At 41.9% G+C, this 60,128-nt stretch overlaps 1 protein-coding gene and 1 long non-coding RNA gene across 2 annotated transcripts; one reads left to right on the top strand and one right to left on the bottom strand.

Moving 5' to 3' along the window:
* Window positions 1-10,522: 10,522 nt before the first annotated feature.
* On the bottom strand, window positions 10,523-46,236 carry RIOK2 (RIO kinase 2). The gene is made up of 10 exons (XM_054032401.1): window positions 46,067-46,236; window positions 44,517-44,655; window positions 42,397-42,513; window positions 40,625-40,800; window positions 30,509-30,597; window positions 28,473-28,664; window positions 27,796-27,888; window positions 25,858-26,391; window positions 24,389-24,485; window positions 10,523-10,808 (listed from the first exon to the last, which is right to left on the bottom strand). The coding sequence occupies exons 1-10, from the start codon at window positions 46,130-46,132 to the stop codon at window positions 10,647-10,649; spliced, it is 1,665 nt and encodes a 554-aa protein (XP_053888376.1). The 5' UTR covers window positions 46,133-46,236; the 3' UTR covers window positions 10,523-10,646.
* On the top strand, window positions 19,994-24,304 carry LOC128839414 (uncharacterized). Its single transcript, XR_008445411.1, has 2 exons — window positions 19,994-20,413; window positions 21,848-24,304. It is a non-coding gene; the product is annotated as an uncharacterized LOC128839414 (long non-coding RNA).
* Window positions 46,237-60,128: the final 13,892 nt, after the last annotated feature.

Here is a 60,128-nt window from a genome sequence, read left to right as displayed (position 1 = left end):
TCGGCTATTTATAGATCGAAAAGCAGCGGCCAAGTGCCGCTGGGCAGCCAAAGCCCCTTCCCGGCTCCCCCCATCCCCTGCAGCCTTACCACTCCGCTGGCCCCGCAGCTGTCTTCCCCCTCCTCCCCTCCCCTGAACGCTCCGCCCCCTGCTCCCCTGATTCCCGCGAAGCTCGAAATGAAGCAGGGGCAGGCCGGCGGCAGCAGCAGGTAAGCTGGGGGGGAGGAGGAGGAGAGCTCCGGGGAGGCGCGGCCCTGGCCAAGCGGCGCCCGGCGGCCCCAGCAGCACCGGCCAGGACCCGGCCCGCGCCCCAGCACCCCCGGACCCGGCCCGGCCCAGGCCCCAGCAGCGCCGGCCCGGCCCGGGCCCCAGCAGCGCCGGCCCCAGCAGCGCCGGCCCGGGCCGGGCCCCAGCAGCGCCGGCCCCAGCACCCCCGGACCCGGCCCGGGCCCCAGCAGCGCCGGCCCCAGCACCCCCGGACCCGGCCCGGGCCCCAGCAGCGCCGGCCCCAGCACCGCCGGCCCGGGCCGGGCCCCAGCAGCGCCGGCCCCAGCACCCCCGGACCCGGCCCGGCCCAGGCCCCAGCAGCGCCGGCCCCAGCACCCCCGGACCCGGCCCGGGCCCCAGCAGCGCCGGCCCCAGCACCCCCGGACCCGGCCCGGCCCGGGCCCCAGCAGCGCCGGCCCCAGCACCCCCGGACCCGGCCCGGCCCAGGCCCCAGCAGCGCCGGCCCCAGCACCCCCGGACCCGGCCCGGCCCAGGCCCCAGCAGCGCCGGCCCCAGCACCCCCGGACCCGGCCCGGCCCAGGCCCCAGCAGCGCCAGCCTGGCCCGGGCCCCAGCACCCCCGGCCCGGACCCCAGCAGCGCCGGCCCCAGCACCCCCGGCCCGGCCCCCAGCACGCCCGGCCCGGGCCCCAGCACGCCAGCACCCCCGGCCCGACTCGGGCCCCAGCACCCCCGGCCCGGACCCGGCCCGGGCCCCAGCAGCGCCGGCTGAGCACCTCCGGCCCGACCCCAAGCCCTGCAACCCCGGCCGGAGCGCAGCCCGATTCCTGGGCTCTTTAAAGCTGGCCCTGGTCAGGGGACAGGGAGGGGGGGTTGGATGGGTCGGGAGTTTTGGGGGGGGGGGGCTACCAGGGGGGCAAGGGTGTGGAGAGGGGTTGCGACAGTCATGGACAGGGAGTGGGGGGGTTAGATGGGTCTGGAGGGGCTGTCAGGGGGCCAGGGGTGTGGAGAGGGTTTGGGACAGTCAGGGACAGGGAGCAGGGGGGGTTAGATGGGTCTGGGGTTCTGGGAGGGCAGTCAGGGGGCAGGGGTGTGGAGAGTGGTCGAGGCAGGCAGGTAGCAGAGGGGGTTGGATGGGTCAGGAGTTCTGGGGGTCCTGTCGGGGGCAGGGAGCAGTTGGATAGGGCATGGGAGTCACCAGGGGTCTGTCTGGGGGCAGGGGTTTGAATATGGGGTGGGAGTGTGGATAAGGGTCGGGGCAGTCAGGGGACAGGTAGGGTAGTAGGGCATTTTCAGGAGGGGGCAGTCAGGGGACAAGAAGCAGGGGGGCTTAGATAAGCGGTGGGATCCTAGGGGGCAGTTAGTGGCAGGGGTCCCAGGAGGGGGCAGTCAGGGGACAAGGAGCGGGGGGTTGGGGGTTCTGAGGGGGGCAATCAGGGGGTGGGAAGTGGGAGGGAGTGGATGGGGGTGGAGCTGGGGCGGGGCTAGAGCGGGGCTCCTCCCCCCCCCTCCTCTTTTTTGCTTGTAGAAATATGGTAACCCTAATGTTAGGACGAGACTGAGAATTCATAAGGTTCTCATTAGACAACCCAGCTAAAGTTCTGTAGAACTCTCCAGAGAAATATTAGCAATGAAATAACCCCATGTGGTAAGAGCCGCATTCACTTTAAGAATAAAAATCGTATAGATTCTTCTACGTTAGTAGGCCAAACTGCAGGCGGAAAAAAATTAATTGAGTTAGGCAGAAAAATTAAACTACTTATGATGAGTTTTGTTGAACATGCAATTTGACTTGATTGATGTTTTGTTGAAGTATCTCCCAATTAATCTACATGGATACAGGTGTTAGGGAGTAACAATTTGCCTTGACAAGAACATTTATGGTAATGCCCCTCTACACTGCCTTTTTTTTTTTTTTTTAAATACTAAGAAAAAAATTGAGAACTTGACAAGTATATGGGTGCATAAGAAAATTAATCTCAAAATTACACTATATAAATCTGATACGAACTCCCAAGTATTGTAGATTAAAATGTGAATACATCAAACTACATTTACATATTTATCTGGGACAAAAGTATAGCATCTATGAAAACAAACCCTTAAAGCAAGGAGAAAGTAGCCATCTTGTCAATAAGGATAGCCCCTTCTCTATTCTTCTTATAGTCCCAAAGCAATTCATTTTCTTGGTGGTAAGAGCCACACTTCTTGGTAGATATCATTATAAAACATTTCTACGTCTAATTACTTGGAAGTTTTAGGCACATATTGAATTGAAAGTTAAGTATTCACTCTATAAAAAATACCTTTTTGTTTGCTGTGCATTGATTTTCAAGAGGCTTGATTGGTTACAAGGTTAAACTTACCTTAAGTGCAGTCATTTAAACCAATATGATAAAATCAAGACACTCATTGCTCCTAAATATGTGAATTTAAGATTGTCAAGAACGTTATTGACTTAACCTTTACGTTTCCCAAAGCTCACTCTAAATAAAGTAAACTTTGTTTGAATGACCACATATGAAATATAAACTGAGCACTGCAAAGTTCAGTCTTGTGTAAACTTTGTTATGACCTTTGATGACTTCAGATATTTCAGGAATTCTGCTGCTGACAAAAGAGAGGTTTAATAAATATCTATTAAGCTCTAACTTTGAGGTTCAGTTCTTCCCTCACTAACTCCAGTTTCTGAAGAGAGATGTGTCTATCCAAGTACACTAGCAGAATAAGTAAAAAGGATTGCTTATGGCCATCCATCAGTATTTCAAAGACTTAATGGAACATTTTGAAAAACAAACTGCATAGATTTCCATAATCCCTTCTGTTCTGACAGAAAGCTGAACCAATCTGAACAACCTTTGCATAGTAATTGGTTCCAAAAATAAACAGAACCATTTGAAAGATTTCACTGTCGATGTCCACACATCAAAATAATCTTGTTCTCTAACAGAAAAAGAAGATTAAATTAGAAAACAAGTAGGACTCATCCTAGTCAAACTGGACTATAATTTTTTTTTTTTGAGATTTTATCTCTCAGGATGAATGTGATGACATCACAAGTTTTCTTAAAGACAAACGTGAGAGAGTCTAGATATTCAAAGATAAGATTACATGTAACACCCCTGTAAATGTTAAAGTATGGCAATACACAATTAAGGTCACCTAAACAACCTTAACTCTGCTCCAATATTGGACCATAGCAATATCAAGAGACAATTCTCAAACACACACCTTTATCACATCAATAACCTGAAAATCCAGTTAAAATCATGGATTTCCTTACTTTTGTAGAGAGACTAATAAAATACGGTGGACTGTAAGCTGAAGTGCATGTGTCTGTTACATCTCTTCAGTAAACTTCTACTGCTTTGTTTAAGACCATATTCTGCTGCTGGTAGATACAAGCGGTTACAACTTTTCACCAAGTGACCCCACTGCAAATAGGATTTCGAAAGTGAAAGTGGTCATGCTGTGAGACTTCATAGAATCACTATCAGTATTGCTACACTGCAATTAAACATCCACAGCTGGCTGTGTCAGCTAACTCAGGCTAATGGGGCTTTCGGCTCCAGGGTAGTTAAATTGTGGGGATGTTTGGGCTTGGGCTGAAGCCCGGGCTCTGGGATCCTGCAAGGGCAGAGGGACCCAGAGGCTGGGATCCAGCCTGAGTCTGAATGTCTACACAGCAATTTAAACTTCCACAGCCTGACCCTGCGAGCCTAAGTCAGCTGATCTGGGCCAGCAGCAGCTGAGCCATGAGTCTTTTATTGAAGGGTAGACGTACCCTATATCTGAGGATATAACTCTCTGATGGGCCAAAATCCAAATGGTAGTTTGTGTACCAGAAGCACAGGGTACAGGTGTATACGTACGTATCAGACGTGCTTAAAAAAAAAAAAAAAACCAATGTCCAGTCTAGAGTTTCTTGATTCTGCAGGTGAACTATGCAAGTACAAGAGATTTTGGCATTTTGGCACCTGAGGCGGGGAGCTCAAATGATGCCCACATGCCCCCTCGCTTGGGCCAAAACTTTGAAAGGTGTCAATTCTGCCTTCTTCCTGTTCTATTCCTCTCATGCTCTGCTCTGCTACCTACCCCAATAAAGGAGAACTAACTACTTAAAATGCCTCGCTCAAAAATTTTATGTAACACTTAACTTTCAAATGCCTGAACAGCAAATGTAACTTTTCTTGTCTGCATAGTAAACATTTTTATCTGTTTGAATAATCAAAGTGGCGCTTTCCGTGCCCTTCTTGGTTGCAAAGATTTGAACTGCTTCCTGCTGAAGGTCCACAGTCTGGGCCAGCTCATGCTCTATTGAGATGGTTGCAAGGCCAACCAGCCTCTCCTGTGTCATTGTGGAGCGTAGATGTGTTTTTATTAACTTCAGCTGCGTTCTCCACTGGCAACTGTTCTAGGAAGTGTTAGAAGTATGCGCAGAGCAACAAAAGCATTTGGAAAGAGGGTCGTCATCTTATTTGTGCAGATATATTGCAGAACAGCCTTTGGAATTGATCCTGCTGAAATGTATCTTGAAAGAGCTTTCAGTTCATCACCTAAATCACTCACATCAAAATCGCACGTCATTGTGTGTCAACACTGTCTATAGTGCCCTGCATTGCTGGTGTAGGTCTTCTTCAGGTATAAGTGAGGAGTTTTGGAATATCATACAACATCCCAAATATACTGCTGTGTTCCTTGAGCTGCATGAAACGTTCTTCAACTGACTTTATTGCACAATCTACACCTGGTTACAGAATTCAATTTTGAATTGTTCTTTGGGGTCTCTTATGGGATTATCCCATGCCTCGTAATCAAAATGTCTTCTTCTTCGGTAACTCTTGTATTCTTGAATGGGTGGGAAAATAGCTTCAGTGTGAAGTTCCTCTGCCAATTTCTGTGTACTTTTCAGAACGTTTTGAAATCCCTCATCTGACCAGTAAGACTGTAGGTATGACTTTGTTTTGTCCAGTTGTTCCATTGCTCCAGATATATCAAGGTCCACACCTTGGAGTCTCTTGCTTACAACATTTATTTCAAACAGTATGTGTAGTGAAGCGGACTGGCCCCCGACAGCCCCTGAGGGAGAGGAGCCTGAATTGGCGCCCAAGTGGGCGGAGCCACCACCACCTGTTCCCGCCCCCCGGAAGTCAAGGGGCAGGACAGGAAGTATAAGAGCCAGGCCCCAGCTCTCAGTTGGAGCCCAGCAGCCGGAGAGGCCAGACGTGCCGGTGTGAGCTCCGGCTAGACCAAGGCTTCCCAGAGCCAGGTACCCGGACACGGACGGACCGAGCTGCCCCAGAGCCAGATACCCGGACACCGACCGACCAGACCTCCCCAGAGCCAGGTATCCCGACGCGGATTGGCCAAGCCTTCCCCAAGCAAGGTACCCCGAAGTAGCCTGGCCGCACTTGCCCCGAGCACGGTACCCCGAGGAGGGGCCCGACCGCCCCCCTTACCGGAGACCAGAGGAGCAACCCGACCCAGACGACCCTCTGCGAACTGAGGAACCCATGGTGTGGGACCCCGCTGCCGAGCCCAGCGGGGAGCAGGTACAAATGGAGGGGGAAATGGAAAGCAGCCCGGGGGTAGCTGACCCCAGTCTAGCTACAACAGAGAGCGAACCAATGTTGGTGTGTTGCGGTCAGGACCCCACCAACACAGCGGCAGACTGACTGCCGCTCTTAGGGCCCCGGGCTGGGACACAGTGGAGTGGGTGGGCCTGTGTCCCCCCGGCCACCCCAATTAACGGGTGGCAGCCTCCCCCTCCAGCCAACGCTCTGGCACCGTAACTGAGCTATTGTTTCGCTGCCCTGAACTATTGCTTGTTGCCCCACCCTGACTGAGGGTCTGGGGCGTCCCGAGTTTGTCCGTGCTCAGCTCCTGATACCCAGACCTGAGCCCTCCCCCTGAACTATTGTTCGTTGCCCGCCCTGACTGAGGGCCTGGGCCTACTAACTCTGTTCGGGCTCAGCCTGCAGGAAGGTCCTGACCCCCTGAACTATTATTTGTTGCCCTGCCCTGACTGAGGGCCTGGGCCTGCTAACTCTGTTCGGGCTCAGTCTGAAGGAAGGTTCTGAGCCCCCTGAACTATTGTTTGTTGCCCCGCCCTGACTGAGGGCCGGGGCTTACTAACTTGTTAGTCCTCCGCTCCAGTGACCCGGATCTGAACCCCCCTGGACTATTGTGTGCTGCCCCGTCCTGATTGAGGGTCGGGCCTTAATTCCTGACTTTACTGCTCAGCCTGAAGGAAGGTTCTGAGCCCCCTAGACTATTGTGTGCTGCCCCGCCCTGATTGCGGGTCGGGCCTTAACTCCTGACTTTACTGCTCAGCCTGAAGGAAGGTTCTGAGCCCCCTGGATTATTGTGTGCTGCCCCGCCCTGATTGCGGGTCGGGCCTTAACTCCTGACTTTACTGCTCAGCCTGAAGGAAAGTTCTGAGCGCCCTGGACTATTGTGGGCTGCCCTGCCCCTGACTAAGGGCCTGGGGCGTCTTGAGTTTGTCAGGGCTCAGCTCCCGATCCACGGACCTGAGCGCCCGAACTATTGTTTGTTGCCCCGCCCTGAGCCAGCGCGGGGACTTGACTGACTTTGTAATCCCCAGCTCCGGCAGTGAGGACCGGAGCCCGGGCCTGAGTTACTACCGAACCCTGACGGAGAGCGGGAGCTCATTGCAGAGGCCGCGTACCTTTGGCCTAGCCCCTGCCAGAGGGGCGAAACCCTGAGACCGATCCAGGCCGTATAGTGAGGCGGCCTGGCCCCCGACGGCCCCTGAGAGGGCCCGACCCCCGCACCGGACCTTTACAGTATGTCATGCCACAACACTAAGCCACACAGAAATTTGAAGTTATGTATGATTCTGGTGATTCCATTTCCCTCTGCCACTGTTCTCCCACGAACAGTTCCTGTCATAGCATTATCCTCCATAATGGCAACTATGGCATCATCTATCTTCCCAATCTGGTGTTTGATCGGCTTTATTGCGTCCACTCGACTTTCCCATCATGGGGCACTCAGTGGTTTCAGTGTCAGAGAGGATGTTCCCAGATGTTGCTTCAAAATTTGCCATTGATGAGTTGATGCAGAGAAAAATACATAGATGCTTTGAATTAAATTAAAAAATTCAGCAGCCTCACTAGAAGCTGATGATGCATCACTGACCACCAAGTTCAATGAATGAGAACTGCATGGGACAAAAAAAGTTCGAGGTTTTAACTCTTGGATCCGTGCCTGCACTCCGCTGTTCTTTCCCCTCATGTTGGCCCCATTATCATAGCCCTGACCTCTCATGGCAGCTATCACTATTCTCGTATCTTCCAGCTTTTTAAGAAGCACATTTGTCATACCAGCTCCTGTAGTATCATCAATGTCAATAAATTCTAGAAAATGCTCTTTGACAGTCACCATTGCAGGGACATTTTCATTAGGTTCTGTTGTTGTTGTTACAAAACACACCATTAAAGTTATTTATTTTGTATGGCTGATGTCAGGTGTGCAGTCCAGAATAACAGAGTAATATCTTGCTGACTTGCCACAATCTTCTGTTTGACTTTTGTTGCTAGTAACGATGATATCATTTTGAATTGTTTTTCAAAGGGAGTGGTGTGTGTACATTTCTTGGGTGGTGACTCTTCTTAGATGCTCCTGGAGTACAGCATCAAACTCAGTCATCATCTCCACAATTTTAAGCAAGTTTCCATTGTTTGGCACATACAGCTGATCTGAAGTGCCAGGTTTTGGGGAGCAAGCATTCTCACAATGGCAATGAGCTTTTTCAGAACATTTAGCCAGTAAAGAGACTCTGATGCAATCCTCTCTTGATGCTGATTATCTATGGTGGCCTTTAACCTTAGTCTCATATCAAGCTCTTTACACCTATGGAATGCTCTTTGATGATTTGCTGCCTTCTCATGGCATGGCAGATTTCTAGCCAGATTTTTCCAGTCCTGTGTTACTGTAGAACCCAATGTGGCTGGAAAATAAGACTGGAAGAGTTTGCAACAAAAACAGTATACAGCATTCTGGGTTTTTGAATACATAATCCATGGCCTCTCCACTTTGTGTCCATTGGGGATTTCACGCCAGTAATGTGTTGGATGGAAACTTCTATTTTCATTGCCTTTGGGGAACATGAAGTTTTTCACTTACTGTGGCCCATGCAGTACAAGGTAGTCCCTCAGAGCTGTTTCTTACGCCTCCACCACATTCTTCTTTGATCAACACTTTTCTTCAGGAATGTGCATGGTTTCATCCATTTGAGATGGAGATATGGATGCTGCAGTAGCTGCCAGGTCAGCTGCACTCTGACTAACTGGAAGATCAGGCATCTCCTCATCACTCACATCCTCACTGGGGCCAGAAGGCTCACCGTAAACATTTGTGTCTATGTATCTCAGGAGAGCTCCTTCCTGCTTAGATAAAAAAAGCTTCCTTTGCTTGCTTTCTTTTTCTGAATGCTGCCCCAGAGAGGCGTTTTCTTCTTTCACTCACGACTGCTGTTCTGTACCAGCTATAGTGGCTCTCAACACTCAGTTGAAGGGGACAAATAAGCAGGCTGGTAGCAGGGCTTGAGTGAGGGAAGATATCAGTGTCTTAAGGGCCTAACTGCCTCCTACTACTTCAGTTGACTGCCTGTTCTCCTCAAGTAGGTTCAGGGAAGCAGCAGGAAACAGGAAGCTCCCTGAGAAGCTGGTGTTAATCAGTCCAGGCTCCTGGGAGTGCTAGAGAGGTACATAAGAGGCTCCTCCTCCTCTCTCCCTGCAGCTCCTGCTGCTTTCTGTTATTCCCTCTCACCTTTTCTCCGGCCTGCCTGTTATGTCTCTTGTGCCCTCCTTCCTCCAGCACAGCACTCCACTGTCTCTGTGCATCTAGAGCAGAGAGAATACATATGCATCAGCAGCAGACACCATTTTCTACACTCTGGGTCCTAGTAGCGTACAGTCTGGCACCTGAGGCGGCCACCTCAGTTCGCCTCATGGTAAGGCCAGCCCTGCACAGACTGTAAATTTCAAATTCATATCAAATTCTCCTTTGTAAGGTCTCCATCTTACACACAAGGTGTGGTGGGGATGCAAGGTTGAAGGAAAATGTGAGAAGAGTTAAGGTTGTTTGGGTGAATGTATTTCTACTCTTTCTAGTTTTACTTTAAAGTGCAACTTTATATTTGAATTTTCAGGCTAACCTTTCTGATTTTCCCACAGAAACTAGTGTTCTCTTAAGGGCTTCCCCCATAAATAAATCAAAGACATATAAAACATTAGGGTTTTTTTTTTTTTTTTTTTTTTGCCTAGGCATTAGGCTTGCTTAAAGTAGGGGTTCTCAACCTTTTTCTTTCTGAGCCCCCCCAAAAACTCCACAGCCCATCTGTGCCACAACTGTTTTTCTGCATATAAAAGCCAGTGCCACGGGTAGGAGGTAGCAAACAGTGCAGTTGCCTGCAGGGCCCACACCACAGTGGGCCCCTCAAAGCTAAATTGCTCAGGCTTTAGTGTCAGCCCCAGGCGGTGGGGCTCAGGGCCCTGGGCCCTAGCAAGTCTAATGCTGGCCCTGGTTGGCACAGTCCCTGAAGCCTGCTCGTGGAGTCCCAGGGGGCCCCCAAGTCTCTGGTTTAGAACCACCAGCTTAAAGGATGAAGATGTTTATGTTTGCACAAGGTTTTCAAAATGCATGAGCACATTAAGGTGCTGAAAGTTATGGTAATGTTCTTTGATATATAGTTTCCAGAATCATTTGCAACAGGCTTTCTGGTAAATTACTAGATGTTCAAGAGTTGTATTTATTGGCAACTGAACAGGCAAATTCAGAGTCTGAGTGCCTGCCAGACCTATGCAACATCGTTTTTATTACTTGTATAAATCTTGCCTGGAAAGACAAGAAGCCTTGGAGTGAGAGTAAAATAAATGGGAGTTGGTGTAGATGCAAAGCTCTCTTATTAACTTATGGCTTATTAATCTTTGTACAGGTACAAAACCCAAATTCTTGCTAAGGGTGTAAACTACTTTGTTTCTGACTGTATCACGTGCACCTGAAAACAGATTCTTCAAAAGACCTCTGCTTATAAATCAGATGGGTAGCATATCGGGGTCGTGTTGAATAATTTTGGTGGTCAATTTCTTGTCATTGCAAACATGTTTACTTCATGGACAATTTTCAGACTAAACATCCACACTAAACTGTGCCTACAAGAGATACTGTAGGTCATTATTCCAGTTTAATTATCTTAACTGAGTCCCTAATTTAAAAATTAGGTACAATCATAGGTTTTACAGTTTCAAACTACAAAACAAAAAGACAAGGTTACAATAGCAAGAATGAAATTTATTGACTATAGATATAAACATTCCAATTTCCAAAAAAAGCAAGTATTTAATCTATGCATCATGGATAAAAATACTGATACTGCGTTGGAAGTTATAATGCATTAGCCCCAGAAACTAGCAGCATCCAAACTTGACTTAATATTGAACATATTTTCTCGACGCTGTTTGGTATAAACATTTGCCTCTCCTTTCTGTAACCGTCGTCTCAGAGCAGCTTTCTGCTGTTTAGTCAGTTGACGTTTTATCTTCTGTTTCACCAGTTCCTAAAAATAATTAAACCACATGCATCAATATTGTTTGTATGACTTATAACATTTTAGGACATACTAGTTTATATTTACACAGTGCTTTCCCATCTGAAAGTGCTTTATGCACAGATATAAAAAAAAAAGTGGTGAAGTTTGGTGCCTGGAGACTGTGCCTTTTTAAATGAAAAAAAGTTACCTTGTGGATATTTTAAATCCTTGGTACTTGTTATTTGGCTTGTGGCTATATTTTCTGGCACCCTGATTTTTTTTGAAAAAGTACTGTTTGCAGAAGTGATATAAAATTCTTCCTTTAGTTGTTCCCCTGCAAAGAGGCAAGATACCTAACATAGTTTAGGGTATACGCTCTTACAAAGATCCACAGGGCAGGGACTATGTCTTCATCTGTGGTTGAGGCTGTGCAAGACACAAAAGGTCACTTGAACAGCAACAGTAACTGCCATTTACCTAAACAGGCAGTAGTTTTCTAGTGCTTTCATACATACCATTCACAATTATTTATTCATGCTAGGTCCTACTTGCCATCATGATGGCAAAAGATACACATCACAAAAATCAAACCACAGCTTAGTAGACTTTGGCTGCCGATTGCTCTGTAGTAGAGAAAATGCACAATTCAACTAACTCATTTCACTTAATTCCTCAGAATGAACTAACTAGAAAGGGACCTAAATCTCATTGAGGGGACTAATACAGTTAATTGATGTTAAAGAAGTTGCAATATTTGAAAAATCATGCCTGAGCAAGTAATCAACGGAGATTTTAGCAGTATATTGCAGCCTCTTCTCCGTTGACACATCAAAATGCATCTTTCTCCTTAGCCAATTTGTTTTTTGTCAAATTGGGTGCTTCTGTTGGAATAACTTGCAGGAGGCAAGCTTCATACATCTCATCGAAACAAAACAACACAATCTTTCATAAAAACAAAACAACCTCCCAAATTAGCCTAAACTTCAGCGAAAGGCAGGCATGAACTAAGGATAAACCATGTACCTAGGCTTAGGGCTAAAAGACTGACCAGTTGAAAACAAAAAACAAAGAGCAGGTCTATACTACCCCTTATGTTGATATAACTTACATCACTCACTGGTGTGAAAAAGCCACCCGGGAGTGACAAGTTACAGTGACCTAAGCGCTGTCCACACTAGTGCTATGTCAGTGGGAGATACTCTCCCGCCAACACACAGCCTCTTCACCAGATGTGCTGCAGCTGTGCCAATGTAGCGCTTCTCGTGTAGACTAACCTCAAAACAAAATCCCCACTGCAACTCAAGAAGTACAGAAGTTGAGGTCCCAAACACACCATCAACCTGATTGCGTTGCATATGTGGTATGTTCTGTTCCTGTTAAATGTGTAACTAAATAAATTACTATTTTTATTGTAAAATATACTCCATAAAATGCAGAGAGTGTAAAATAGAGCTGAGTTAGTGTTGTTACTATAACTTTAGTTTTTGCATTTCTTAATTTAGGGCCTTTATGACACTATAAGAGAGCAATTAAGGTTCAAGAGTGAGACCGCATTGTGGGTTGAGAGAGAGAAAACAGCCTCTACAGATCACTTATTACCCAGCCTGTGCATGTGGGTGGGGAATGTCACAGCCTTGTCTTTCATCCCCTTAACATGCAAGCCAACAGAAATGAGCTAGCACCTAGAAAGAAGTAAGCTGCTACTGCTACAGGACTGGCACAAAATTACTTCCATTGTGATTTTCACAGTTCAATCCAAAAATTGCATTTTCATTTCATTTAACCAATTTTATAAACTGAAAACAGCCTGCAGTTGAAGCCTAATTTTTTTTTCAATCTCAGCATTATATAAAAGAATGCAAAGGCTCTTCTACAAAGAAGCTCAACACACATGATGGGGGGGGGGGGGGGAGAACAAAGCATGAAAAATAAAAAAAATCCTCTCATACTTTCTACCCTCAGCACTGAAACACAAAATTAGTTGGTCCACCTAGCCCAGCATCCTGTCTTTTGACAGTGGCTGGTGCCAGATACTTCAGAGGGAATGAACAGACAAGGGTAATTTATTGAGTGGATCCATCTCCTGTCATGTAGTCCCACCTTCTGGCAGTCAGAGGTTAAGGGACACCCAGGGTTGCATCCCATACCATCTAAATAGCCATTGATGGACCTATCCTCCATTAACTCATCTAATTTTTTTTTTACCAAGTTATACTTTTGGCCTTCACAATGTTCCATGGAAACAAGTCCCACAGGTTGACTGTGTGTTGTGTGAAGAAGTACTTCCTTTTATTTGTTTTAAACCTGCTATTAATTTCAATGGGTAACCTCTGGTTCTTGTGTTATTTAAAGGGGTAAATAACATTTCTTTATTCACTTTCTCCACACCATTCATGATTTTACAGACCTCTAGCATATCCCCTTAGTCTCTTTTCTACACTGAACAGCAAGTCTTTTTAATTTCTCTTCATATGGAAACTGTTCCATACCACAGTCATTTTTGTTGACAGTCTCTGTACTTTTTCCAATTTTAATACACTTCTTTTCAGATGAGGCGACCAGAACTACAAGCAGGACTCAAGGTATGGGCATACCATCAATTTATATAATGGCAGTATGATAGATAATAAGACAAGAAACTATCCATTCTGAATAGTTCCTAACATTGTTTGCTTTTTTGATTGCTGATGCACATTGAGTGGGTGTTTTCAGAAAACTACCCACAATGATGCCAAGATTTTTTTTTTTTGAGTGGTAACAGCTAATTTAGATGCTATCATTTTGTATCGTTGGGATTATGTTTTCCAATGTGCATTACTTTGCATCCATCACCACAGAATTTCATCTGCCATTTTGTTGCCCATCACCCAGTTTTGTGCGATCCCTTGGTAACTTCATAGTCAGCACAAGAGTGATTTGCCAGGGTAGCTTGTGTGCAGGAAATGAACTTCAGAAGACACCCCCTTCTCACCTCACCCCTTACATGCTAAGTGCCTCATATTTCCCTGGCTATTTAGGGCATTCCACATCAAGCCTCAAGATATTGGGGAAAAAAACTGCACTTCACTTTCAAAAAATTCTAAATAAAAATAGGGACAAAAATGTTTTTAGTTATTGTTTCTCCTCACACCTGATTTTGTTTTTGCAAACAATTCCATTTATCATTTTGTAGCTTGGAGAAATTTGGAAGTAAACTTCTCCCCCTGGTGGTTCAAAATAATACAGAGTTTTTCTGGCAACATGTACACACAACAACTGGAGAACTTTTGCAGCATTAACACAAAAAAGGAAGCAAAAGCACATCAAATTTTAAAAAGTGGATAACACATGAAAACTATTTACTGTTATGCAGAGACATCACAAACATTTTCCACTGAATATAGAGTCTCCTCTTGCAGGTCAATGTTGAAATGAGTAATTACGACTGATGTGAGCTACCCAGGTCCATGGAAACTTTTTTTCCTTTTGGTTTATAAGTACCAACATCCAACAAGTGAATTGTAACATCACATCTACTTCTCCTGCCTCTTCTCAATACCAGCTTCTTATAGAATTGGTTCTTGAACTAAGCATAATGAAACAGAACTAAAGCTGCAGTTTGTAAATGGAAATACCTGGTCAGATATATTTCTGCTACCATATCCAATACTACTGAGATGCTGCTACTTTGAATATTAATCTTCCACAGCCTCCTCTGACAAAAACCAGAAAAGATGACAAAAGGTCCACCAATTCCTATTATGCAGCAATTGCAAGAAGTTAGTAACGTGGGATATGCAAACCTGATCCTAACAATTCATGCTTAAGTGATCCAGGCAGATAGGAAATGGGGGACCCTACCACCCTCACAGACCCTACCACCAGGGAAAAATTCTTCTCAGACTGAAGTGCATATACTGGCCTACTTGCCCTGAGCAAGTAAATCTCAGTCTTTTCATCATAATCATGCTAAGGGTGGATGACTAGGTTGAGTGCATTGGACTGAATAGATCAAAGCTTTATTATTTTAAAATTTTGCAAAATCCAGTTTTCCTCTGGTGGCTCATTTTGAATAAATCCTTAGTCAAGTTTGTGAGAGGGCAGTAAGATGCCCACAGTCTCCATGTCAAAGTAATTTAATGTTTTAGCCTAAAATAGCTGGGATTTTCTATAGCTGATCAATTTAGTATCTCTTTTCTGGACATTCTTCAAAATGTGTACATACTATATGCTGTATTGTTTATATATAAATTCCTGATGCGATATACAAATTACATATAAATAAATATAGCCTATTTTAACATAGCTACAAAACCCGCACAGAGCACTTATTATTCCATGGATACAACTCATCTGGGCCTCTTGATTTATTAGAGTTCCTGCTTTTGCAAGCACAATGCTAATGTGCTTCCATGAAGACATGTACCGTAGCTCATTTGGAAAGCCACAACCATATTAAGGTCGCTGCTGCCACCAAGTGGTTTTTCAATCTCAAGTCTGTAATCATTTCTTCTGTCTGAATTCAATAGTGCCTCCCTCTTTTTGGAATCCTACCTGCAAGATTGCATTCATTTCTAAGAATTTAAAGACTGTGCCTGTAGTGTTGTCAGTCCATCCCTTCTGACAGGGGATTCCTGGACTATCACAGGAGTCATAGCTGCCTGTTAGCACATGGTTCTAATCCTGAAGTTCCTTCTAGCACTGACAATAGGATTTCAATAAAGGTGACAATTCTTACTCCAGGCAACTATTATGCATATAAAAGGATTAAGAATGCATTTTCATTTAAGTTCTGGAAAATACTTTTTGGCTAGAATTACTTCAATAAATACAGCCAACATACAAAATTAATCATTCATATACATAGATAAAATATACTAAAAAATAAAACAAACAGGCAAATGCTCTGGAAATAATACAACTACTTGAAGGCACTCTTGTATAAAGCAAGGCTATTCCATAGCAATAAAAGCATCAGTTAATAGGACCAAAAAAAAAAAAAAAAAATCACTATTACTTCATACACAAACTACAATCTATCAAGAATGAAAAAGCCAACCAAAATAATTATGATAGTCATATACTGGTTGTTAAAATACTTCGTAACAATCATCTGGACAGGATTCATGAAATATGCTATGTTTGGATAAGGGTACATTACTAAAAGTGTGCAGAGATAATCTGCAGAGTTTGTTTCCTATTCCTATTTGCAAATGAAACCATCTCACCTGGTTTACAAAGGAAAGCATCTACAGCTATAACAGATTTTAATCCACAGAAAGGTTATCGTACTAGTGAGGTGTTCAGCAGAAATTACCAAATTATTTCAGCTGAAGGTATGTTAACTTGTACAGAGTATTAGCCATCCTTTTCTTCAGGGAGCTTTCTAAAATGAGCTTGCATTTATTTAAAGTATGACAGAAGGAGCCAGCATAGCTATTTTTAGTTGAGTGCGGGGGTTGAGGTATTAAATACAGCTATAAAAATTCTCTCATTCTTCAAAGAGAGTCAAATTTACACTACTGAAGTGGTTTAATGGCAAAGTTTTAGGGAAAGATGCTAAAGAAACGTCTAGGAAAAGAGGAGGTGGGTAGGTCAAATTGCCTTGACTTATTTTAAATGTACTTCTCACTTTACTTTCCAAACCATTTTTTGTTTTTTAAGTTTGGCAAGCAATAGAAGGGAACAAACTGATTGTATGTTAGATAGTGGCCTACCAACATAGACATTTGTGGTTGCTTACATGTAAAAGAGTTCATATTATTCCTGGGGGAATTCTGTGCATCTGCAGACATGCAGAATTCTTCTGTGCCATATAATTTTGTATTTTCCTGCATAAAATGCATTTTACTCAAGAAGTGCTGCAGTTCTGCCTTTTGCCTGCCAGGGGCCGCTGTGGCACCAGAACACCAGCTGCATGAATGCAGATGGCCGTTCTGGTGCCACAATGGCCTCTGGGGGGCAAAAGGCAGAACTGCAGCACTTCTGGGGCAGAATGTATTTTCTGTGGGGGAAAAAATTCTATACCCAGTGCTGCAGAATTGACCCAAGGAGTAGAAGTTCATCACAGCACCCTGCCCGCAGAGCCAGGTTTGGACAGAGTGGAGCACACAGGGCTGTTGGGGGGGGGGGTGGTGGAAGGGGGGCCCACAGACTGGGGTTCATAATGGCCAGTGGCGGGGACAGACTGAGGCATGGACTCAGGAGCTAGTGGGGTGACAACGTTGAGCCTGGGGATGAGGGCTGCAGAGACCCATGGGGATGGGGAGTGTGGAGACGGGACAGATGTGCTTGACTGAATGGGAGAGACTTTGGGAAGCCTCTCCCATGCAGCTCGTGGCTGACCCCACTCTCCAACAACCCCCCAACCCTTCCCCCCCCAAAAAAACCTTTCCTACCCACCTCCAGGTTCACTCCTTCCCTCCCCTCTTAGCTCCTTCGTTACTCCGACTCCAAGCCTTTGCACTACTTCTGACAGGGGCAGGAAATCCAGTTCTGTATTGTAATTTAAATGAATTACTCAAAGTTCTACATTAATATGCCTAGTAAGGAATCTATTAGTCAAAAAACAAAAACAAAAAAACCACACCCACAATCTTTTTTTTTGATCTGTATTGTTACAGACACTCACTGACAAATATTTTGCAATAAAGTACCAAAATAATTGAAACTGGCATGATTATATTGTGTTATTTTGACAAATCAAATAAGCAGACTTGTGCAGAATTTTCAAATATTGTGTGCAGAATTTTTAATTTTTGGCGCAGAATTCCCCCAGGAGTATCATATGCTGGAGTTGAACTTAAGTTGTTGGACATCTAACTGGCAGCTGCAACCAAAGATGAGCACAGCCTGGTGGCAAAGAAATCTTTGGGAAGTGTTGGAGATCTAATCATTACCATTTGGCGGGGGGGGGGAGGGTGGGTGGGTGGGTGGGAGAAGAGTTGGCATGATTAAGGAGGCCTGTAAGTTTGTTGTCTGGCACAAGTGAACGTACACAACCTAAAATTTCTCTCTGCTGAAAAATGTATGATGATAGAAGAAACAAGCCTACAAGAACATCATGCTTTCTCCTTAGGTCACAAGGTTGCTAGAGGCACAAAAAAAAAAAAAAAAGCCTCTGAAGAGCACAATTCCTCTTTAAATAGCAGATATGGTTAAAGTTACATCAACCATGTTTTGAAGCGTCTCACAATTGTTCTGGATTTTCTGCTTCCCTCTACAATCAGGAGGATAAAATACTCAGGGCCCTGTGTACTCCACTGCAAATTGGACTTCTATTCTGTGACAAAGACTCTAAACTATGCAGTATTAAGGTGCAGCAGAAGGAAAGTCCGGACAATTTTATTTAAATTGTAAAAATTGAACGTTTTACTGAATTAAAAAGGAAAATGAATAATGCAACCATTCTAGTATCCCCTATATTTTTCCACACACAAAATTTAATATATTTAAGGCTGTGCCACATTTTTGGCTTTCAACATACTGCAGATTTTTGTACTGACAATACATAATGCAGAAGTTGTCAGGGGAGCTAGAGGTTTGAGCAGTGGGATAGGATACAGCTGTAGCTCTTGGTATCTGGGGAAGCATCAAAGAAAATTTGGGATTATAGGATAAACCTTTCACTGGATGCTTCTGCTAAAGTGATGAACAGTGAAATACATAACAGTGTTAACATTTATATCATTGTCTTTCAATTTCAGAGTTAACACCACTCAAGGAAATATGAAACAGTTCACACACCTTGGAGCTAAGGTGTCATAACTATAAAGGGAAGGGTAATAGCTGTCCTGTGTACAGTACTATAAAACCCCTCCTGGACAGAGACTCCAAAATCCTTTTCCCTGTAAAGGGTTAAGAAGCTCAGGTAACCTGGCTGGCATCTGACCTAAAGGACCAATAAGGGGACAAAATACTTTCAAATCTTGGGGGGGGGAAGGCTGTTTGTGTTCTTTGTTTGGGAGGGTGTTCGTTCTCGGGACTGAGAGGGACCAGACATCAATCCAGGTTCTCCACATCTTTCTAAACAAGTCTCTCCTATTTCAAACTTGTAAGTAAATAGCCAGGCAAGGCGTGTTAGTTTTCCTTTGTTTTTCTCAACTTGTAAATGTACCTTTTACTAAAGTGTTTATCTTTGTTTGCTGTACTTTGAACCTGAGACTAGAGGGGAGTCCTCTGAGCTCTTTAAGTTTGATTACCCTGTAAGGTTAATTTCCATACTGATTTTACAGAAATGATTTTTACCTTTTTCTTTCATTAAAAACCTTCTTTTTAAGAACCTGATTGATTTTTCCTTGTTCAAGATCCAAGGGGTTTGGATCTTGATTCACCAGGAGTTGGTGGGAGGAAGGAGGGGAATGGTTAATTTCCCCTTGTTTTAAGATCCAAGGGGTTTGGATCTGTTTTCACCAGGGATTTGGTGAAAGTTTTTCAAGGTTTCCCAGGAATGGAATCCATTGAAATGGTGGCAGCAGAACCAGAGCTAAGCTGGTAGTTAAGCTTAAAAGTTTTCATGCAGGCCCCTACATTTGTACCCTAAAGTTCAAAGTGGGGATCCAGCCTTGACATGGTGGTAGAGCGGTGGGATCATTTTAAACCCAAAAGCCAGTGAGATTTTTTTTTTTCTTCTAGCTGCTTGGAAAGCTGAGCTGGAAGTAGATAGATGCATATCTTATCTCTCCTTGCCTGAAGGCAGAGGTGTTAAGTTTTTTAACAGGTCCTTTGTTAAGAGAAGTGTTCAAGTAATGAGCAAACTTGACTGGTAAAAGGGAATTTACAAGCTGAATTGTTTTTTTTTTTTTCTTTTTACATCCTCGGGAGTAGCTAGTTAGAAAGTCTCTGTTAACTCAGCAGCAGCCAGAGCTGAGAGCTTCCCAGTTTCAGTCAACTGCAGAGGGGGTGACCCAGCACAAGAAAACAGAAAAATAACAGGCTTTCTGAAGTTTCTGAAGACAATTGCTTTCGTTTACCTTTAATTTAAATTTTTAGGGTTATCTTCACCAATATGTCCAGATTTGGTTTGTTTAAAAAAACCAACAACAACCAAACAACCAAACAAAAAAACCATAAAAACTTAGATTCTGGAACACAATTCTATGATCATGGAATCACAGAAGACACCAGAATCTGATAACACTAATTTGGACTGACCCACAAGTTACAGCTGGAAGACAGTTTTAGTAACAAAACATTGACATCTTACAATTTTGTAGAGATGCATAGCTCCCGAATCGCCAGTCCACAGGCGCGGCAAACTGCTCCCATGGCTACGAGGCAGGAGTGACCTTCAATCCAGCGTTTGTGTTTGGGAAACTTATTTGGCTGATTTGATTGTACCCTCGCAGCTGGTGTTCACGCGCTCAAGAGATGGGTTCGTTATCTTATGTGCATGTATACTGCCTGGCTTTTCTATGCGCAAGAATGTAACCACTAAGAAGTGTTGTAAACAAAGCAAGGAGAGAAATAAAAACCCCAGGAAAAGTTTTCCTGGGAGGCTTTTTGCAAGAGGCTTGTAAAACTCTCTGGCTACCAACAAACCTGGCGTTCTGTTTCCTGCGTCGTCACCACAGCTGGTGACCCCGACGTGATGCCCCTCTACTCACCGGCTGGATACGCCGAGCGCGCCCGCGGCTGTTTGCCGCCCCTTATTCGTGAGTATGGGGGGGAGACTTTCCAGTGCCCAGAAGGAGCACGCAAGAGAGTTACAAAAGATTATAAGGCAGCGATCATGTGTCGTTGTCTCGGTCGCTCATATTGAGGACCTTCTAAGGGAAATAGATCGCCAGTGCCCCTGGTATCCGGACTGCGGGTCATTACAGCTTTTTGATTGGATACGGATTGGGATCACCTTGTATAGTGAACCCCGTGCCCCAGTTCAGCACCTGCTGCTCTGGCAGCGTTGTAAGGAGGCGCTGGAGGGGTTCGGCCCCGACGGCCTTAAGCCGGTTTCCCCTTTGCCCCCAGGTGATGGGCCACCCCCCTCCTGCCCACAGCTGACCCCCCCTGCGCCGCTGCCCATGGCGGCGCCCCCATGCCTACCGGTCGGGCGGGGGGGCGCTGTCGCCGCGGCGGTGCAGCAGGTGCGCAAGGCCGGTCTCTTGACCGACAAGGAATCCAAGTGTGGGTTCGAGGCGTTCCCCGTCTCTAGGCGGGATAATGGAAACGGGGGCCGAGTAGTGGACTGGGAGGCTCTCCCCTACTCGGTTCTGCACGAGCTCCGGGGGATCTTGAAAGGTGTGTCAAACGGTTATCACTTGCTCCCCCAAGATTGGAAAGACATGTGTCGCATGGTGCTGTCTCCCGCGCAATACATTGTGTGGGACAGCGAGTACCAGCGAGAGGCGCTTGCGGCAGCAGCACAAGGTGGGGGGGCTTATCTTGCTGAGCAGTTATATGGCACAGGGCAGTTTTCGGGCATCCCCGAGCAGGTGGTGGGCACGCCCCAGGTAGCTTTTCCCATCATTGGCCAGTGTGCCCGTCGCGCGTTTCACAGGGTCCCCGCTGCGAGCGAGTCCTCTAAGTCCTTCGACCCTGGCGGAGTTGCTGCAGGCGTGTACTGATGTAGGCACTCAAACCCATCAGATGGCCCTGCTGACAGCTGCCCTGCACAAGGGGCAGAAGCCTCAGGGGAACTGCTTCAACTGCCACCATCCATATTGATGATTAGGCGTACGGCCCTCCCCCTTCCGTTGGCTCACTGATGAGCCCGTATGGGTTGCGCAGTGGCCGCTTTTCCCCAGAATATGTGCAGTGTATATTGTAGCAGAGGTAAAGGAAATGCAAACCTACCAATATAGGTTGTGTTGTCTTGTTCAGATCACTGTGTGTTTGAAAGTAGGAGTTAGAAGTGAAAGGCAATCAAAAGACTGGGAAAGTTAATTGTGTCCCTTTTAAGTAAAAATCTTTAAGCTGTAGATAGCTTTGGATTTGGAAGCAAGCCAGAAAGCATTTGTATTAATGCAAGTTTCTAACTAATAAGGTAGAAGCCACTGAAATCTAGGCTGCCTATGAACAAATACAAGGAAACATTTTAAGCAATGACTGACTGCCCAGAAGGGGTAGACCTCTGTTCTTTTGTTTTTCAGATCATCAGAGAAAACGGATGCCAGCTGAACAGCATTCAATGTACCATGCATTTACTGGCACAATAGGGATTATTTTTGTGTTTTATGGCAAAAATTGTTAAAAATTTGCATACCAACAGTCTTTGGAAGCAAAGACATGGAAGGTTAACCCACTCTCCATATTGTCCATGGGATCCTTCTGGCTACCTCAGATTTCTAGCCAGAGGGCTGGGGAGGGAGGAAAGCAATTAGACACCTGAGGTTGTACTGAGTGCACTCCTCAAAAGTGGGTGTGCTTGTCCCGGTTTGTTGCTCCAAAGCTCTGTAATAAAGTTATTTTACTGGAAGAGTGAAGGTTTCCTTTGTAGGTTAAAAGAAGCCGAGAAAGGGAGAAGAGGAAAAAGCACAGAATGAGTTAACTGAGAGGAAGATACAGCTTGCAGGCTCATCCAAGGCCACAGCCAAAACTTGGCTGACCCCCAAGACAAGGGGGGGGCTTAAATGTGCCCGAGCAACTATGAGATCTGCAAAACACTGCCAGGCATTAATGAAATGTGTTAGGTTTCTTTTCTCACAGGTAGAAAAGTGCTACCCAAAGATCCTAGCACCCCTGCCATTTATTAAAACCAGGAGACTGAGTCTATGTAAAGTCCATCAATGAAAGACTGCTTTGGCTCCATGCTGGAAAGGCCCTTTCCAAGTCCTGTTAACCACCAACACCGCTGTGAAGTGCCAAGGACTGACTGCCTGGACCCATGCTTTTCACTGCAAAAAGACCCCTCCACCTCGGGAGGACCTTTTGACTAATGATAAGCCTATTTCTCCTTCTAGCCCTGCTGTGCCTTCTGGACAGCAGGAAAAAGGAAAAAAAGACAAGGTGAAGTGCTAGTAACCTCTCCCTTGTCCACTGACAGACCTACTGTTGCTTTGAATTTTTCTAGAAGAAGCAAAACCATTACAGGGTGATGTGCTAGTAACCTCTCCCCTGTATGATGCTAAACCACACTGTTTCAGGAAAAGAGAAGAAGGAACACTTGCTTCCTTGAAACCACAAAGTCCAGGAATTCCTGACTACAAGAGACATTAAGAACTGACCCTGGTGAAGAAACAAAAAATTATAACCTGGAAAAAAAGAAACTTGTGGAACCCATGCTTGAGAACGTGGTATTGATTGGATTTTGGGGTTTATTCTACAGGCTGCGCCCTGTGTTTTGGATAAGTCCTTCAGTATGTATTGCCTTCCCTAATTGGATTTTAAATGATAAGTACCAAAGGCACCTTGTTGCCATTGCCCCTGCTATCTTCTTTATTACACTATTACCCCTGTAACACATCCAAATACAGACAATGACCCAGAAGTTGCTAACAGAGATGGTATTGAATATCACTAAGGCTGGGAAGGCATTGCAGTGGGATCTAGCATGTTCAGGCTTGGCCCACTGCCCTTACAGACACATCAGGAGTACCATCTGATCTGTGGCCATGGAGACATACTTAGAGACTTTCTGGGTAAAAGTGCAAACGTTCTCAATGCTCCTTCCAAGCATATGGACCGGTTGAGGGGGTGTGGCCTTCCACATACCGAATCCTGCCGGGTCCATGGGGAGGATGCATGTGGGATTGAGTAATTCACCAAGACATCTGGGAAATTAAACTACCTGGTATGCCCAGTTAATTTTAGTCAGTGCTCCTGGGATTACACCTGACAGGACACTTACTTCTTCAAGTTAATGACAGCTGTGTGTATGTTAATGACACCATATTACAAGAAATGCAAGGTCTGTTAAGTACTTGCCTTGTTCCTGTCTGTAAACCACCCAGCAACATCTGGGATGTGAGACAGTGAAAGAAATGTGTTGTTTTAAGCTTACTGATAATAGTAATCGCATGTAATAGCAAATTGATATGCTGAAATGTTATGTTTAAGCTATCCGCTAGGACGTTTTTCCTCCTTGGTGGGATTATATCTAGTCATAGCCACCCTTAGAGTGGATGAAGACCCTTTTATAGTATGGGGTCCTAGTTTTGATTTTTGATGTTTTACTTTGCTGCTTTGTTTAATGTATACCCAATCTAGTGGCATTGTGTATGCTACCCTGCGAGAGTGTTTTGTTTAAACACCGCATTTATAAAATAAAACAGGGGGAGATGTAGAGATGCATAGCTCCCGAATCGCCAGTCCACAGGCGCGGCAAACTGCTCCCATAGCTACGAGGCAGGAGTGACCTTCAATCCAGCGTTTGTGTTTGGGAAACTTATTTGGCTGATTTGATTGTACCCTCGCAGCTGGTGTTCACGCGCTCAAGAGATGGGTTCGTTATCTTATGTGCATGTATACTGCCTGGCTTTTCTATGCGCAAGAATGTAACCACTAAGAAGTGTTGTAAACAAAGCAAGGAGAGAAATAAAAACCCCAGGAAAAGTTTTCCTGGGAGGCTTTTTGCAAGAGGCTTGTAAAACTCTCTGGCTACCAACAAACCTGGCGTTCTGTTTCCTGCGTCGTCACCACACAATTTTAAAAATCTATAGAGGGAAACTAGAAAGCATGTTTACATTAGTTACCTGAGGAATTGTTGAACAGCTCCCAAAACTGCCAGCGGAGGTGGTACTTAAGGTTCTCGTTCTGTGTTCATTGATGTGTATCATACTTTCTTCGTCTCTACAATATATAAAATGGATTTTTATTTCATCTAGCAAAAAGACAAGATAAATATCCTTTGGCTACAATCCATCATATTCTAATAGTAAGTTTTACTGATACAGCCAACACAATTTAATATTTGCATAACAAGGAAAATTTACATTTTGCAATATTAACTTGACTTCAATGTGACGGGTCTTTTATAACCGCTAAAGATTTTCAGATCTGATTTGTAACATGATACAATGACCAAGAATATATTAAATAACAAAAATGTTGTTCTAAAAAACTAAAAGTGACAGTGATATTTTATATTTATGCTCAATGATCTCCATTTCAAATTTGCTTAGTTTACATGTAAAAAATAAACAAGCCAAATAAAAACCAAAACCAAGCAGGCTTGCTTCTTGTATCACTGTATTGCTTAGCAATGCCAACAGTACTAAAAACTTGTCTGTCAGCAAAGTAAACCAATATGACATGTAGCAGAATGATGTTTTCACCACAACACTACTTTCATTCCCTACATGCCAAAAAAAAAAAAACCCTAATAAACCATGATGGCAACATTTCCTAACTTAAAAAGTGACATATGTAATATTTATGTTTCTAATTCCCCGCTAGTAATGCACATTACGTAAGTTAAATATTAAGTTTTCCTGATGCCTATGCCATGGTGTCCAGATAACAAATCATTTAATACAAAACTGACTGGGTGGGCTGTGGATGGGGAGAGGAAATGGGGCTACTGCTTGGTGTACTCATTCTATTACATGCACCTGTCTGCCCATCTCTTTTTGGTGGTACAGTGCTCATGCATCAAGGGGCTAGGATAGAGGTAATTATGATCTCTAAACAGGACAGGCAAGGAACTGATAGCCAGAATAACAAATAGCTAAGTTATTATGATTGGATCTCAGAGGGTTTGTGCTCCTCAGCTAACAAGAATAATTTCACTTCAAGAAACAGTGTTTAAATTACAAATTGCATCATAAAAATAATTGTGGAGTAGTATTTTAACACGAAACCCTTTTTCATTGGTATAAACAGTTTAAATATTTATTCAATAGAAAAGTGTATACTAGCTATAGAAGGTAAGTGGAACTAAACTCAGACACCCAAGTCTAGTTATTACATTTTGTACTCTGGAGCAAGACGACTGATCTGTCACACTAGAAAACATATAAACGTAATACTAATCAATAGGTTACCTAGCATCTGGTCATAAGGAAAGTAGCATATGTTCACTCTAAGATTAGAAATATATTTTCAATTTAAGCAGGGGTGGCTGAACAGCAGTGCATGCTGAACTACTTGAAAGAGGTTCATCTATTGAAAAGAAGAAAAAAATAAATGGAAGCCTTCCAAAACAGTCAATATGAATCTATACCTGAAAGGCTTGAATTCTCTGTTTAATGTTGACAAGTCAACCAGATCAGGGCATTCATCTTCATACTCTTTGTCAGCAGGGTCTTCTCCTTGACCTATATGATCTTCCATTTTGGTGGTATTTTCAGTTCTCCTTTCATCCTCAGAAAAATCAATTGCAGAACTCTCTGCATTATTACTGGCTTTCCCTGCAATAATTTGCCCTTCAACTTTTTCTAGAGCATGGCTGAACTCAGTCATATCTAAACTTTCTGCCTTTTTACTACTGTCAGCTATATCAACTTCTTTACTGCTATTCACCAAAACTTTAGAGGATTTGCTTTCAGTGTCATCTTCCAATTCATCTGTGAAATTTATTTTGTTTTCTTCGGTGGTATACAAATTTACTTTCCCATCAACATCGTCTACAAGTGGTGTAAAAACTGTTTTATAATCCTCCTCATCAGGACCAGCTGGGTAAAGCAGTTCATCATCCTCCTGCATTTCTTTTGTGTAGCCACTGGCTGCAATCTCTACGTCAAGAGAGCACTCTCTCCTGGAGAAGATAAGAAGATTAAAGCATAAATAGTTTCCCCTCAACATATTAAATCAATTTAGTAATTTTTTTTTTTTTTTTTTTTTTTTTTTTTTAAAGAAATGACTATCAAAGTGCACTATCATTAAACTGCCAGTGTTAAAGGAATATCAAAGGTATATAATTCTGCTACCCTTACACATGCTGAGTAGAACCTTACATAAGACAGACTCATTGAACGTCATATAATAACAAGTGACAGAATATGGCCGATAAAAGTACAATGTCATTTGTATAAGAAGTTACCTCATGCTCAGATGACGATTTCATCATTTACAGCTATATGACTGAACAATGTCCGTACACTTCTGCTGAAGTGTAATTATAATTTAACGTTGACTTAAGTGTATTACACTATATTACATAATCTAGAAGCACTAATTCTGCACTTATCAAAAGTTATATATTTTGCATGTTCTGGTTAAAATGTGGTTCCCTTCTGAAAAAGGACTGAAAAGAACCTGGTCGGGTTTATTATTTCAATATTGCCTAGCTCAAATGTACACACAAGGGTTTTGTTTTGTCTTTCAAAAAAGGACATGAAATTTGAAAAAGCAAATTTCCATCCGAAAACTTTGGAACTTCGAAAACAACTCTGCCTTGCCCATCATCAGCAGTACAGAGACCAACAGCTCACTCTCTCATAGCAGTGTTGTTCTAACTGGAATAAAAATGTACTTTGAAGTAAACAGATATGACAGAGTATAGGCAATGAGCTGATCTGTTGAATAACGGTGTCATTTTTATACAGTTGTTTTTCAAAATATAACTATATTTCAGTGATTTTCATCATCTGAGGCCTGAAAAATTTGTTCTTTAGCAAAGCAGTGACCATGATTTACTAACTTTCTTGAAAAGCCTCCACTCCAAATGAATTCACATAAAGGAATGCCCCACAAGTGCAATAATTGGGTTGAGGGGTGAGAAAAATACTGTTCTGTATTATTGTGGCATCTCTTAGTGATGTGTCCTGGAGCACCATTTGGATCAGGTCTTGGAAGAGCCCTCTTCCAACAACAAGAACACAGGCATTACGGTTTCCTGATAGTAGTAAAATGTAAAATGGGGGTGAAGTTTCAGGATGTCACCTACAATGATTTTGGTTAGACTGAGCACTGACATTTCTAATATTAAGAATAAAGAAAATCCTATATTAAAATGAAAAGGAAAAAGAAAAAAAAGAGATGCAAGGCTGTCCACTCAGTTCTCCAGCAAAAGACTTCATGAAGGTCATTAAACAGCATACAACTGAAAACCAGCTGTGAACATTTTGGCCAGTGTTCTCATAATATAAAACTTGTACAGAGAGCACTCGGTCATCTTTATTGATCAATATAAGACCCCTAATCAAGTTACATTTCTCACCTGATATCCTGGAAGGTTGGGAAAAGTTCACTTTCATAGCTGAAACGCTTCTTAAAAAAGTCTCTAATGCATTTAACATCTCTGTCAAAATACCTGGAAAAATAAAGAATTGTTTTGCACATAATTAAAGTTAAGAGAGCTACAAGCATTTTGGTACGCTTCTAAACATCTCAAGTTCTACTTCATATCTGTCACACCATAGCTTCAGTGTATTAATTCTTCCACATAAGCACATCTTATATTTTTTCTGAATTTTAGAAAATGAGGTATTCTTCCAGCTTTGTCAAACTTCATTTTCTATTAGCCAGATTTGTTCTGGAAAGGAAATCCCTGTTGTCTTTTTTTCCACTTTACTAAACAGTGATTAAGCTACCACATAGCTGAAAACAGAAAACTCAAAGACACAAAAATGAACCACACAGTATCAATTGAAGTTTGACCTTACTTCCTGAAAACGTCTGCAAGAACCAATCATGTGTCCACTCTAAATTTTGACATTTCTGTCTGTGGATAAATAAAACTGAGTATATTTTTGTGGCACTATTAGTTGTGCAAGATGACATTGCTAGAAGACAGTTAAGAGTGGATACAGAAGAATGAATAATCAGTGCTAATAAATTACAATAATCTCAAATGGCCAAACTGATTTTGAAAATGCTGGAAGACTGAATATATACCATTCAGCATTTGGATGAGATGTTGACACCATCTGTGGGAAATCAATCATGGTAACCTGGTCCTCGCTGTCCAATAAGAGATTGAATTCATTGAAATCTCCATGAATCAAACCATGGTTGGCAAGTTTTACAATCAGTTCCATTAACTCACTATACACAGATGCAGGATCTTCTATTTGATGCACTTGGCACCTAAAAACATTAAAAAAATTCTCAACTATTAAGGGTATAAGAAAATGAAAAGTTAAAGCAAAAACCACAACTCCATTGCAAAATAAACCCCACCCGTCTTCACCTTTGGCACTCTTGTTTGGCTGACTTCTTATGAGATCTAAGAATAACTGAGTATGGAAAATAAACTCTTTTTTTTCTCTATCCCTTATAGTACTTTCTCCATAGCAGAATGCAAAATAACAATGGAGAAGAGTGGTGAAGCTTGTAGTGTTGACGTCATGCATTACCTGTTATGGAATTAAAGATAAAACTTCCATCTTGTAGCACCTTTCACTGCACTAAATTCACTTCATAAATGGGGAGAGAGGGGAGGAATTTTCTTTTCATTAGTGTTCAATTAATTTAAATTTTGATTCCTTTTTGATTAAACAGCTCACTTCAGATGCCTACCTTATGTTAGAACAGGGGTTGGCAACCTTTCAGAAGTGGTGTGCCAAGTCTTCATTTATTCACTCTAATTTAAGGTTTTGCATGCCAATAATACATTTTAATGTTTTTAGAAGCTCGCTTTCTATAAGTCTATAATATATAACTAAACTATTGTTGTATGTAAAGTAAATAAGGTTTTTAAAATGTTTAAGAAGCTTCATTTAAAATTAAATTAAAATGCAGAGCCCCCCCAGACTGGTGGACAGGACCCGGTCAGTGTGAGTGTCACTGAAAATCAGCTCGCATGCCGCCTTCGGTATCCGTGCCATAGGTTGCCTACCCCTGTGTCAGAATGTGACCTGGTTTCTTCTAAAACTGCAGTTGATTTATTTTAGATACTAGGATACGTATAAAGGTCATGCAAACGAATCAAATCAGCTTTTCAAATGTAAACTTTAAAAATATTTTAATGTTTTAAAAATCATTTGGTCAGATAATGCAAAATGACTTAACAATTAAACACAGCATGACCTCTCCTGACTGAAGATTACTTACCTCCCAGCACTATTGCTGTAACACAAAAATATGCATGTAAAAAAGCAAAGATTTCTTTCTGAATTTGAAAGTGGTGAGTAGTAACTTAAGAGTCAATTACAAGAACAAGGGAGCATGAACTGAAGCCAAGGAAAGACCATACAGTAACATGAACGACACTTTTCAGAGAGTGCAGTTGTCACAGAGAGTAAGCTGCCCTGTTGCAGTCTTTGGTGAACTGCATAAAAATCTCATCAGGTGTAACTGCCAAAACAGGAAGAAATGACCCTAAAGCGACTTCATGGTTGTTAGCCATTCTATAGTGTCCAATATCAAATTGACACGCAGTTTCAGTGGGACTTACTAAAATACTTAAAGCTGCAATCATTAAAAAAGCTGGATGATGAGAAATACTTCTTGCTTTGTATAAAATTTTGCACTTCTGAATCTCTTCATATGGGTAGTGGCATTACTTGTGATACTTGCCAACACTGTTCGACCACTGTTTGAGGTTTTAAAACATGTTACCAATCTGCTTTAATTCCTTTTTACTGGATAAAGGAACAGTACATTTCTTTGTATGGGGAAGGAAGAAAGGAGGGGAGCATAACTGGAATTCCCCTCCCAACTAACTTGGATTCAAAGGGTGCTCTGTTACTCTGGTCAGGCTGGGCTACAGAGTATCAATTGACTCCATGGAGAATGGTGGGCCACTGCTAGCTCCTATCTGACTAAAAAAAGCAGTCATTGTCTTATGCATAAATATTCAGCTATCATTTTTACCTACACTACTGAATCAGAGTGCCTCTGAGCAAGTACCTCAATTAAGATTTCCAAAATCATAGTTACTGTATTCAATTTAGTCTTAAATGGGAGTTCGTGTTTCAATTAATACTTACAGAGGGTAACCACTAATAAGTTCCATAACTACTGCATGCCTATTGTAGTCAAATGGTTTTGGAACAGGAAATTTTCGATCATGCAAAGCCTGGAAAGAGACAATGTGTTGGAAGGTTAGTGCTACTGGATACCAAGTTCTCATATATTATTAAATGGTATATATTATTAAATTGTAAACTCTTAGTGGCAGAGCATATGTATTCCTATTGATGTACAGCACCTAGCACATTTTGGGCAGCACCACAATACAACTTATAACAAAAAGATTAATGTGTCCCATAAACTAGACAAATATTTTGACATATCAAGTAATTGAGTAAAAAGAATTATAGATCATAAGGCCACAAGGGACCACTGTAATCATCTAGTTTGACCATCTGTATAAACACAGGCTATAGGACTTCCATGAATTAATTCCTGTTTGAACTAGGGCATCTCTTTCTGAAAACATACATTCTTGATTTTAAAATTTCCAGTGAGGGAGAATCCACCAAAACCCTTGGTGAATTATTGCAATGGATAATTAGTCTCATCATTAAAAATTTGTGCATTATTTCCAGTCTGAATTTGTGCATTAATTCCAGCCATTGGATCATGTTGTACCTTTCTCTGCTAGACTGCAGACCCCACAAACAAATATTTGTTCCCTATCTAGATACTAATAGACTAATCAAGTCACCCCTTAACCATCTCTTTGTTAGACTCAAAGAGCTCAATATATTTAGCTTATCACTATAAGATATACTTTCCAATCCTTTAATTGTTCTGATGGCTGTTCTCTGAACCCTCCTCCAATTACTCAACATTTTTCTTGAATAGAATACTATTTATTTAAATGTTTTAAATACATTTTCAACTATACTGGTTGCAATTACAATACAGAATACAAAGTGGACAGTGCACACTTTATTTTGAATAACAAATATTTGCACTGTAAAAAATAAATAGTATTTTTCAATTCACCTAATACAAGTACTGTAGTGCAATCTTTTCATCATGAAAGTTGAACTTGCAATGTAGAATTATGTACAAAAGAACCTGCATTCAAAAATAAAACAATGTACAACTTTAGAGCCTACAAGTCCAATCAGTCCTACTTCTTGTTCAGCCAATCGCTCAGACAAACAAGTTTGTTTACATTTGCAGAAAATAATGCTCCTGCTTCCCGTTTACAGTGTCACCTGAAAGTGAGAACAGTTGCTTGCATGGCACTGTTGTAGCTGCATCACAAGTTATTTACATGCCAGATGTACTAAAGATTCATATGTCCCTTTATGCTTAACCACCATTCCAGAGGACATGTGTCCATGCTGATGACGGGTTCTGCTCGATAACGATCCAAATCAGTGCAGACCAACACATGTTCATTTTCATCATTTAAGTCAGATGCCACCAGCAGAAGGCTGATTTTATTTTTTGATGGTTTGGGTTCTGCAGTTTCTGCATCAGAATGTTGATCCTTTAAGACTTCTGAAAGCATGCTCCACACCTCGCCTCTCTCAGATTTTGGAAGGCACTTCAGATTCTTAAACCTGGTGTCGAGTCCTGTAGCTAGCTTTAGAAAATTCACATTGGTATCTTCTTTACATTTTGTCAGATCTGCAGCGAAAGCGTTCTTAAAACGGACAACTTGTGTTGGTTCATCATCAGAGACTACTAGAACATGAAATATATGGCAGAATGCGGGTAAAACAGAGCAGGAGATGTACAGTTCTCCCCCAAGGAGTTCACTCACAAATTTAATTAACACTTTTTTTAAAACAAGCGTCATCAGCATGGAAGCATGTCCTCTGGAATGATGGCCGAAGCATGAGGAGGCGTATCAATCTTTAGTGCATCAGGCATGTAAATATCTTGTGACACCAGCTACAACAGTGCCATGCGAACGCCTGTTCTCACTTTCAGCTGACGTAATTAAGGAGTGGGCAGCGTTATCTCCCGTAAATGTAAACAAACTTGTTTCTCTTAGCGGTTGGCTGACAAAGAAGTAGGACTGACTGGACTTCTAGGCTCTAAAGTTTTACATTGTTTTGCTTTTGAGTGCAGTTATAAATGTAGTTTTTTTGTTACATAAAGATGTTGCACTACAGTACTTGCATGAGGTGAATTGAAAAATACTATTTCTTTTGTTGATCATTTTTACAGTGCAAATATTTATAATAAAAATTATAAAGTGAGCACTGTACACTTTGTATTCTGTGTTGTAACTGAATTAGATATATTTGAAAATGCAGAAAAACATCCAAAAATATTTAATAACTTTCAATTGGTATTCTATTGTTTAATAGTGCAATTAATCGTGATTAATCTTTTAAATTGCAATTATTTTTTTGAGTTAATCATGTGCGTTAACTGTGATTAATCGACAGCCCTATTCTCGAATTGTTAACAACAGAACTGGATACAGTATTCCAGCAGTGAGGGCACCATTCCCAAATATAGAGGTAATATAGTCTCCCTACTTCTACTCAATATTCCCAGGATTAAATTAGCCCTTTTGGCCACAGTATTGCACCCAGAGCTCATGTTCAGCTGATTATTCACTATGATCCCCGAGCCCTTTCCAGATTTATTGTTTCCCAGAAGACCCCCATCCTGTAACACACTCACTCTCTCTCTCTCTCTCTCTCTCTCACACATACATATATATATATATATATTATATGACTTGGTATTTAGCCGTATTGAAACATATATTCTAATTTACCAAGTGATCCAGATCACTCTGTATCAGTAACCTTTTCTTTCCATTATTTATCACTCCCGCAATCTTTGTGTCATCTGAAAACTTCATCAGTGATGATTTTATGTTTTATCCCAGATCATTGATAAAAATGTCAAATAGCATAAGGCAAAAAGATACGATAGCCGAATTTTCATTATAAAGACCAGAGACTGGGATACTGCTGTATGATGACTGAAATGGAAAAGTTCAGATTCCAGATCTGAAATTCTGTACATATACTATCACCTTGTTTATAGTTCCACTGTCCTGGGTCTGGAGAAAACTGGAGATGTAACAAGGAGAACAGAATGGAATCAGATCTGGTCTGGTGGCCCAGACAAACAGCAGCAGATAACGGGGGGATGCTGTTTCAAGAACTAAACAAATCCCACATTTTAAGTTTTTGCCAATTCCATTCTGTCTGGCTAATCTAATTCCTTCTGCATTTCCATAAATACAAAAGTTCACTGTCCTGAATAATTAAGCTTCATCATAACTACATTATAGACAAATGGGGGAAGATCATAACTGTGGCAATACTGTTAGCCTTTTTAGATACAAACTCAATTGATGCACACAACTCCATCACAAGTTCATTTTTTATCCCTATATATTCTGTTACCTACAATGGATTCAGCCAATGAGATTTCACTATCAGATAGTTCACAGTAATATTAAAATAAATAATTTAAGATGGATTTATTTTTAAATCTCCATATTTCTTCCTCTACTGGGCACGAACTGAAACCTCTGCAGACTTTGCACCAGTACATTCTAAATGTGTATGTGGGCGGGGAGGTACGGTACATGGGAGGAAAGGGAAACCAGCAAGAGATCTGGGTTTGGGGTTTTTGGTTAAATTAGGAAAATTAAAGTTTCAGAGAAAAAAAAAAAAAAACAGCAAAATCGTTAGGGAATCTAATGCCCAATTCTATCTATATTTCTGTGAACATTTACTGCTGGTGGAATTCTGAACCACTGCACATGTGCAGAATTCATATGTCCCACAGAATTTTGTCCCCCCCGCCTCCCCGAAAATATATTCTGCCCAAGAACTGCTGCAGTTCCGCCTTTCACCCACCAGAGGTCACTGTGGCATCCAACAGCATGAATGTAGCAGGCTGTTCTGGTGGTCAAAAGCACTTTTTTCTTTTTAAATGGAATCAAGTACAGTACTTGATAAATTATTATTTAAAGTCTTATTTATTTAAAGTAATTTTTGCTGCTACTTAAAAATTAGAGTTTTGACTTCCTGAAATTAAGTGCATCAAAGCCTTCCAAACCAGTTCATAACTACAAATGCATCTAATTTGGAGGAAACTTATTAATTCAATTTATTTTCCAGGTGCTTACAGCATCCACAAAGCATTTATCTAAAAGTTTGCAATGTAATGTTGCTGAACAGCTGCACAGAAAAAAAATATCCTGGTAGTTAATCAGTTTTCTAATACTATCACTTAAGTTTTGGAATTTATCTGTATTCTTTAAAGCATTTGACAAAAACATGGAATTCAGACTAAGCAGAAATATATATTGGTGGACTAAAGTCCTGGTTACTGAATAGTGCATATCATTTCATCTGAAGACACCAGTGCTTCAATTGAGAATGAAAGAGTGCACTTATGGGAACAGCAACGGCTGAAAATCCAGGCAAAAACCAGGTAAGAGTAGTTTCCGGTAGTACACCTGCCCAAGTGTCTGCTAATAACTGGGGATTTACAGTAACACACCCTACCCAGATATAACGCGGACCTCGGGAGCCAAAAAAAAAAAAAAAAATCTCACTGCCTTATAGGTGAGACTGCGTTATATCCGGTTCGGTCCAGTACGCCATGTCGGACTGGACCGGCTTCCCCAGCCAGGCTTGGGCAGTGATTTAAAGGGCCCCGTGCTCCAGCCGCTGCGGGGAGCCCCGGGCCCTTTAAATCACCACCTGAGCCTGGCTGCCAGAGCTCCGGTGGGGATTTAAAGGGCCCGGGGCTCCAGCTTCTGTGGCGAGCCCCGGGCCCTTTAAATCACCACCGGAGCTCTGGCGGTGGGCTCGGGTGGGGATTTAAAGGGCCTGGGGCTCCCTGCAGCGGCCAGAGCCTCTGGCCCTTTAAATCCCCGCCCGAGCCCAGCTGCCGGAGCCCTGGGGCAGCCGGGCTCAGGCAGTGATTTAAAGGGCCCGGGGCGCCACATGAATTCGGATACAATGCGGTAAAGCAGCGGGGCTGGGGAGGTGCTTTAAAGGGCCCGGGGCTCCCCGCTGCTTTACTGCGTTGTATCCGAATTCGTGATCTATCGGGTCGCGTTCTATCGGGGTAGAGGGGTGTGTGTGTGTGTATATTTATTTATTTTAAACAAACCTACACAAAGAATAAATTGACTATACAGAAGAAATAGTAAACTGGCTACATACAAAATGCTGTCAAGTACTCAAAAGTAAAAAGCCTGATTTCGCGCCCCCCGTGCAATAATCTTGCAAGGCCCCAGGCGTCTAGAACTCAGGCCTACAGAACTCCCAGGCAGCTGACATCTCCAGGCTGCCACACAACAGCAGCTGGAACCAACTTGCACTCCACTTCCCATGACCCACTGTGGACACAGACCAGTTCCAACTCAAGGGTTAGAAAGACAGCAGCCCCATGGCTCCTGATTGACTGCCTATCCTATATAAACCCAAGGGGCATTCCAGAAAGTGTCCAGGCAACAGCGTGGATCTTCTGTAGTTGCCACGACCATTCCAGCTCTTTGCTCCTGAATTCTTGGCTTGACCTCGGCTTGATTTGGACTTCAGATTCTGACCTTTGGTATTAACCCTGGCCTGGATCTGACTACGAACTCCATGGCTACTCCTAGCTTCAGGTTTGCCCATGCTCTGACCTTTGACCCTGACTGCCCTTGTTAGACTCTTGACTATCTGAGGTTAAGTTTGCAAAAATAGCAATTAAAAATTTTCTGCAAGAAATGTGATTCAGCTCAGCTGAGTGACCAACAACAAACTCAGAGCACTGTTTCTTTGATCACAAACTCATTTATAAACCCAACCAAAAATGCAGAGATCTGATGTTTAGAACTAACTAACTTAAATGATTGTATCTTTAAGCACTGCTGGACAAATTCCAGTGTATTTTGAGAACATATTAAAATATACTGTTATTGCTGCATTCTTGCCTTCAGATGCAGTTAAGTTTTATAACACAGAATTCTGTCATCTCACTAATCAAATTCCCCTTGTTGAGAGCCATCCTGCTTACTATTCACATTGGAGAAACAATACACAAAAAAGAAATATAACTATTATTCCTTCATTGGTTTTAAGGCCTACTCTCAAGTGACTAAGTGCTTTTCTTTCAATTAGACAAGAAAAAACATCACAATAATCAAATAAATCTGTCAGAGTACAGTACAAAGATTCTACTGTATATTCAATTTAATTCCAACAGTCATTAAATTCTAGAAAATTGCACTCAAGCTATAAACTGCAGCAACTTAGACAGAGGACATAACATTAATGGGATATTGCTACATTCAAATAGGAAATGAAAATAAAGGCAAGGGACTATATAAACAGACACCAAATGACTGCAGAGTTGTGCTGGGACTCAGCAGTTGGGGAGTGGGGGGAAGAGGGGAACGGGAATTCCCTAGCTGCTGGAGATGAAGATGAAGACAAGTCTCCCCACTTTCAGCACAAGGCTAAGACCCATCTGTGTTTGGGTCTTTTCCCTAACAATGGAGTTACAGAATTGGTCGCCTGGAAGATAAAGACCAAAATAATCCTATTAGGCATTATGGATGTAAAATATTAAATGGTTAAACAGTTAACCGATATGTATTGGTCTTACCATTAATATATTGCAGGTGAAGTTTAAAACAGATTGGTAAAATAATTTCATGACATTGTAGACTGTTCTGAGCACAATCAGCTAAGTAGCAAAGTCTCCAGCACTGTATAATTACTCTGCACCCACCAGGAAGCTGTCCCTCCGCTCCCGCCCCTGCGCAGTGCTGTTGTGGTGCAGTCTGGTCTCCCGGTCCAGATGTGCGGTGTATGCCGGTCTCTCGGCAGTCAGAGCGGAGTCGGTGGCCATGCGAGCAATTTCTACCTGTGCTACTATGTGGGGCACAAGGAGAAATTTGGCCACGAGTTCCTGGAGTTTGACTTCCGTCCGGATGGTGAGGCCTGAGGGGGAGCTTCGTTGCTTGTCAGAAGCAGAACTGGGTATATAACATTTTTATTTGTAAGCTGAAAGGTCCACTAGTGGATTCAGACTCTGAGCTGGGCAGGGGGGCAAAGCTTAATGGTGAAGGGCGTGAGGATGGCACATGGTTGCAGGGCTCATAGGGGCAAACATACTGGGAGGCCTATGGGACAGGAGGGGCTGGCATGCAGTGGCTATTATGTGAAATGTACAAGAGAAGGGCAAGATGTGCGTACGGACCTGAAGGGTAATCCCCCAAGCCAGGGGTAGATTGTGAACTTGTTAACGATTAAACGGTTAATCGATATAATTTTAATAGCTTAAATGGGTATTTTTTAAAATGGTATTTACATCCCTATTAGGCATAGTGGCTAAAACAAAGGCGTAATTAGAGATTGTGTCTTCTTTCAGGGCAAAATAGGAGGGGATTTATATGGTGCCTGTACCCTACAGCAATGGACAGAGAGAGATTATAAACTAGCACAATGCTGCACTGTAGCAGGACAAATTTCCATTAGATCATTCCTCTCCCACCCTCTTCAAAAACCCCCCTCAATTTTTGGGTCTATACTACCGTACTGTGTCCCTTTAATGGGAATCACATCACTAAAACGCCATTGAACACTGAAAATTTAGAGAGAATATCATATAGTTAACACCAGAGATTCTATCTAAAGAGGATGTTAAAACAAATCTTGCATCATGCCAAAACAGAAAATATTGTGAGTGAAGCCTCTTCCAGAGTAAATATTTTGTCTATCCACTACGTATCCAAATGACTTATTTTGTGTCAAACATGTTTTATAGGAGTAAACATGTCCACCAACACACTTTTAGGATACTGCCCATTTTACTCTGCATGGACAAATGACCTAAGATTTCTAAATACATTTAAATTATATACATATTATAAACAAATTATAACAAGAGTAATAAATGAACAATCTCCCTTTATTTCAGCCTCAACTATACACAAAGTTATTTTTGCTCAAATGAAAAGCATATATTAATAAAACTGGCCTTGATAAGTAGTTTACATATTTAAACTACATAATAGCTACATTCCGTGAGTTTTCATGTTAATATTCATAACCTAGTGTACATCTAGTACTTTGAAGCTGGATTTCAGGGAGTAAGGTTGTGGGTCACTCATTTCTCAAAACTAATAATTAAATCGGAAAGTTTAAAGTCTGGAGAGGGACAGCTAACAGAATCTCTCTTATGTGAGTTAGACACATAGTAACTCAGGGACACAGATGTGTTTCAAATAAGAGGTTTTCTTAGGTTGGAATTTGTTTTTAAACTTCTACAGGCACCCTAATTAATGCTCCTAAATTATGTTCTCTCTTCCTTACATAGAAAAGCCAAACTAAGTGACAGGACTGAAGCTTAGGCCTTGGCTACACTTGCGAGTTACAGAGCAATAAAGCAGCCCCGGGCGCCCTAGCTTGCTCCTCGTCCACACTGGCAAGGCACGTAGAGCGCTCTGACTCCGCAGCTACAGTGCTGCTGGTACTTCATCTTGACGAGTGGAATAATGTTTGCTGCACCCCCGCTGGAGTGCCGTGGCGCCAGTGTGAACGAGGTGTTGCGTTACTGCGCTGTGATCAGCCTCCGGAAACGTCCCATAATCCCCTTAAGTCAAGTGGCCACTCTTGTCATTGTTGTGAAATCGGCTGCAGGAATGCGAAAATGCTGTTTCAAAGCTCCGTTTCGGAAAAGCTGGCTGCTTATCAGCTCCAAGATACAGCAAACATTTACTGTTTGCTATGAGTGAGAGAGGGGCAGGGGGTCTAAACTTACAAGACAGCATGCTGACACACTCAGCACCCCAAAAACCCACTCTCTCTCCCCCCACATACACACAACACACTCCCTGTCACACTCCACTCCACCTCCCTCCCCCATTTGAAAAGCACATTGCAGTCACTTGCGTGCTGGGATAGCTGCCCATAATGCACCACTCCCAATGCAGCAAATGTGGCCACACCAGTGCGCTTGAAGCTGTCAGTGTGGACAGACTGCAGCATTTTCCCTACTGCGCTCTACGAAGGCAGGTTTAACTCACAGCACTCTACATCTGCAAGTGTAGTCATGCCCTTTGTCTGTAAATTTTCTGAATTTCACAACTTTTCCCTGTATATTAGCTTTTAGAACAACATGGCTACGTAGGAAGATATTTCTTTGCATTTCTAAAACATGCTCAAAGATTAATATAAATGGAAGTAGCTGGCTTACCACCACATTAAGGTATTATGTCAAGGATTCTCAAATGGGGGTCGGGACCCCCCAGGGGGTCACAAGGTTATTACATGTGGGGGTCGCGAGGTGTCAGCCTCCACCCCAACCCCGCTTTGCCTCCAGCATTTATAATGATGTTAAATATATAAAAAAGTGTTTTTAATTTATAAGGGGAGGGGGTCCGCATGCAGAGGATTGCTATGTGAAAGGGGTCGCCAGTACAAAAGTTTGAGAACCACTATATTATGTGATAAATGACATGTAAAGTTGCACTACGGTTAAAGAGAATTTTATGTATAAAAGAAATTATGAGCTCCATATTAAATTTTTATGTTTCAGAAGCCAGACTATTTTGCTATAGCTTCACTCCCACTGTCAAATCTTGTATATAAAAAGTAGTACACATTAGGGATTCCATGTATAATACACATCCTGCAACTTTAAATCTGGGGTTAGAAACATATATGCAAATCCTGTTTATATTGCAAATGTGAATTACATAAGAGGGGATCTGAAAAGCACCTTTCATCATCACCATTTCCACTGTATTACAGCACTGATGACTAATGCTACGAGTCTTTCCAGGAGGTCACGGATTCTGTGACTCTCCAGGACCTACACGACTTCTGCAGCCATGGGTGTGGCTGACCCCAGGGCCTCCTGAGCAGCTGAGGCGGCCCCAGGGCCGGCCACACCGGCTGCTGCTAGGGCCGCCCCCTGGAGCAGCAAAGGTGTGCCACCCCCCGCCCCAGAGCAGCAGCTGTGGGAGACCCCGCCCGAGCACCCAAGTTTTAGCCAGAGGTATTTATATAGCACAAGTCATAGACAGGTAAGAGGCTGTGACTTTTTGTTTATTGCCTGTGACCTCTCCATGACTTTTACTAAAAATACCCATGACTAAATCGTAGCCTTACCAATGACACATTTTGGACATGAACAGTTACATTTATAATTTAAAATACCTTCATGTAGGCAAATTCTTTCATGGCAGCCAGGCGGGACAAATAAAGCCACGACATTTTATGTCTGTGCTTATGGTAGTCACGTTTGTTTTTTAGATTACGAAAGGAGGTTCTCCCAAGCCTATGCAGCTTTAATGCAAGCTGTTGCTCCTCTTCATTTGCAACAATATAAATATCTGTAAAACATAAGAAATAATTACATTTATCTGAGAGAATGTGCCAAACAGACTAAACATTTGTGAAAAGTGACTAACTTTCCATGCCACTTTTTGTTCAATTACTACTTATACTATTGCAAAAAGCAAACATATTGCAGCAGAAGCAGCAGCAAAATTACCAGTGACAGCATACCACCTGTATACTTGAAAAATGAATGTTCTATTAGTCCTAAAGTTCCTCGAAAAGCTCTCTAATTCATTAGTTTTTATTTTGGTATGACCTGTGACAACTGTCAGTGTGATAATCAGCAGTTGACACTACTGTGTTTCTGCTTCTTACTCCCAAGCTTTGTAACCAGTCCTTCTTGACATAACAAAACACTGGCACAATACAACAGCTCCAGATGAAGGAATAAATTACAGTGGCCAAGGAACTTCCTGAGGTCTGTCTTCAACAAGGAAGTTAGGCATTTGTGTACATGCCCCAAAGTGCTCCTAATGTAGCACAAACGTTTCCAGTGCTGTTGGGAACATACCTCCTGGGAACAAGTTTCAATAATGCTTCTAGTTGCTCTGATTCACAATGCACCAGTGCAGCAGAAAAACCAGATACTGCACCTACAAAGATGTACTTGGTCCTTACAAGTCAGTCCTGCAATGCTCTTCCTCATCCTTCAGTGACAGTTCTATGCTAAGTCATCTAACAATACACCTCACAACCTCACTGCATTCCATCAAGGCTGAGCGCAACCAAGGTAGTACTTTGCTAATTTACTGTGCCGTAGTATCCCATCTCAGCTGAGAAGTGCTGAAGCTGTCCTATTTACTCAAAATAGGGAGCTAAGTTTGAAGACACTGAATTGTTTGCAAATGTTTGCATGCTTAGATCTAATATTGGTCCTTAGTATAGAAGGAATTCTGAAAAACAGATATCCTAGTCACGTGCAATTTTTCTTTATTAATACATAACAAAAGATTAGAAAGAACACAATATAGAAGCATCATTTATCAAAATGAAGGGTGAAATCATGGCTCCACTGAAGTCAAAGGCAAAATTCCCATTGATTTAATGTGTTCAGAATTTCACCTATTTCTCAAAGTTCTTCACAAGATCTTTAAACAAACAGTTCAAATAAATAAAAATTTACCAAAAGTAATACAAATGCCATCTAACTATCATTTCAAAATGATTAATCAAATATTAGGAAGAGTGGCTAAAGTGAAGGGAAAAGAACAGGAGTACTTGTGGCACCTTAGAGACTTACAAATTTATTAGAGCATAAGCTTTTGTGGACTACAGCCCACTTCTTCGGATGCATACCGAAGAAGTGGGCTGTAGTCCATGAAAGCTTATGCTCTAATAAATCTGTTAGTCTCTAAGGTGCCACAGGTACTCCTGTTCTTTTTGCCGATACAGACTAACACGGCTGCTACTCTGAAACCTGATTTTGCGGATGGCATTGTATGGCATTTCAAACAGAATGACAATGTAGTTCAAGTTTCTGATAAATTAGTGAACTATTTAGCCATATGCAACTTTACTGGATTACTTGTGACAAGTCCAACATTCAATATAATAGCTATATTTGTTTAAAAAAATATTTTTAAAATTACCTGATTCTTTGCCAACACCCATCTGGTTTCCAACAGAGTTGACAACTTGTCGAGATGATAGAGTTTTCAAGGCAAGGTAATCATACCCTCCGTTAGTTAATCGGTAGCCCTGGACAGCTGAAAAGTATAAGAGAAAATTCTGTGAAATGTTATGCACACATCACCATTAGAATCTTTCTTTTTTAAGCCATCTTTTGGTAGTGTGTGAAAAGCCTCAACTTTAACTGCTCCACTCTAGTCAAGTAAAATTTCCTAAAATGTTCACTCTGAGATGCCAGCTAAATGAAACCAATGGAAAACAATGCATTCACATGAAGATATTGGGGTGGCTGAAGGGAAGGAAGCAAAAATGGTGAGAAAGAAAAAAGGGAATGGAAGGTGATAACTAAAGAGAGGGTGACAGTAAAGAATACAGGGTCAAGGATTCCAGGACTTTCTTACACATAATGAAGTGATGGCAAATTTTATGTTTTTGTAGTTTGAATAGGGGATGTCAAGAAAGAAAAAAAATGCTTTGTTAATTGCTTACATAACCGTTATTCTCTAAGAGAATTATGGATTTACAATATATAAGAGAATGAGATAACTGCTACAAGAGACAGGATTTCCTTTGAACCTGGATAAACATTTGCTGATTGTATTGTTAAAAATACTCAGTGTTTAATGTTTTATGTGCTAATTTAATGTTTTAGCAAATATAAAAAAAAAATTATATATATCTATATACATCTTCACATTTTTGATAGCTTTGCACTATACAAACACAAGTACGGAAAGTCTAACAGCAAGATAGGAACATATACAGAGGGTTTGTTATTGTCACTAAAAATCAAAGATTGGTTGCTCCAGAGAACAGAACTTATGGAAAGATCAATCAGTACTTATGTAACCCACATAACTTGGTGAAATTGTTGGCAGAATGGAATCTTGTTATAGTGATGCAGTCAAATTACTTCACCAGATCTCTGTTAAGGTTTTTAAAAAGACTATGAATGCTAATTTTTCCAAAAGGAACATACTCTAGTATTTCCACATCCACTCTTTTTTGACAAATTAATTTTGAATTTCTTTCCAAAAAAATCTAAAGATTCAGAATTCTATTTGTCAAAACCAAAAGCTCTCTCAGATACATCAAGCATTACAAATAATCATCACACATGTCAATACATTTCATTCTTATTATGGTAGGTCCTACTCCTACAAGACTTACACATTTGCTTAAATTTATGCATTCTAAATTACACTACTTAAATTGAGGGGTCTACTGGTAGTGTGTAAAGATAAGCATGTGCATATTTTTTTTGCAGGATTAGGACATTACTGTTCTGTATATATTTAGTACTCTGAATTTTCTGAATAATATTAGTATTATGCAGACATTTTAGCAGACTCATCATAAAATTGTGCTGAGATTTGCACTTAAATTAGATTGAAATCTGACATTATACATCCTGTAGACTGAATTAACGTCTGGTCTATATTTAAAAGTTTTACCTATGTAACACTTTCTGTTAGGAATCTGATTTTTTTTACCAGAATAGTTATACTGGTAAAAGCTCTAGTTTGGACGCATTTATGCTGGTATAAAGAAAACATACCAGTATAATACCAATATAGTTAAAACCGTATAATCTCCTTTGTGCAGATACACTTCTATCAGTATAATTAAAAAGTCTACAACTTTTCAGTGTAGACAAGACTTCACTCTCCTCCTATGGCAAAATCTCTCTTAACCATGATTGGCTGTCCCCAGACCAGGGGTTCTCAAACTTCATTGTCACCACACTGACAACAAAAATTACTATATTACCCAAGGAGGGGGGACCAAAGCCTGAGCCCGGCCAATCCCTGCCACCCTGGGGTTTTGCATTTCAGTGTAATTGTGAAGAAATAAATGTGTGCACCTTGGATGACTATGCTAGAATGGACAGAGATTATTGTGGAATTGCACAGTCTGAGCACGTTTGGGCATTATGTTTAGGTAACAAGGCATTTGAACAGATACAAATGTTGTCTTCACTGATAATTTCTCTGATTTTTAACGATTGCATTGACAGGAAATGCACTTGAGCAACTTTAACTCAAAGCGAACTATGATTTTCATGGGGATTCATACTCACTTTTAGTTCGTTCATAAGCTAGGAGTTTGTGTTTCACTAACTCTCTCAGAATTTTGTTACATCCTCCATGTTTCAGGCTGGCTATGGAGGCAATCAAGCTAGCAGGGACTATTTCATGATTCTTCATACCCATCTCCACCTGAAATAATAAATGAAAGACATAAATGAACCCTCCAAATAGTAGTAGTTGATGAAATAGTAGTTCCCTACATCAAGCCTAAACTTACTTTCCATACATACATTGACATAAACATATTGTACTGCACAAAGTTTCTTTAATTTAACTCAGCCTTTAAATTTGTTCGCTTGACTAGCAGTATTGACAGAGTTGTTTGAAAAGAAAATCTATAATGCAAATGGAGAATCTCTTGTTTAGGGAATGTAACATAAGGCCTCTAACATATGTAAGGCTTGAGAAGTTTAACAGAAACCTACTGTCCTAGACAGAAAACAAACTATGAACTAGAGGCCCATATGAGGGATGTATAGATAGAGGGCAGGACAAAAGGAGCACTGGATTTCCCAGTAGGATAATCCCTATGGGATCATGACCTAAATTCTAAACCTTTCTGTTGCTTACTTGGGACAGCAAATAAAATGTTAAATGCCAGGCTTCTTGTAAGCTTCAATGTCCTGCTCCTGTTGGGAAATCAGAGCAGTAGTCAAGAGTCACCTTGAAGCTACAGAACCTACGGATCAGAGAAATTGCTTTATTTCTCACACACTACAATGATAGGTGCAATAGAAGGATTCAGATAGATAGATCGGTCTATGTTACATTTTTTGGAAGTTTTCCCGGTAACAATGGTAAAAGTGCCAGAGTAGATAAGGCATAGGTGGCCACTGGCATTTTAAGCACATGTGTAGTAGGCCCGCTCTAAGAAGGATTAGATGATGCAGTGGTTAGAGAATCAGTGGCCACCAGGAGCCATGTCTACTTTAACATGCCCACTATTACTATCACAGGTAGAGCTGAAATGATGGGAAATTTTTATGGGGAAAAAGCCTAATGTTGACACCCTCATACTTCAGTAAATGACTGGAAATCCAGCTCTGCTTAACCAGGTAATGAGTGCCTTTCATCGGAAACGATTCCGATGCCTTTAAGTTGCTTCAAAGACCTAAACACAGCTGCACTTAGGACAGAACATAGCAGCTGCAGCAGCAACACCACACAACAATGTACATCAGGATATTAACAGTGTGGACCAACCAAAACCTTTACATTCCTGTCTGACACAGCCGGGGGGATCCAATTAGCAGCAAGTAGTTACAAAGCTTGAATTTAACACCCCCGAACTCACTGGTCGCCAGCGGAGACGTCTGAGCAGAACCAGGGCACCTCACTCCCCTGTCACCGAGCAGTGACTAGCTGCACACTCTGAATTCCCATTGTTACCGATAGCACCAGCCCCACCTCCTGCAGAGGCCCGGCCTGCCCGCCAAACACCGACCCTGCCCGACCTCGGGAGCGCGGACAGACAGATGAACGCAGCCAGCTTGGCTATTCCCTGCCGCGTTCCCTCTCCCGCTGTCCCGCGCTTGCTTACCGCCGTCAGGACTCTGAAGTGGTCGCGGGACAGGTAGCGGAGCATCACCACGTTCAGCCGGCCCATGGTCTCGGCCTGCTCCCCCCGTGCCACCCTACAGACGAGTGGTACTTGCCGGGGCCACAAGGAGCCGAGTCCCGGAAGCCCGTGTCCCAGTTCTGCTGCAGTCCGCGTGCGCAACCACCGGGAAACGCAGAAGGTGGCGTTACTTCCGTCAAGCTGTGCCGGTCAGGCCCTAGCAGCTGCATAAACATTTATATTCCTGATCGGATATACGTCCGCGTAACCTCGCGACAGATCCATTGTAGAATACCCGTTCTCTAGGGTTGCTTTCGTAGGGCCAGGCTGAATTAACTGACTACCCTTTTCGCTCTAGGTTGTTTTACCATGAGCCATATATGTATCTGCCAGGATCGGCTGCCTAGGAGAAGCGTCCTTCTGCGAGACATAGAGCAGTAACTCGTTTCCCGAAGCAGAGGCTGTATCCCAGCGCCTGACCACTGCACGGGCAATGAGCTCCAGGGGCCGCTGCCGCGGGTAACTTACAAAGTTACACCCCCAACTGACGACCAAAGTGGCAATGCCGGCTGCAACTGCGCCTGCGCCACCAGGGTAGTGTGCGCCTACTGCGTCTGAACGTTGGGTTTGGAGGGACAAGTGGGCGGATGCTCAGTGGGCTATCGCGCGTGGGGTGGAGGGTGTGTTATCCGAACCCGTGTCAAATACGTGGTTGCCCTGGAGCAGCGTCCGTCTGCACCGCGCCTGGCCCTTCTAGGGTTGCCAGAAACTATCTCAGCTCAAGATTGCTGAGGTAGTGATGCCAACAAACTCCCCGTTTGCAGTTGCTTTCCCTGCGTGGGCTTACATGTGACTTGCATCCATAAAACCATCAACAAAAGTGCTTTTAACTTAAACTTTACTTATACGTTATAAAAGTTATTAGTGTGTCTTGGGTCGTTATACCATTTGTATTGATTAAATGAGCCATTTCCCCATCTAGTCAGCCAACAGAGAAGCATCCAGGCAGTCCTGCTCCATAGGACTGATATATCTTGCAGGTGAATTTCTGCAACATTTGCTGTTTTAGTTGAAAGTTCCTACAGTGCTTCCCCCTCCACTGCAAGCCATATTTCACACACAGCAGGCTTTCTAATGACCTTCTTGCAGTTGATTTTTGTTTTGTTTTCATATTAGTTGCAGTACCGAAAGTTCTTTTCGCCATGCCATTTGAAATAAGTAGAGTTAACGTGGTCAGGGCAAGCTGTGCAACATAATCAAATCACCTATCTTCTGCAGCGTCCACACCATCAAACACTTGAAACCAGAAAGATGATTAGTCATCTTTTGTTCCACCTTTTGTTTGCTGAGTTGCACTATTCCTTCTCAGTCTGCTGTATTTCTTGACACGATGTGGCACTGCTGTGCAAGGCCAGTGATTGGGCTTTTTACTTGTAGACAGTGCCTCTTTTGGGTGCAGCGTGTCCAGTTTTTCCAATACAGTAGAACCTCAGAGTTATGAACACCTTGGGAATGGAGGTTGTTCATAACTCTGAAATGTTCATAATTCTGAACAAAACATCGTTCTTTTGAAAGTTTACAGCTGTACATTGACTTAATGCAGCTTTGGAACTTTACTATGTGGAACAAAAATGCTGCTTTTAACTACCTTAATTTAAATTAAACAAGCACAGAAAGTTTTCTTACCTTGTCAAATCTTTTTTTAAAACTTTCCCTTTATTTTTTTAGTAGTTTACATTTAACACAGTACTGTATTTGCTTTTTTGTCTCTGCTGCTGCCTGATTGCATACTTCAGGGTCCAAATGAGCTGTGTGTTCGTAACTCTGAGGTTCTACTGAATTTGAATGTTGGTAGTCGACTCCTCAGTTTGTGAGCCATCTGCACCAGCATAGCCTTGTACTTCTCCTTTACTGTCTGAACAGCTGCTTTGTCTTTCAGAATATAAGCTTAGCAATTGAAATCATAACCCGGTTATATGACAGAAGTGGGCATGATGTATGCTTCATAGTTAAAATGGCCAATTCTGAGGAGGGAATTTTCTTTAGTTGACTCGGATTAACTATACTTTTCAACCCTGACTGACAGTACATCATTAGATCATGAAAAAGCTTGTAGGGACTGCCTGGCTCCAATTGGAACAGTGTTGATTTTGTTAAGGTCACAAAGGGTTGATTTCAAGAAGATTGGATAAAGTTTGTTGTGTCAGCCAACATGTTACTAAGGAGACTTGCTGTGTAACACCATTCTGAGTCCTTTTACAATTGAAAGTGTAAGTTAAGAGCATCTCACTTCTTCCAAATAGTGGAAATGCATTCTCCTTGACTGAGCCACCTAGTTGCTGCTGGTTGAATCATCGTTCTTGGTTCAGGACCTTCTGTAATCTTGTACAATTCCCTGTACAAAAATTTTCTCTTTGAATGATGTGAGAACTGATTATTATGCATAAGGAAATCCAGATCTGATGGTAATACTTCAGTTGATTTGTTTCCAACTAGGTTTAGAAAATGGCAAAAGAATTTTACCAGGATGAGATCATAGAACCACAGGGTTAGAAGGGACCACAAGGGTCATCTAGTCTAACCCCCTGCCAAGATGCAGGATTTATTGCGTCTAAACAATCTAAGACAGATATCTATCCAGCCTCCTTTTGAAAACCTCTAGTGAAGGAGCTTCCATAACCTCCCATAATGTTCCATTGTCCTACTGTTCTACAGTTAGGAAGCTTTCCCTGAGATTTAATCTAAATCTGCTATGTTGTCGTTTTGCTTCTTGTCGTGTGGCACCTTTTCTTTCAGTATCTTGTATACTGAATGGTTGCATCCAGCTATAATGTTGGCATTTTCTACCCCGATGCCAATATACTTTTTCAAGTCCAGGTCATCTTCTTTTAAAGCTTTATGCAAAGACTGCACTAATGAGCCTGCATCAGTGTCAGTTACTGAAATAACACTAAAGAAAATTGACATCATTTTTCTTTTTGAAAAACTAGAGTATCTAATCACAACAGAAAGAGTCTTTGTAAGTATTATACCAGTGTTCTCATCAATTAGAAGTGAAAAGAAGCTGTCGCCAATATCTGCTAGTAGTTCCTTGTGCAGCTCAAAACATTAATGAGTGCTGTACATTTGGTAGATGAAGTGCAAATGTCTATAATACCTTAGAGTTAGGATTCAGCGATGTGATTAGCTCTCTTACATGTTCAACTGCTTGAGCTGAGCTGTGCAGTGCTATATAGCAAGCCAGTTTTAATTCTGCTGCTTTTTATTCCCTGAAATATTCTAAATGAAATACTGCTGAATTGATTGTAGTTCACTTGGTGCCTTCTCTTTTTGGGTGTTTGAAATATGCTTCTGCAATTTGAAGTGTGCCAGAAGATTCTTCTAAGCATGCAGAGTGCAGTGACACAGCACAGAAAGCCACAGAGGCATTCCCTTGCACAGGCCACAGCCAACGTACAGAGAATAATCATGAAAACTCACAGTCAAGTTAACAATGAAGCAATTTTGTTCAAAACTAAGTTTGTACCAATAAAATAACCTTCCTCTTCCCCAACCCCCCTCCCCCCAAGAAAGAACAATTTATAATGATTGTTTGTTTTACTGACAAATATTTGTAAAAGAGATGTAAAACATCTCAGAAAAGAAATTTTGGGATGGATATGTTGTTGAATCAAGCCGATTGTCTACACATTTTAAGAAATTAAATTAGAAGCACAAAAATAGTGCAAACAGTAATATTTGTCACTAGAAACAAAAAACATTAAATAACTACAAAGATGTATACTTTTAATTTGGGATCTGCTTCCCATTTCTTGGTGCGTTGCTGTCGATGTTGAGCAATTGTTTTTTGATGCTGCCTTTAGGGATGTGTCTATATGGGAGTATGAGTACACCTCTTTAACAAGTTTTATTCCCATAACAAAACTAAGGACTCTGACTGGAGGCCCTCTCTGGGCACTGTCTTTACCACGCTTATTCCCTGGAGAATGTTCCACACCCCAATACTAGGTGCTGCTTTCACACAAATAACAACCATGAACAGCATAGCTAGTTTCTAGGTAGTGGCAGCAGTTCTTGGAGTAGCAGATCTCCTGGAAAATGTCTGAATTAGTTTGTCTCGCTCACTCCACTGCAGATAATCTTATTCTTCCTGGATTGATCTTTCGCTCCTCAAAACTTCTTTAAAATGTTTTTCCTGTTATGCTGAACTGGGTCTTTGCTTTACAAGCATCTAAACTCTAGCAGAGGAGATTGCGTGGGCTAAAGCACATTTCTTTGGCAATTAGGAACCCTGAACTTCCTTTGTATTGCAAAGCAGCTGCACAAAAGGAAGACTGATGCCCAGTTTGTTCCAGAGGAGCTGCTGTGAGCTAGAAGGTGAAAACAATTGTAAAGTTCAGAAGTTGGGGCAGCAATCCAGAGAGATTAGTGTAAGACTAGAAAGAGAGGCCCAAGGCAACTGCTACTTGGCACAACTAAGATCCCATCATACTTTATTAGATTAAAGGTTATACAGTTTAGTTTTAGTGTCACATGTGAAATTCAGTCTTTAATGAGCTTTAATAAAACAGTACAATTTATATGTGCAGCTCACATGGAAAACTGGCAATACAATTCTGGCAATATCTACAGGAAAATGATCTGTCTGTACCTTGCAATATAGAGAGAAGGCTCTTCCAAATATTGGTTTAATATGGGTCAGTGAAATTGATCTAGTAATAGTTACATCTGTAAGTTGTTGAGAAGCATATGATTACACAGGAAAGCAAAGTTTTCCCCTTACACATGGGAGGTATTGGAAGAGCAAATATACAAAGGAGTCAAACGTCTGTCTGATCATAGGCTGACTTAAAATATGAATAAGGAACCAGGAAGTTTATATGAAAATGTGAGCCCATTGAAATGGAAGGCTTCAACCCGTTGAGTTGTTTAGATTCACATTAGTGTGTAGAATTATTATGTTTGAGAAGAAACCCGGAGAGCACATTACACTGAATATACACCTGGTGAAGGAGAAGAAAGGAAATTTTGAGTAACCTGTTTGTTACCTTGTGCACTTAGGCAGCATGTGGAATGAGAAAGAACATTACGCATTTAGCATCTACCATTTGTAGATGGTACTTTCCGAAAATGTGTTTTGTGTGTTAGTGAGAGGTTTAGCTATTATTTGTAAACATTAATATAAATTAAAATATTAGACAAGTCATTAAGTCTACTTCAGTGGCTTTATGATAGTTAACATTTTTAGTGATGATCTGGAAGAAAAATGTGAAGTCACTTCCAATAAAGTATGTAGATGGCACAAAGAGAAATGCAGTGGCGAATAATATCGAGGACAGGTCGTTGTTAGAGAGCAATCTGGCTCACTTTGTAGAATGGTGTGACAGACCGTACCCTTATATTCCCCCCCTTGCACACTATTGTAATAATCTTTATACAAAGTATGCCCTGTGAAGTATCATTTAAAAACCATAAAATCTGTGTGGCAACATTGTAGGTAAAGTTATAAGATTCCACTGTGTGGTGTTATTAAAACATGTTCCAAGTCAGGGTAGAGAACAAACCAGTTCCTCAGAGACAAAAGGCAGCCGATGCCTCAGTCAGGTGTAAACAAGGTCAGTGGGCCATTACTTGCTAAGTGGCTATTTGTTGGCAGGAAATGGGCATAAGCAGAAAATCTAAATCTTAGCAAAGAAACAGCATGGGGTTCCTATCCAAACAGTCTGCCTGTCACTATGCTCCCAGCTGAAAATGCTTCACAAAGGGCGGACAGGACTATAAAAAGAAGGGGCAGACACCCCAAAGTACCCCTCCTCTCTGTCTGCCAATTCACTGCATGAGAAGGAACAAAGGAAGCAGTCATTACATAGAAGAAGGGATCTTAGCCTAAGGAATTTGGCCAGTAAGATTGTTGAGAACATTTGGCGAGAAAAACTTTGTTTTGAATTTAACATAGTTTAAGTTAGGCACTAGTTGCATTTTATCTTTATTATTCTTGTAACATTTTGCCTCATTAGTTGCATTCACATAAAATATATCTCTTTGTAGTTAATAAATTTGTTTTACTGTTTTATCTAACCCAGTGTTTGAATTGGTGTGTTTGGGAAACTCCATCTGGGGTAACAAGGTTTGTGCATATAATATCTATTAATGAAATGACGGACTTTATATAAGCTTGTATTGTTCAGAAGAGAGCTGGGAAGTATCAGACGTAAATTTCTGGGGAAAATCTGTGACTGGGCATGTGTTGGGGTCACCCTGCAGTATGAGTCAGCTGGTAAAAGCCTGAAGGTGACCAGCAGGGCGCCAGTGCACACAGGCATAGATGTAACATAGGAGTAACTTACGTGCTGGAGGCTGTTTGGGAGCAATCCTGACTGGAGACCACAGCAGCAAAGCATCCCAGGTAAGAACAGGGGTGGCACAGTTACTTAATAGTCTAGATTGTACCCTGGATATGTTACAGATGGACATAATTAAACAGCATGCATATTAATTAGAGCTGGCTGAAATATGAGATGACTTTTTCAGCAGACATTTTTATTAAACAATTGTCCAATTTTTTCATTGGAAAATTTTGAAATTTGCATACTTTCAACCAGCTCTAGTTGTAATACAGATTGAACCTCTCTAGTCTGGCACTCTCGGGACCTGACCAGTGCCGAACCAGAGAATTTGCTGAACCATGGGAGGTCAATGCAGAGTGCCAACAGGTCTCCATAGGCATGGGAAGTAGGAGTGCAGGGGATGCTGCAGCATACCCAGGCTTTGCACCCAGCATGCCCCACCCGGGGGGGGGCCCACTGCCACCTGGGGTCACGGCCACTGGCCGCCAGCCCCAGGTCCCAGCCACCAGACACTCGCCGGGGTCCCAGCCGCTGGCCCCAGGTCTTCCCTCCCAGAGCTTGAACACTGCGAATCAGCTGTTTACGGTGCTCTGGAAGGGCTGGGAGGGAGGAGGAGGAGTTGGTAAGCGTGGGGCCGCCGGCATGCGAGAGATGCAGGGGGAGGGAGGCAAAGGAGGGAGCTTGGTGCTGGTGGATGCTTCACACCCACTAATTTTTCCCCCTGGGTGCTCCGGGGCTGGAGCACCCATGGAGTTGGTGCCCATGCTGGATCACAGATATTGCCGGACCAGGGAGTGCCGGATTAGAGAGGTTCAACCTGTACAACAAAATGAAAGGTCAGTCATCTAGCAGCAAATAATGTTGGGCATGTTTTCAGGATTGGGGGACTGTATTTTGGAAAGCCGTGTCTTTGAAAAGGATGTAGTAGTCATTTAAGATCACCAGCTAAGCATGAACTGTGGCAAAAATGGATAATGCAATACTTGGAGGTATTAAGAGGCAATATCACACCGAAGGAGAGACATGACTTACCTTTGCCTGTGGCTTTGGTGAGACAAGCTGGTCAATATTATGTCCATTTCTGTTGTGTCACTTCTAAAAGGATGTTGTAAAAATTGGATAGCATTCAGAGAAGAGCTCCAAGAATTATTTGAGAACTGGAAAATATACCTTGGGGTGAGAGACTAAAGGAGCTCAATTTAATTTTGTCACAGGAAAGGTTAATAATAGGTGACTACATGTGGAGAAGATACCTGTTACGAGAAGACTTTTTAATTTGGCAGACAAATGCATAATAAAATCCAGTGGCTGGAAGTCCAACTACATGTAATCATCATAATGGACCTTTATGAACTTAAAAATCTCTGACTCTACCAGGGCCCTTTTTCAAGCCCTGTGTATTGTTGGTCATTTACACTGGATGTTTATGAATTGAGAGACAATAGTGTTCTATTTTATTCTCTTTTGCTTGTAACTGTTCTGTATGTAAATTATTTTACATTTGCATCAGTGGAAGTTTAACAAATACATTTGTTTTGCTTCTTAGTTATAACATGTCATTTCATAATAATGGAAAAGCATTGGCATCTCCTCAAATACTTTCTAAAATGATACCAGAAAAAGTAGATGGTAGGTGTGTGTCTTGAATGTATATTTATATGATGAAATGTTCACTTTCTGCTACTGAATTTGTGTAACTGCCTAAAGACACTTATTTTTTCATCCCAGTTTCCTTGTGAAGTTATTTAGGTGACATGAAGAATATTCTTCCATTATCTTAAACTTTTGCCTCTTAAAAATATAAATATATATTCTCCATGTGCAGATTATCTGGACCAGAAATTTGGGTGATGAAACTTTTTAATGTCGTCTTTTTCTTTTTTAGTTGTCATTCCAATAAAAATAATACAAGTTATGAAATTATTACTTAATTGAATACATCCAGTGTCTTTGTCTAAAAACAGGATTCATATTTGTGAAGAGGCTAATGTACTTTGTTTGCCTTACATGTTGTCTGTATTTGTTTTGATGGTTGGTTGTTAACTTGGATCTTCATCCTTAATGTAATTTATGTACAGTAATCATTTGTGGTGATTCTGTTTTCACAAACTGAATTCCAAGAAATGGTGTATGCTTTATAAACGATATAAAGAGTATCAAGGAAAAAGTTGAAAAATAACCTATTCTGTGGTTTACTTTATTCTTTCTAATGAGCTTTCTAAGCCATGGCTGTATTAAGCACAATTTATAGTGTGGAATTCATTAGCCACTTTTGCTTCTGGTGTATTAATATGTTTATGAAGTGCAAAATATGTTAAAAGGGAAAGAAGGTAGGGTTAATCTATTAGCAGATCAGTGTATTTAAGTAGTAAAACACACATCGGATTGTGATTTATGCTAATTCATGCCCAGTGTGGTGTGAATTTTAAAGCTAAATTCTTAACTTTCTTTCACTGCTGTTTTGTTGCTCATTTATGGACATTTTCATGTCATAATGAGTTACTGCACCTCTTCCTGATTCATTTCTTGGCCTCTCTTGAACAGTTTGTCAACTGCCCCAATGAATGTGGTGGCTTTCTGATGTATCTTAGAACACTGAGAATACCTAAACTGTGAGTTGATTTCTGAATCTAGCTTCTCCAGGTGAAAAATGAGACTATTAACCACTATTTCTAGTTTAGTAAATACTGACATTTGGAATGTTTCCATATAAAGACTGTACTGAGCTTCATGTTCTTGGCTTTGGACAAGAAATGTTAGCTTTTACAGTTTTCTCCAGACTGTAGGACATTTAAGTGCCTGTCTGTTTAAAACATTTTTTCTGGTGTAAGCTATGCTACTGTACCTTGGCTTCCGAATTAATCAAGCCCTGCTAAATACTCTTAATATAACACCACATGAAAACATTCATTGCTTACAGGAAGATAACTTGATAGTTAATTCAAATAAAATGAATCGTTAAACTTCCAGCAGAAACAGTCAATAAGGAGTCTTTCTTAAATATTCATTATGAGCTCAACAGTCACAAGTTTAACTGGTGTAAAAATGTTTTTAAGAGTCTGCATTGATATGACAAAACTAATGTAAACTATAAAAAGTGATTATTGGTTTGTCAACAAACTTATGCTGAGTTTGATGTTAACTTCATGAAAAATAAGAATGTGCATTTTGATATTTCTAAATATTGTAGCTTTGATCCATATGTTAAGAAGATTAGCATAGAGAAAATGGGTGTTAATAAATCTTTCCTAATGAATGGCAGAATCCCTGCCAGATTTACAAATGCTGTACATTCCTTTCTGAGGGTAGACTTATAAACACCCAAAAGCTCTTGTTGAAAGCAAGGCTTGAACAGAGTGGTTCATATACTAGGCTCTTTCATAGTAGTGTTAGAAAACCACTGTTCTCAGGATACATATGGACGGTCACAATTTTATTACTGCAGGTGTCCCTTTTCAAATGAAAGCCAGTAACAGGTCTCCTGGGATTAGATCTGGTACTGTTACAGTTCTCAGTTTAGTTACATTGACATCTGTATTCAACTAATAGTGGAAAAATGTCTTAACTAAAAGTTGGTTTAACGAGCCCGCAGTGATCCTCAAACTTCATTTGCATATTCCTCCTTAGATCCTCAAGTCAGTGGTTGGCATTGGCCATGATGGTGTTGTGTCACCTCATGAATCTTGGTTGGTGGTAAACCAACTCTCTTTGCAACAGAGTGATAGTTCATCCAGTACTTGTGAGGTCTACCTGGGGTCAATTCCCTTGATATTATGGCTGAAAATATCCTCTTGAAAATGTTTTAAAGGGGTCTGGTGTGTGTTTTCAGGGTAACTAATACTAGAACTTTTCAGTTCTAATTAGGTGAGGTAAAAGTTTAACATCCCATAATGCCGGCTTAGGCTACTATTCTTCATAATTTGTGTTATAAACTTTAGTGCTCACAAAGCACATTATTAGTTTAATACTCATGATGGATTGTGGTGTGAAGTTTAGTGCTCATGAAGTGTTTTAGTTGGTTAGGGGGACTTGGAGACTGAAGTACTACATTTATTCACAGAACAGGTATAGCAAGTGTAGCAAAGTTTCCCTACTGTGCCTCATCAATGTGACACAGTCTTGACCAGCTTTAAGGATGTAAGGGTGTGATGGGATGTTCACCCCACGTGCACTGAGAGGGTTAAGGCAGATGGAGAAGGGGGCTAATTAACGCAACAGGCCACAGCTGAAGGGAATCAGGTGGCTAAGCAATCCTTGATTGAATGAGGAAGCCCAGCTGAGGAGGAATGAGTTGGGCTGAGCCTAGAAAGGCAGGAAATTGGCAGCTGATGGGGGGCTACTGGGAAAGTCTGCAGTCACTCCCTTGGAGAAGGGAGGTGCATTTGGGCTGTCTGGCAAACCCAGAGAGTGGGAAAGCCAGGAAGGTAGGAAAGGGCTCTGGGAAAAGGCAATAAGGTCTAGAAGGGAACAGACCTTGACTGCTGGCCAGAGGGTCCCTGAGCTGGGATTCAGAGTAGGGAGTGGGCCCGGGTTCCCCTGCCAACCACTGAGGGAGTGGCACTACAAGGCAGTGAATGGGAAGACTGCCTAGGACTGTGGATGAGCAAAGATCTTGGTACCCCAGAAGGATAAAATGCCAAAATGACCTGGCTGGAGGGCTAAGTCACGAAGAGACAGCAGCAGTCCATGATGTGAGAAAGGGGCTGCAGACCCAGAGAGAGAGGCGGAGGACGGCATGTAACTGAGGAAAGAAGCATTGACTTGGTGAGCTATTCCCCCAGGGTGACTAGGAGGAGGTGCCATCCTAGTGGTGGGGAAGCACACCATCATGGGGGTAGTTTAGTCTCGGGGCTTATTCAATCTATAGCCTCTATAGTGTGACTTATAGCATGAGTGCCAATTATAATGGTATGTTTTGAGATGTAGATTCATATCTGCTGGGAACCAGACTGAAATCACCAATTCATTTCACATAGGGTACTGAATAGTCACTAAATGGTGACAGAGTTTGGTCGCTTCCAACATGGGCTTGGTACAAATTGTTAACATAAAGTTGAAATGCTGCATATTCCATTACCAGTTTCCTGAGTCACCTGACTTTCTTTTTTCGTACTTCTGTATAGAGCAGGGGTCGGCAACCTTTCAGAAGTGGTGTGCCGAGTCTTCATTTATTCACTCTAATTTAAGATTTCGCGTGCCAGTAATAGGTTTTAACGTTTTTAGAAGGTCTCTTTCTATAAGTCTATAATATATAACTACATTATTGTTGTTGTATGTAAAGTAAATAAGCTTTTTAAAATGTTTAAGAAGCTTCATTTAAAATTAAATTAAAATGCAGAACCCCCCCAGACCGGTGGCCAGGACCTGGGCAGTGTGAGTACCACTGAAAATCAGCTCACGTGCCACCTTTGGCACGCGTGTCATAGGTTGCCTACCCCTTGTATAGAGAAAGTGGTTTGGTCAGCTAGTGGCTTGTGGTCAAATTTAGGAGTCATAAGGTTTTGTGATCAATCATTCACTCTTTATATCCCAAATTAGGGCCTAACTATATTTATCCTGAGACCCGTGCTTCCTTTTGATTTGTTGATCTCTGTCATATATTTGGCATCTTGTATGCTCTGAGTGTGTCAAACTCCCTCTTTTGAGAGTTCTGATACACAGTTGAAATGGGAAATGCTATACAGAAGCCAATACATGTGTAGTTGGGCCTGAATTTCAACTGCTTAAGCAAGGGAAGGAAAGTCCAGGTGAGGAAGGAATAGCTTTTACGTAACAATTGAAAGAACTCTCCCAGCTGCCAAAGTTCTTCTGCACCATCCCATGCCAATTCTTATCTGCATGCACCTTCCTAATTCCTTCCCTGCAGTTTCACTTAGATATAGTATTCTTCACCTAGTCTTTGTATATGCAGAAGACCGTATATAAATATACTTCATTTACATTCTTTCACTGCTCTTGCAGTATCTACAAACCCTAGCTTTGTGCAGTGCAGAAAGAACTAGGATAGAAAAAACATGTATTATTGTCCTAATGCAGAGTAATGCATAGAGTTTAAATGTATCAGAATTCTCATTTTTAACACTCTTGGTAAATAAATTTAATGAATTGCAAAAATTATTTTGATTCTATTCCTTCCCCAACACTTTTTATAACTAGTCCTTTGAGATCTGGGTGCATCTTGTTTTTTCTCAGGTTACCTTTATGCATTCTCAGTTATTGACACACATAATATTCCTTTAACATAACATTAAAATGGTGCATCCAAAAGAATTTATGTCTGGAACGTTATGATAAACACAAACTGCCACTAAAAATAGAAACACAACCAGAAGTAAAGTCAGTACACAAACTCCTTCAGATTACACCAGAAGAAGCACTTGGAAACAAAAAATGACCCTGTTTTGTTTATAGTTATGCATATTTTTTCTGGATAGCCAAATCAAATAGTGCTTATTTCTCAAGGGGTTAAAAATGACATTTTTGGGAAACAGTGATTGTATACTGCATCTATCAGGTAGATGGGTAGTAATGTCAAAAAGCTTGCATGTGAGGATGCTGGTTGAATTAAATGAACATCACCAGGACTGAGTGAAAATGTAAGGTTTGGCTGGAAGAAGAGTGAATTTAATAAAAGTAATAATTATTTTAAAAATAAAGATTGTCTTTAATCTTTTTTTTTCCCCTTTCAAAAAGAAAAACAACACCCATCCACATCAGTGGGTGGGAGAGTTTGATGGGGCCAGTGGTGAAAGGGGCATAGTCCGAGTAGCAAGGGAGGGAGACATTCACCAGGGGACAGTAGGTAGCTCCTCCCCCTGGGAGACTCCAGCGATCATTGGCCAGCTGGGAGAGAGGGGTGCTGATTGGCTGGCTCCTAGGATTTAACCTAGCACAAGGGCCAGGTAGAGCCTCTGTCAGCTGCGTTCCAGCAGTCTATCCTACCCACCTGACCTAGGAATGGGAACCCGGCCTGACAGATGCCGCGGGTCTAGCCGATCACTTGTTTAGGGGGTCAGGCAGGACAATTGGCAGAGGCCCAGGAAGTTTTTTGCCTTCCTTGCAGCACTTTCAAGCCACAGTAGGTTAAGTAGGAACATACTTAGTACCTAACTGAGGTACTAGGATAGAATTCTTTATTTGTCACAACTTGTGGCCAGTTTCCAGTGCACTTAAGAGAATAAAATGAACAGTTCCCAGAGATAAAAGACCTGGGATTTTGGTGTTGGGCCTTGGGTTCATGTATTAGGGTAAGACTTTTTGTCTTTCATGGGCTGATGTCAGACCTTGTGGCCCTCACGGGTCAAGGTCCCCACCCTGCTGCCCTCTCTGTCCCCCTCACAGGGGAGAGGTTGCTAGGACTCAGAGAGGAGAGCCTATGCTGCGTTGTGTATGGGTGCCAGTTACAGGTTATATGGTAAGGAAAGTATTGGTGATGGGCAGGTGGCATCCCTCCCCTGTGTTAAAGTTTAATAAAAGTTGTGGCCTGCTGCTTAAGTCCATGCATGTGTGTGTTCTCATTTTGCCACTGTGTCCACATCAAGCTCATTTTCTTATGTTTACAGCAGACCCAAAACATTGTTAGCCTATACTTTTTATACATCAAATAGGTAATAGTGCTGTTTGGTAATGTGTATGTGCCTTATTCAAACAGTGATTTGTTTGCCTAAATAAGGCCTAGATCCTGCAAAGACTTAAGC

Source organism: Malaclemys terrapin, chromosome 6 (assembly GCF_027887155.1).
Source record: "Malaclemys terrapin pileata isolate rMalTer1 chromosome 6, rMalTer1.hap1, whole genome shotgun sequence".
NCBI lineage: Eukaryota > Metazoa > Chordata > Testudines > Emydidae > Malaclemys > Malaclemys terrapin.
Note: the sequence above shows the minus strand (reverse complement) of the source record. Positions and strands in the feature narration are given on the sequence as shown.

Bases quoted from the DNA above. Each gene is read 5' to 3' on its own strand.
- RIOK2 (XM_054032401.1), bottom strand. From the start codon at position 46,132: ATGGGCCGGCTGAACGTGGTGATGCTCCGCTACCTGTCCCGCGACCAC. The intron at 44,656-46,066 runs GTAAGCAAGCGC...TTATTATTTCAG, and splicing joins ACTTCAGAGTCCTGACGGCG to GTGGAGATGGGTATGAAGAA. The intron at 42,514-44,516 runs GTGAGTATGAAT...TATACTTTTCAG, and splicing joins AGCTTATGAACGAACTAAAA to CTGTCCAGGGCTACCGATTA.